This window comes from Muntiacus reevesi, chromosome 2, assembly GCF_963930625.1.
Source record: "Muntiacus reevesi chromosome 2, mMunRee1.1, whole genome shotgun sequence".
NCBI classification, from domain to species: domain Eukaryota; kingdom Metazoa; phylum Chordata; class Mammalia; order Artiodactyla; family Cervidae; genus Muntiacus; species Muntiacus reevesi.
In genome coordinates, this window is record NC_089250.1 from 205503605 (window position 1) to 205564648 (window position 61044).

At 50.3% G+C, this 61044-nt stretch overlaps 4 protein-coding genes across 10 annotated transcripts; 2 read left to right on the forward strand and 2 right to left on the reverse strand.

The window, feature by feature from the left end:
* The first annotated feature begins 6307 nt into the window (after positions 1-6307).
* On the forward strand, positions 6308-14170 carry BCKDK (branched chain keto acid dehydrogenase kinase). Of its 5 annotated transcripts, XM_065924710.1 has the most exons (13): positions 6308-6430; positions 8375-8482; positions 10613-10982; positions 11108-11176; positions 11272-11382; positions 11630-11713; positions 11794-11913; positions 11995-12093; positions 12287-12360; positions 12697-12825; positions 12916-13005; positions 13467-13625; positions 13718-14170. In XM_065924710.1, the coding sequence occupies exons 3-13, from the start codon at positions 10788-10790 to the stop codon at positions 13860-13862; spliced, it is 1275 nt and encodes a 424-aa protein (XP_065780782.1). In that variant the 5' UTR covers positions 6308-6430; positions 8375-8482; positions 10613-10787; the 3' UTR covers positions 13863-14170. The 5 variants fall into 5 exon arrangements, with proteins under 5 accessions (XP_065780782.1, XP_065780781.1, XP_065780786.1 ...); XM_065924709.1 differs by lacking the exons at positions 6308-6430; positions 8375-8482 and adding an exon at positions 9911-10025; XM_065924713.1 differs by lacking the exons at positions 6308-6430; positions 8375-8482 and adding an exon at positions 9912-10025 and having other exon boundaries at positions 11666-11713.
* A 148-nt stretch (positions 14171-14318) lies between these two features.
* On the forward strand, positions 14319-26326 carry KAT8 (lysine acetyltransferase 8). Of its 2 annotated transcripts, XM_065924708.1 has the most exons (12): positions 14319-15521; positions 16473-16901; positions 18118-18192; positions 18272-18447; positions 22214-22267; positions 22367-22531; positions 23255-23344; positions 24986-25126; positions 25225-25318; positions 25406-25556; positions 25684-25838; positions 26153-26326. In XM_065924708.1, exons 2-12 carry the CDS (start codon positions 16691-16693, stop codon positions 26215-26217), a joined length of 1377 nt encoding a protein of 458 aa, XP_065780780.1. In that variant the 5' UTR covers positions 14319-15521; positions 16473-16690; the 3' UTR covers positions 26218-26326. The 2 variants fall into 2 exon arrangements, with proteins under 2 accessions (XP_065780780.1, XP_065780779.1); XM_065924707.1 differs by having other exon boundaries at positions 14319-16901.
* A 79-nt stretch (positions 26327-26405) lies between these two features.
* Positions 26406-31005, reverse strand: PRSS8 (serine protease 8). Of its 2 annotated transcripts, none has more exons than XM_065924716.1 (6): positions 30691-31005; positions 30377-30394; positions 28470-28632; positions 27964-28235; positions 27710-27876; positions 26406-27576 (listed from the first exon to the last, which is right to left on the reverse strand). In XM_065924716.1, the coding sequence occupies exons 1-6, from the start codon at positions 30746-30748 to the stop codon at positions 27253-27255; spliced, it is 1002 nt and encodes a 333-aa protein (XP_065780788.1). In that variant the 5' UTR covers positions 30749-31005; the 3' UTR covers positions 26406-27252. The 2 variants fall into 2 exon arrangements, with proteins under 2 accessions (XP_065780788.1, XP_065780787.1); XM_065924715.1 differs by having other exon boundaries at positions 28470-28635.
* A 3213-nt stretch (positions 31006-34218) lies between these two features.
* On the reverse strand, positions 34219-42885 carry PRSS36 (serine protease 36). Its single transcript, XM_065919303.1, has 15 exons — positions 42849-42885; positions 42518-42553; positions 42294-42329; positions 41744-41906; positions 41056-41336; positions 40424-40590; positions 37699-37948; positions 37460-37589; positions 36859-37115; positions 36609-36772; positions 35960-36197; positions 35706-35847; positions 34960-35225; positions 34761-34882; positions 34219-34497 (listed from the first exon to the last, which is right to left on the reverse strand). The coding sequence occupies exons 1-15, from the start codon at positions 42883-42885 to the stop codon at positions 34219-34221; spliced, it is 2568 nt and encodes an 855-aa protein (XP_065775375.1).
* Positions 42886-61044: the final 18159 nt, after the last annotated feature.

Consider the following 61044-nt stretch of genomic DNA (forward strand, 5'->3'; position numbering starts at 1 on the left):
TTTTACACTCTTAGCCTTTACTTCCTTACATCTTCCTTACTGCCCAACACAACATAAACTAACTCCTGCCCCCAGTACTCCCCGGATAACTTGTATCACCAGGAAGCTAAATTCAACGAATATTTTTCAGTTCTTATCATGCTTGACTTCCCAACAATATTAATCCTTCCTGGGAACCCTGTCTTCCTCTGGCTTTTGTTATATTTCACTCTTCTAAACCTCCCTCCTCCCTCCCTGGCTGTTGCTTCTCAGGCCCACTTCTTTTCTTGCAGACAATGCGGTCAGTGGAATAATAATGGCTCTTAAAGATGTGTATGTGTGTGTGTGTGTGTGTGTGTGTGTATTAGTTACTCGATCATGTCTGACTCTATGTGATCCCATGGACTGTAGCTCTCCAGGCTCTTCTGTCCATGGAATTCTCCAGGCAAGAATACTGGAGAATACTGTTGAATACCAGGCAAGAATACTGTTGCTATTCCCTTCTCCAGGCTCCCAAAGATGTCAGTGCCCTAATTCCTGGGACTTGTGGACATGTTAGTTTACATGGCAAATGGGAATTAAGGTTGCAGATGAAATGAAGGCTACTAATCTGCTGATTTTAAAACAGATTATCCTATGGGTCCAATGTCATCACACGGGTCCTTAAAAGTGAGAGCAGCAGAAGAGTCAGAAGGAGGTGTGACTACTGAAGAAAAGCAAAAAGAGATGCGATGTTGCTGGCCTTGAAGATGGAGGAAAGGGGTAGTGAGCTAGGGAATGTGGGTGGTCTCTAGTAGCAGGAAAAATTTAGGAAATGGATTCTCCCCTAGAGCCTGCAGAGAGGAAGTTTTTTTTCTTTTTCTTTTTTTTTTTTTTTTTGGCTTCACAAATGGCTTGCAGGATCCTAGTTCCTTAACTAGAGACCAAACCCCTGCTCCCAAAGTGGAAGTGCAGAGTCCTAACCACTGGTCCTGCAGGGACTTCCCCAGAAAGGAACTATTGCCATCCTGATTTTCGCTCACTGAGACCCATGCCAGACTTCTGAACTCCAGGACTGTAAGATAATAAGTTCATGTAGTTTTAAGCTACTAAGTGTGTGGTAATTTGTTACAGCAGCAATAGGAATCTAGTACAGAACACTATGACTTAGGCCAGTTTCTCAGCTCTTTCCACATTTTTCTGGCGTGTTCCTATTATTCATGGCTGACTTCTTCCCAAATGAGTGATCTAAGAAGGAGTAAGGTAGAAACCACAGTATCTTTATGACTCAGCCTTGAAAGTCACATGTTGTCATTTATCTTATTGGGTCAGGTCAGCTCTGTTCAATGTGGGAAGAGACTCCAGAAGGATATAAATACAGGAAGTTAGGACTCATTGAGGGCTTACTGCTGTTCAACAAATTACCACAAAAATAATGACTGAAGAAAAAACAACCTTTTTATTTTCTATCAGTTTTTAAGGAAGGGTTAGGAATTTGATATGAGAATTTTGCCTTGGCAGTACTGGTTCACATAACTGCAGTCAGATGATGACTAATATTGGAGCAATGGGAGGCTGATAACTTGACTTCTCTCTCTCTCCTTTGTTTTTGGCTGTGCTGGGTCTTTGTTACTGCGTGTGGGCTTTCCTTCTAGTTGCGGCAAATGGAGGCTACCCTCTGAAGGAGTCTTTTGGGCCTAGAAAAAAGAACAACAGTCTCAAAGGCCCCTTGCTGAATCGTCTAACTTCGGAGAAAACAAAGCATAACTTTAGATCCATCCTGATGCTCCAGGCCGGTTGCATCTATCTGGGACTTATCAACCCCTGTCCAGAAACCTTCCACCGTCTACACCCGCCCAGAAGACTTATCACCCCCTGCCCAACTACAAATGTCATCTCAACAAAAGAATACTCAAAATATCCCACCTAATTGACATTTCCCTTATCGCTTCCACAAACCTCCCTATAAGTATGAAGCCTCCCTGATCCCTCTCGGAGCTCAGCCTGGTCGTTAGGCCGTCTGTCGCCCCTCCTTGCCTGAATAAAGGTAACCTACTTCTGTTGAGGTCATCTTTCCTTTTCTGCCTCGCCCGAACTATACCCTACACTCTCTAGTTGCAGCGTGAGGGGTTCTCATGGTGGCTTCTCTTGTTGCATGGGCTCTAGGCTCACAGGCTTCAGTAATTGTGATGTGAGGGGGGCTTAGTTGCTCTGCGGCACGTGGGATCCATCTTCCCAGCCCGTGTCCCCTGCATTGGCAGGGGGATTCTTTAGCACTGAGCCCCTGAAGAATTACGCCCCTTCCCCTTCCTGTAGTCTCAGGGACTCTCTGTGAATCCATGTAGCCACACCTCCACAGGGGCTAGTTTGGGCTTCCTCACAGCATGGCAGACTCCAGGCCACAGCAACCAGTTTCCAAAACTGTCTTCCAGGATTTCCACCTCCTGGTATACATAACGTTGTGTAATTTCTTCCCACCCTAAATAGGGCTGACCTGGCCCAATGGGATAATGCAGATATGATGGTTTATGACTCTGGAGGCTGTCATTAGCATATTGTGGCTTCCATTTTGCTCCCTCTTAGATCACTGACTCTGGGTGAAGTCAGCTGCCATGTTATGAAGACACCCAAGCAGCCCGAGGGAGGGGTCCTCTTCGTGAGAAACTGAGACTTCCTTTTAACACCCAGCACTAACTTGCCAGGCATGCAAGACAGCCACCCTGGAAGTGGAGTCTCCAGCATTAGTCAAGACTTCGTATGACTGTAGTTTCAGGCAGCATTTTTTTTTTTTTTTTATGTCCATACCATGCAGCTTTTGGGGTCTTAGTACCCTGACCAGGGATTGAAACTAAGTCCTTGCCAGTGAAAGCGCGGTGCCTGACCACTGGACCACTGGGCAATATCTTGACCACAACTACATAAGCAACCCTGAACCGGAACCAGCTAACTCAGCTTCTCCGAGATTCCTGACCCAAAGAAACCATGTGAGATAATAAATATTTATTGTTTTGAACTGCTATATTGTGAGGGTAATTTGTCACACAACAACAGATAATTAATACAAGGCAATCAGGGACTCCTGTGGTAGTCCAATGGTTAGGACTCTGTGCTTCCAATGCAGGGGGCATGGGTTCGATCTCTGGTTGGGGAACTAGGGTCCTACATGGCCAAAATAATAACTACAAAAAAATAAATAATTAAAAAATACAGGGCAATCAGATTGTTTATGTGACGACTCAGGTCCCCAGTAAAGGTTCTCCAGGGAACCAAGTAGAACCTGTATCATCTTTTATGATCTAGCTTAATACATCATCATTTAGTATCCCTTCCACTGTAATCACAAATCTGCTTAGAACCAATGGGAAGGAAACCAGAACTTCACCTCTTGATAGGAGAAGTGTCAAAATCATAAACTAAGAAGTTCAGAGACTTTCGTGGTGATGCAAGTAGATAGGAACCCACCTGCCAATGCCAGGGACACAGGTTTGATCCCTGGTCTGGGAAGAGTCCACGTACTGTGGGGCAACTAAGCGCAGGCTCCACAACTACTGAGCCTGAGCTCTGCAATCCACATGCTGCAACCACTGAAGCCCACACACCCTAGAGCCCGTACTCTGCAACAAGAGAAGCCACAGCAACGAGAAGCCAGAACACGGAAACAAAGAGTGGCCTCCGCTCACCTCACCTGGAGAAAGCCTGGGCGCAGTAGTGAAGACCCAGTGCAGCCATAAATATATAATTAATTAATTTTTTTAAAAAGAGGAGTTCATGTGGGCATGTGGGGTGCAGCATCTTTGGGAAATACAAACCGCCACATGAGGCAACTTTTTTTTTCCCATCCACATCTTCTCTTACTCCATACAGATTACAGCTTCTGAGCTCTGTCTGAGCCCAGATCTTGCTCCTGGGCTCCAAAGCCCATAGGCTTCTAGGACTTCTAGGACCTACCTCACCATCTGGATATTCTCACAGGTCAATCAGATGCAATGCAACACACTCAAAACTGAGCTCCTATGTTAGTCAGCTATAAAAAGAAATGATATTGGGTCATTTGTGGAGACATGGGTGGATCCAGAGACTGTCTTACAGAGTGAAGTAAGTCAGAAAGGGTAAAACATATCATTTATTAACGCATATGTGTGGAAACTAGAAAATGGTATAGATGATCTTATTTGCAAAGCAGATATAGTGGTTTAGAGTTTAAGAATCTGTCTTCCAAGGTAGGGGACCCAGGTTGATCCCTAGTCAGGGAACTAAGATTCCACATGCTGTGGGGTAACTAAGCCCTAATGCCTCAATTAGAGAGCCCGAACTCTGCAACAGGAGAAGTCAGTGTAACAAAAAGCCCATGTACCATCATGAAGACAGCACAACTCAAAAAACTCCAACAACCGCCCCACACACACAAAAAAACAAAAATAGTGACACAGATATAGAGAATAAACATATGAACACGAAGAGGGGAAAGGGGGTGTGGTGGGATGAATTGGGACTTGGGGATTGACTGTATACACTACTGATGAAAAAGTGAAAGTTAGTCGCACAGTCGTGTCCAACTCTTTGTGATCCCATGGGCTATAGCCTGCCCAGTTCCTCTGTCCATGGAATTCTCCAGGCAAGACTACTGGAGTGGGTTGCCATTTCCTTCTCCAGGGGATCTTCCAAATCCAGAGATCGAACCCAGGTCTCCTGCATTGCAGATAGATTCTTTACCAACTGAGCCACAAGGGAAGCCCCACACTACTGATACTGTGTATAAAATAGAGTCCCAGCTGGCTCAGTGGTAAAGAATCCACCTGCAATGCAGGAGACATGGGAGATCCGAGTTTGATCTCTGGGTTGGGAAGATCTGCTGGAGGAGGAAATGGCAACCCACTCCAGTATTCTTGCCTGGGAAATCCCACGGAGAGATGACTGATGGACTGCAGTCCATGGGGTCACAAAGAGCTGGACACGAGTGAGCACTCATGCACATAACATAGATAATTAATGAGAACCTACTGTTTAGCTCAGGGAATTCTATTCAGTATTCTATGGTGGCCTACATGGGAAGGAAATCCCCAAAAGAGGAGATGTATGTATACATATAGCTGATTTACTTTGCTGTATAGTAGAAACTAACAACATTGTAAAGCAATTATACTCCAACAAAAATTAGTTTAAAAAGATACATAAAATCTGAATGGTTTACAAAAAGCAAACTGAGCTCTTTACCTTCTCCAAATTTGGCTCTTCTCTGGGGTTTCCCATTTTAACCATGCCCCCCTGCCCAATCCACCCAAATCACTCCTCCTGGACGTCTCTCTCACTCCTGGGGATTTTTTTTTTTTTTTCAATTGGAACTAATTCCTTTATTAAATAAGCTTCATTTGGGAGCTGACTGCCACAGACCTCAGGAGAAAATGCATCTTGCTTTTGCAGAGATCAACATAGTTCAGCAATGCCCAAGCTCCTCTTTCAGAGAGGTGAACCTCAGCTTAGAGGAAAGGCTGAGGAGGCTTCCACACTGAAGGTGACACAGAGAAGTAATCACATGGGAGCCAGTCCAGGAGCAAACTGAGCGCATGTGCCCTGCCAGGAGAGCGCTGTGAAGCAGAGGCATCCTCACTCCCGGGAATTTATGCAGACCGCTACCTTGACCCAAACCATCATCAGCTCCTACCTAGATAAACGTAGTAGTCTCCTCTCTGGTCCCTCACCCCAACATACATTCTCCATGCAACAAAGTGATCCTCTAAAAATAAAAATAAAATAAAATAAAGATGTAGTGTTATAGCCAGGCTTTAACATGAGGTAGGGGTGATTAGTGTCTGTTTTCTCTTAGGATCTTCAAGACCCCTGCCCAGAGGGGGTCTTATCCTTCCATTGTCATTTGCACAGACACTAAGCACAGAGTTCAGAGTCCACTGGAGAGGCGGCCTAGCATGACCAGCACGGACAGGCCTGAGATGGAGTCCAGGCCCTATGAATTCCTTCTTCAGTAGCTTTGTCACTCTGCCTTTCATCAGCTCAGAGAAGCCCAATATTTCTTTCATTGATTTAACAAACGTTTATTGAGCACCTGTGTTACCGGAGACTGTTAGGAGCACAAGATAAATCAGTATAGCAGGCAAATATTCATACATTGGTCTTACATTTTAGGGAAAAAAATGAGTAATTAATATAAGAAATTCATATAATATGTTGTTGGTGATAAATGCTGTGGATGAAATAAAGCGTAGAGCAGAAGAAATTCCCAGGCAGTCCAGTGGTTAGAACTCAGCATTTTTCACTGAAAGGGGTCAGGGTTCAGTCCCTGGTCCCAGAACTAAGAGCCCCAAAACCCTGAAGTCCGGCCAAATAAATAAATAACTGAGTAAAGCAGTGTGAGGGGAATGGCTGCTATTCCTGTGAAGCTGCTCAGTCGTGTCCGACTCTGTGGGACTTTATAGACTGTAGTCCGCCAGGATCCTCTGTCCATGGGATTTTCCAGGTAAGAATACTGGTGTGGGTGGTCATTTCCTTCTCCAGGGGATCTTCCCAACCTAGGGATCAAACCCACATCTCTTAGGTCTCCTGCATTGGCAGGCAGGCTCTTTACCACTAGCCCCACCTAGGAAGCCATACTAACTAGAGGGGAATGGGGGCGATTGCAATTTTAAATCGGATTATCAAGTTGGGTTTTGTTCAACTGACATTTGGGCAAAAGCTTAGAGGAGGTGAGAGAGTAAGCTATGTGGAGGGGAAGGGTGTTCTAAACAGAGGGAACAGCTCATGAGAGGTGGAATGTGCCTAAGTATGTTTAGGGGAAAATGGGTGGGCCAGTGTAATGGGAGGTGAGGACAGAGAGGAAGAAGGGGGAAAGTTATTTAATCTCTTTTTAAAAAATTTACTTGGCTGCACCGGGTCTTAGTTGGGGCACTGCCGGGAGCCAGCACACGAGATCCCACCCATGACAAGGTCATGAGGGAGAAAACCTGATGGGCAAGGCGGATCAGGTTTTCAGGGGTTTCGAAAAGACCAGCTCACGAGATCCCACCCATAACAAGGTCACGAGGAGAAAGCCTGACAGGCAAGGCAGATCAGGTTTTCAGGAATTTCGAAAAACTGCCCCCGGCGCTCACCTTAAAGACGATATCTGTCTTTCTGATGCCTGCCTCAATAGACTACTCCCTAATTTCTGTGACACAGGCAGAAGGCCTTCCCTGATCTCTTCCCAAATAAGAATCAATTTAGAACTTTAATCAATAAGTTTCTCAGGTGGTGGTATTTTATGAGATTATCCGGGGTGAAAGGAGTGTTTTAATTTAAACTCCTTTGCTGGTATTTTAGTTTGTTTGGCAAATGCATTTATGCCCTTGGTACTAATATGCATGATTGCTTATAATACCCTAATCATAAAATAACATAAAGAACCTGATCATATAAAGGCCCTAACAGACATAGAGCCCTTCGGGGAGTGAGGAAGCCCTATTAGAAAACACAGGAAAAATTACTCTAAAAGTAGCTATTGGGTTAACATTTGCTTGCTGTGTTTTTGCTTTTAATGTGCTAAGGTTGTGTTATAGAAACCATTGTTAATATAGTTAAAGATCTAGAGAAATAAGAGCTTAGTCCTAGTGTGGTAACAATGAGATGGTTGTTAATTGTCAGCCAGGAGTGCTAGGCAGAGGCTGCCTCACCAAAGTCGCAGAGTCAGTCTGGGGTAAACTTCTTAGATAAATGCAACTGACAACTTCTGCAGAAGGATTAATTTTTGTGTTAACAAGGTTATACTTCTACTCTGTACTGTTGCCCTATGAGACTGCTACCTTTCAATTAAGGTCACCATAGAAACAGAAAATAGGTTTACATTCACCTGACTTGCATAAAATGTTAATAGGCCCCAAGGCCAGAAGATAATGTACAAGACCCTCATAAACAAAGAAGTATGCAGAAAACACCCTAGTTTCGTGAAGAACAAGCTGATGTAATGTTAAACTATCTTCCCCTTAGAAATGTACTAATTTAGGGTATAAAAGCCACGGTAAAAAATAAAGCATTGCCAGACTCTGCCAGACTCTGCACCTCCCCTCTGGTCTCTCTCTCTCTCTCCCCCTCGCAGACTTGGCCCTATCAAGGTTGGTCTCACGTGTCTTTTCTCTCGCCGACTCCGTTCATCCTGAGGGTATCCCCTGGATCCTGCCGAGGCTGGACCCCGGCAGGGTATGGCGGAATCTTCCTTGCTGGCATGTGGGATCGCTTTCCCTGACCAGGGATTAAACTTGGGCCCCATGCATCTGGAGCAAGTAGTCTTAACCACTGGCCATCAGGGAAATCTCCCGTTTAATCTTTCCGGGCCTCTATTCCGTCCTGTGAAAAATGAGGATATTAATAGTACCTACCTCAGAGGTACTGTTATGAAGAGGAAACGAACACGTGTCAATCTCTTAAACAGGGGCCTGACTGGCGGTGGCACTCGTGGAGGTGCATGTCCAACTTCCACCGCCGGGAGGCAGCAGCGAGTCCCGGCCGGGCTCTGGGCCAGCGTGCAGGGTCAGACGAGGTGAGGCCCTTCCCGGACGTCTGCAGACTCTGTGACAGCAGCCGTCTCCGGCATTCCCGGCCACGCCGCGGCCACGTGAGCGCAGAGTTCTGGCACACTGCACGCACTTCTCTGCCTCTATGGGCACGCCGGCCTCCCACCGGGAGCATCCTCCCCTCTCCATTCAGCCATTCAGGCAGGCTCAAGCCCGGCCTGCCTCCAACCTCCTCCGGCTTCACTCTAGGATAGCGCCAGAATACGGGAAAAGAGAATGGGAATGGTGTGGGGATGAGGGGTGAAGAGGAAATCCAGAGACTCAGGGAGCCCCTTCCTCATGATCTGTGCAGACTTTCCAGCCAATTTCTCAGGCAGGCCAGCTGGTGGTAAAGGGTCCAGCTTTCACTGCGGAGGGCCCAGGTTTAATCCCTAGTCACGGAACCAAGATTCCGCAAGCCATAGGTTGCAGCCGAAAAAGGAAAAAAAAAAAAAAAAAAGATAGCTTCAAAGACATCTCCCGCTTTACTTGCTTCTTTAGTTTAAATTTTTTAAATATTTAGAATCCAGGCAGTTTAAGTACACACAAACACACTGAAAAGTCTCTCTCCCATCATCTCCTGCTTGGAAAAAAAAGTCTTTTCACTAGTCTCTCTGCATTTGATCTCACTTATCCCAACCACTGTAGCCCGAGGGTTCTAAGGCACAGATCTATTCCGTTAAAATCCCGCAATGACTTCTTACTACTTCAGGACAAACACAGGTCTGGTCACCTCATTCAGCCCCTCTCCTCCCAGACTCCACTTGGCTCCAGGCTCTTCTCTGTTTTGATAATGCCCTTCCCATTCCAGCTCCCAGGCGTGGCTGAGTCCTACTCACACTGCAAATCTATCAATTGTCTATCTTTTGTCCATCAATTGTCTGTCTTCCTCTACAGGGCTCAGAAGGGTATATTAATTCAAGACCAAAATCTCTCCTAGCCCAGAAATGTCACCTAATCAGTGTTTGTTGCTGATATTAATTAGTAATAATATTAATAACTTTCTAGGCACTTTTCATGTATAAATTCATGTAACCACACAACCCCAAGGTTGATACAACCTCATTTTAGCAAGACAGGAATTGAAGTATTGAGAAGTTTAAGTAACTTGCCCCAGATAGTGAGTGACTGAGCTGGGTTTTGAACCAGGTACTCTGGTTTTCTACAAATGAGTCAAGACCTTGAGCAGAAGGACCGAACCTCAGAGGGGGAATCCAGATAGCGTTTGGTCTGTGCACGTTGCATCTCAGGGTACTCTCGCCCTGTCTCATTTCTTTCCCGAGGGCCCGCTTCCCAGAGAGACCAGGTAACTCGGGGGTTATTTGGGGGGTCTAGGAGCAGGGACATAACCGCTATGGGCTGGGCGCTGGGTGCGAGTCCTCTGCTCCAAACTACAACTCCCAGGAGGCACCAGGCGCCCATAGCCCACGCGACGTCACGGCGGCAGAGGGCGCAAGCGGCGAGGCTCGCCCGGCCCCGTCGACTGTTGGGCTGTTCCGCTCGGACCCCGGCCCTGGCTCTGGCCCAGCGGTAAGGGGAGCGACCCGCGAAGACCATGCCCGCTAAGGCATCGCATCACGCGACCGCAGCCTCCGCCTTTGCCCTGGATCGTTGGAGCGCGCGTGGAGGGCGGGGGTGGGGTTGGGGCCAGCATCTACCATATGGGGGAGATCCGGGCCGAACCAAGTGACCCTGCGGAGGGAGGGACCCGGACGGGGACTCCCGAGCCGCTGCTTCCGCGCAGCCGACCTCGGTGCACAATTCTTTGTGCCACACGTATGCAGGCCAGACCCCGGCCGGGGTCTGAAGGCGCCGGATTAGGGGTCAGCCCCGCCCCTGAACGAGGGTTGCAGCGGATCCGAGAGATCAGGGGCAAGGCTTTCGGGCTGGACTGGTCTAAGGATCCCCTCCCCTCCAAGCTACCAGATAGAGCCTTAGATTGGAGAATAGTAATTCCAGAAAGCAAGGTGATCCAGGCTCTCCCCGTGTGTGTGTTTGGGGAGGTGGTTGAATGGATTGGGCAGAGATGGTCAAATCTGATTGTACCTGTGCTCACGTATAGAGATGGCACCTCTGGATTCAGATCCGTACAACTCCCCCTTTCCCCACCTTGGTAGATGGGAGCTGCTCCCCGGAGGCTGAGCTGGTCAGCATCCTCAACCGGCGCTCACCCCTGAAGTCAGAGAAGAGCCCCTGCCCACCCACACCCTTCTTGCCCAGTTTTGGGGTCGCCTCCGTCTATCGGGTCCTCAGCCCTAGTGGCCACCCAGTTCAGTTCAAAGGAACAGAACGATGATACTGGCTTCGGTGCTGGGGAGCGGACCCCGGGGCGGGTCACCCCTCCGGCCTCTCTTGGGGCCCACACTCTCGCTCCGGGCCCGCTCCACATCAGCCACCGATACCCACCACGTGGAGATGGCACGGGAGCGCTCTAAGACCGTCACCTCCTTTTACAACCAGTCAGCCATCGACGTGGCAGCGGAGAAGGTGTGCAGCTAGGGCGGTGAGGCTTGGGTCTGGAGCTGTAGTGGGGGTCCAGGGAAGGGGTGAAGCTAATATGGCCGGGGCAGGGTGTTGGAGATGCTGTGCTCAAAGGCCCTCTGCCCCTCCAGCCCTCAGTCCGTCTCACTCCAACCATGATGCTCTATTCAGGCCGCTCTCAGGATGGCAGTCACCTTCTGGTAAGATTCCTGCCTCTTGTTTTCCTCTTGGGCCCTGGAGCTCTGATCCAGCCCCCCAGCCCCTGGCCTTAACTTCCCTCTTCTCTTTTTTCAAGAAAAGTGCCCGCTACTTGCAGCAGGAGTTGCCAGTGAGGATCGCTCACCGCATCAAGGGCTTCCGCAGCCTTCCTTTCATCATTGGCTGCAACCCCACCATACTGCACGTGGTAAGGTGGCCTCAAGGGGGCGTAGAGAGGACCTTAAATCAGTGTGCCCACCATCCATGGGGCAGATGGGGAGAGGGAACCAGAGTAGTAGAGACCTATCTGCTTCAAGTTTTCTGAGTCCTAGAGGACTTGGCCTCAAGCTTTCATGGAGACTTGAAAGACCGTGATGGGGTCGGAACCCAATGAACTGGGATGGATGGCAGTCCCCATAGGTGGTCACGGCTGACTGTTCTCTATCTGTGCCCAGAGCATCCTTGTGAATTCCCACACCTCTTCCTTGCAGCACGAGCTGTACATCCGTGCCTTCCAGAAGCTGACAGACTTCCCTCCGGTGAGGGCTGGGCCAGGGCAGGGTGAGGGGCTGAGAGAGCAGGGCTGGACCATCCACGCTCACAACTCTGTGGCTTGCAGATCAAGGACCAGGCGGATGAGGCCCGATACTGCCAACTGGTGCGACAGCTGTTGGATGACCACAAGGATGTGGTGACCCTCTTGGCGGAAGGCCTGCGTGAGAGCCGGAAGCACATAGAGGTCAGGGTAGCGCAATGGGGGCCCAGACCTGGTGGGAGGCCTGGGAAAGGCACAGGGTTTCTGAGGTCCTGCTCTTTATAGGATGAGAAGCTTGTCCGCTACTTCTTAGACAAGACGTTGACTTCAAGGCTTGGGATCCGTATGTTGGCCACCCACCATCTGGCACTACATGAAGACAAGGTGGGGCGCCGGGACCTAAGACTGTCAAGTGGACCAGAGGGAACTGAGCCAGGAGCCCCCTTGGACTGGGGACCTAGTCCGCGGGCCTGGGGAGAGCCCTGGGGCTGCTTCCGTAGTCTAGAGTTTACAAGCTTTTGTTGCCCAGGGTGTGGGTAGAGGTGATCTCTGGTCCTGACCTTCTTTCTCCTACCAGCCTGACTTTGTTGGCATCATCTGCACTCGCCTGTCACCGAAGAAGATTATTGAAAAGTGGGTGGACTTTGCCAGGTGAGGCTAGAATGGGTAAGGAAGTGGACATCATCGGGCAGGGAAGGTCTGGGTCTGAGCACTTGCCCAGGATGTGGTCCAGGGCAGGATTTTTCAACTGTGGTACTGTTCATGTTTTGGGCCAGATCATTCTTTTCTGTAAGGGGCTGGCCTGTGCTTATTAGGATGTTCAGAAGGATCCCTGGCTTCTACTCATTTGATGCCAGCAATACTCCCCAGTTGTAGCAAACAAAAATGTTGCTAGGGAGTGCAAAATGTCCTTGGGAGGGTGGGGACAGAATCAGCTCCAGTTGAGACCCACTGGTTGGAGTCTGAATCCCTTGCTCCTATCCACAGACGCCTGTGTGAACACAAGTATGGCAATGCACCCCGAGTCCGCATCAACGGACACGTGGCAGCCCGTTTCCCCTTCATTCCGATGCCACTGGACTACATCCTACCTGAGCTGCTCAAGAACGCCATGAGGTGGGCTGTTGGATGTATTGGAAGGGGGCAGATGGGAACTGAGGTGAGGTGGGGGCACCACCACCTACTGGTATTTGGCCCCTTGCACAGAGCCACAATGGAGAGTCACCTCGACACTCCCTACAATGTCCCAGACGTCGTCATCACCATCGCCAACAATGATATCGATCTCGTCATCAGGTTTGCCCTGGGTGCGGGTTGGGTGGTATGGATGCGGGTTTCTGGGCACGGTTCCTGATCTGCTGAATGACCTCAAGCTAAGTGAGACTTAGTGTTTCAGGACAATCTCCAGTCCTGAGATTGCCGTGAGCTGGACATGAGTGGATCTGGGGCCAGCTGCAGGCCCCAGGGGCTTGTCTTTGTCAGAAACTGAGGGGCCCAGAGCAGTGAAAGAGTCAGAAATATGGTGCTGGGCGGAGAATAAATGTCAAGTCCGGTGAGAAGGTTTAAGCAATCAGTGGCAGAAGTGAGGGTGGAGAAAAGTAGCTTACAGAAAGCAAGGCCCAAGAGTCCAGGTGACTACATTCCATGTTTGGGTGGGTGGAAGAGACAGGAAGGCCAACTTAGCACTCACTGTCTGCTCGGGAGGTAGTGAACCCCCACCAAAGCTGAGCCAAACCCCCATTGCCGTCATCTGCCAGGATTTCAGACCGGGGCGGGGGAATTGCTCATAAAGACCTGGATCGGGTGATGGACTACCACTTCACTACAGCTGAGGCCAGCACCCAGGACCCCCGGATCAGCCCCCTCTTCGGCCACCTGGACATGCACGGTAGTGGCCAGTCGGGACCCATGCACGGGTGAGGCCCCATTTGGCCAGAACGGAGGGGTGGGGGGACCCAGGAGACTCAAGCCTCTGAAGCCCGTGTCCTGTCCCCCTGCCCACCCCCAGCTTTGGCTTCGGGCTGCCCACATCGCGGGCCTACGCAGAGTACCTCGGTGGTTCCCTTCGGCTGCAGTCACTTCAGGGCATTGGCACAGATGTCTACCTGCGGCTCCGTCACATCGATGGCCGGGAAGAAAGCTTCCGCATCTGACCTCGCAGCCCTAGGCTGGCTGGCCTGCCCAGGCTGGGCCACACTCCCTGCCAGGACCTCCCGGGCTGGGCAGGGTACCACCCTGCTCCACACTGCTACATCTTGGGTCTTAGGGCCCCAAACAGGTGGACTTACATGGAGCCAGGCACCGGCCCTCTTCCATAGGGTCCACTGCTTCCCTGCCTCCAGGCCTTAGAGGGGAGGAAGTGGGGACCCTCGAGGTCTCCTGCACCAGCTCCGTCATTCTCGTTCCTGGGGAACCCCACTTTGACCTGCTGTTTGTTATTAAAGTTCACATTTTGAATGCCCTCTCAGGCCCCGTGTGTGAGGAGGGCAGGTGAGCCTTTGTTTCTGCCCTCTTTCAGGTCCCCTGGACCCTGGGTTTAACTAGGTCATGTCCTGGTCTCTTAACCATCCTCACTGCCTGGCAGACTGGGAACAGAATTGGCCCTGAGTCTCCTGCACAGTAAATTTAACAGGAGTGGGGATGAGTTGGGCAGTTTGTGCAAAGACCTCTCATTCATTTCATTTCCCAAATGATTCTGCCTCCCAGACAATATGGAAGGCCAAGGTTGGCCCAGCTTCAGGCCTCAGTTCCAATTCTTCCCAGCAAATCACAGGTTATAGAGGTGAAGGTGACCTGACTGGGCACTCTTCTGAGCCACCTGATACCTAAACCTGTGTAAGGAACGTTAAAAATACTGTCTGTGAGCTGTGCCTGCTATTGCCAAGTAAAAGAACACACCGGATTGTGCCCTGGCAGACCCCAGAGGACAGTGAAGCCCGGGTAGGGAGGGCAAAGGGCTCCAGGGAGCAGGTGGTGGTGACCCCCCTCCCACCCATCTTGTCAGGAAGGAAGAAGGCCTAAAGCCTGCTTGGTGGGACTGGTGATGGAAGTGGGGGACTGAGGGGAGACAGGAATTGTATCTGGTGGTGGGAAACCCTAGTGATTTGCCAGGCTGAAAATCTTGCTGCTGCAGTGCTGCAGGGAGGAGGGGGGGGAGGCTGGAGAGGCAGGTGGTAGTCAGGGTGAAAGACCTTGAAATTACAGCCCAAGAAGTGTGGGTTTTATCCTGGAGGTAGCAGGGATCCATGGAAGGGTTTGAAGCTAGGAAGGGAGGTTGGATTCCCTAGAGTGAGTTGTTCAGTCATGTCTGACTCTTTGCAACCTCATGGACTATACAGTCCATGGAATTCTCCAGGTCAGAATACTGGAGTGGGTAGCCTTTCCCTTCTCCAGGGGATCTTTCCAATCCAGGGGTCGAACCCATGTCTCCCGCATTGCAGATGGATTCTTTACCAGCTGAGCCACCAGGGAAGCCCTGGATTCCCTAGAAGCACATCTTACAAAGATTTGTATCCAAACGATTTGTTGAAAAACTGCTTCCAGAAGGGAGTAGGGGAGGCAGGAAAGGGAAGGGCAGGCGGCCAGGCAAGAGGGGCAGGCGGCCAGGCAAGAGAGGTAAGCGGCACAGTCATTGATGGACTCCTCTGCTGGATGATCATTTGTTTATTGTCCATATTTGATTGGGCAGGTACTTAAAACTCCCAGACTGAGAACTTCCATTTTCAGCTCTTTCAAAGCAAAACAGTTCCATTAACTTGAGAGACTTTTCACCAAACAAGCCTCTGGTGCTGGCTTCTGAAAGCACATCAAAGGTAACATGAGCACAAGGAAGCAACAAAAAATGATTCTGTGGGATCGGTGTGAATCATCAACATAGTTCTAGGGGTGGGTGGAGAGGGAACAAGTATTACAGTGTTAATTTTAAATTTTTTTCTTGCCTGACTTATTTCTTCTGTTTCATATGCTGCCAGATAGGGCATTTACTTCTCCTTCTAAACTCCTTTATTTCCCCAAAGCCAAGTTACCAGCTCTTCCCACTGCCATTTCTCACAGATACTTAGATGTTTCCTAATCTGTAACCTCATCCTTAGGCCTTGAGCGTTCCACTCCTCTTAGAATTGTTTCTAAGCCCAATAGCCAAATTACAAGTCAGGTATGACTCAACGTGGCCAAAGGGAATGTTTATTGAGCACCTACAATGTCTGGCATTGTGCAACACGCACTTGTTTTATATACGTAAGAGATAAATATATGGTTCAATCTTTATGGTTATATGGCTTATACAGTGTGACATTTAACGACATTCTGGGAATTGACACTCCCCGTTGAGGGTCAGAACCCAGGATTCCTCACTCATTAAGCCCAAGACGCTCTCCATTATGTCCAGGGCCTTTGGCTAGTTTCTGTTTAGGGAACTTGGTCATTTCTTTACAAAGGCTTGATTCTGTGCGAGTGATTTATTGGACCTGCTTCCCCAATCCGATCTCCTTTTCCCATCCTGAGCAAGGAACGCAGTTTCTTTAGTCTTTAAAGACGGGAGACCAGTATTTGGCTGGTGGAAGTGCATGGGATGGGTGTTAACCCCAGGATCATCGCCCTAAAGTCAGGCGTCCAGGGAGGCTGCTCTGGCTCCGCCCCGGTAAACTAGGGGCAGCGCCGCCCGATAACTGGCACATCTTGGCTTCCTCAGGCACCAGAAGTCTTAAAGAGATAGAGCTGAGACATCACATCAGGAAAGCCTTTCTCCTCTCTTTTAACTCTAGGGTGCAGCCATAATTCCAAACGGAAAACAACTCCAGGGTTTCCGGCACAGTCAACGTCAATCTGGCCCGGCGCCGCGGAGACAGTCACACTCGCCAACGAGTTCCTGCCACGTCACAGACCCCGCCCTCCAGCTTGCTGCGAACTCCGCCTTGCGTCGCTGACCCGGATCTAAAGGCGCTACGCGGCGCTATATTCTGACGTCACTTCCACTACAGCGATGGCGGCCCAGGGAGCAGCTGCGGCGGTTGCGGCGGCGACTTCAGGGGTCGCGGGGGAGGGCGAGCCCGGACCCGGGGAGAATTCGGCGGTCGAGGGAACCGCTCCGTCCCCAGGCCGCATCTCTCCGCCGACCCCGGCGCGCGGCGAGCCGGAAGTCACCGTGGAGATCGGAGAAACATACCTGTGCCGGCGGCCCGATAGCACCTGGCGTGAGGGCGGGGTCCCAAGGCCACGGGGCGGGGCCTAAGGGCGGGGCGGGGCCTGAGGGGGTGTAGAACTCGGTCTTTTGGACTTGCCCGGGCGCCGCCTACAATCCCCACCGGCTGGGCTTTAGCCAAATTCTTCATTCTGTGTTTTAGAGCTCGCGTTCCACTTCCTTGCCCAGTTTTAGGCTTTATTCCCATTTTTTGTTAACCTGCTTCCTCACTAGTCTCCCTTGTGTCTGTGACTTCCTCTTCTATTCTTCCCCTACAGCCGCCAGCGGAGAGGACCTCCCGGAACACAAAAACGAGCTTTCCCTCCCTTCTATTTTTTTTGGCGTCATTTCCAGAATAAGCCCCAAATACCTTAGAATGGCCTTCGTCTTTGTCACCTTTCTGTTTTTTAGCACCCCTAGCGAAGGCCATTGACGGACCAGACCACGCTAAGACCATATGCCTTTTACCGCTGGCTAGCCCCACTCATCCTTTACCATCATATCCCCTGTGATGCCATTCTTGACTCCCTTCAGGCAGAGTGAGTCGTTCCCTTCTGTATATTCCTGCAACATTTTCTTCATACCTGAGCTACAGTATATGTACCGTTGTGTTGTCATTGTCTTCTATCAAAGTGTGAACTTCTGGAGGGCAGGACCGCTAATGATTCATCAGTGTATCTTCTGTACCCAGCAGTAACCCAGCTCAGGGCCAGACTTGCAGTGGTTGCCTTACTCATTTGTTGAATGGTCTGCCATTTGGTGCTGTACTGAAAGCTTATCACCATTTGAGGGAGGTACTGTTATCCTTATTTACAGATGAAAGCGCTGAGGCTCAGAAAGCCAAAATAACTTGTTCAGTTAAATATAGCTGGGAAGTGAGGCTGTGAGTCCACAGCTAGCTCTCATGGCTTCTTAACGAATGAACGACTGAGTATAGTAATACAGACCTTGAATTTGGAGCCAGACTTGAATTAAATATTAATTGCTTAAATATTAGTGCTTATTACTTTTCAAATAGGTGAACATAGGTAAGCCTCAGTTTCCTTGTCTCTAGTATAAGAATAAGAACCCCAATCTGGCCCACCTCAAGACAGTGATTGAAGGGAGTGGCAGAGGTGAACAGATGAGGTTAGCTTCGGAATCTGGCCTCAGAATCTGGCAACCTTCTCAGTGTCACTCGTTCCAGCCCTGTTTTCTTTCTCGGTGATCCTAGCCTTTTCCTTTCACAGATTCTGCTGAAGTGATCCAGTCTCGAGTGAACGATCAAGAGGGCCGAGAGGAATTCTATGTACACTACGTGGGCTGTGAGTGACTTAGGGTATTTAGGTGCGGGGGTGGGGGAGAACGGTGAAGGGCCAGCACCCTCATGACCCATCCTCACAGTTAACCGGCGATTGGATGAATGGGTCGACAAGAACCGACTGGCGCTGACCAAAACAGTGAAAGATGCTGTGCAGAAGAACTCAGAGAAGTACCTGAGCGAGCTGGCCGAGCAGCCGGAGCGCAAGATCACTCGCAACCAAAAACGAAAGCATGATGAGATCAACCACGTGCAGAAGGTCCGGATCCCTTCCCTTCCCCAGTGCCCTCCCCTTCCCTGGGTCCCGCCCCTTCCCGGATCCCTCCCCTTTCCTTGAACCCTCCCCTTCTCCTGGGAGGCTCGGAGTCTTCTCTGGACTTCCTTGGGTCCTGGTGCCACACCCACAGCAGATCCCATTGCTTAAGCTCCTGCGGTATATGGGGGACTATCTACCTCCGCCCAGGTATTCTTCACAGATGAGAAAACTGAGGCTCAGAGAGGGTGAGAGCTTGGCCCTAGTCTTGTGGCAAAGAACTGACATAGCTGGGACCGGAACTCAGGCCTCTTGCCACTTTTATGCCCCTCTTGGCTGTGCCACATTGACAAACGGACCTGAAAGTTCCAAGGGAAGGAAGAGAATGAGTGATTTGGGGGTACTTGCAATCGCCAACCCTTGTGCTGAGTGCTGTGCCTAGATAAGCTCATCAGGTCCTCTGTAACAACTTAATGCCACAGAGCTAATTAATTCTTTTTGAGGAAAGCAGGAAGCAGACTCAGAGAGGTTAAGTAACTTGCCCAAGGTCACACAGCTAGTATATAAAAGGGTAGGCTGAAATTAGAGTAATAATGGCACATTTATTGGCTTGTGAGCCACAGTATTAGTCTAAGTATTCTAGAATATCATCTCATTGAAGTTTCACAGCAACTCTGTGAGGTAAGCTTTATATCCCCAGTTTATAAGGGAGGTGCAGGTAGTTTTAGGAACCCAGTCAGGAATCAGATTTGCCAATTAGATTGTTCTAGTTTGGGGCACAAGCCCTTAGCCTTGACTTGGAAATATCCTAGAAACTCCTGCCATTTATTTCCAAAGCTTGGATTTGGGGACTTCCCTAGTGGTCCAGTGGTTAAGACTCTGTCCTTCCAATGCAGGGCGTGTGAGTTCAATCTGTGGTTGGGGAACTGAGATTCCTCATGCCTCTGGGCTAAAAAAATAGAAACAAAATTTGGGTTCTGTTCTTGAAGCCAGCCTGCCCCTGGGGGGGGTTCTTTTCTCCCACCCTGAGCCTCAGTTTCTTGATTTGTGAAATGGAGTGTGCAGATGAGAAGAGGCTTTATGGAGCTCTTAAGGCACCCAGATTTTTGTTATTTTCACCCAGTGCAGTTGCATCCTGAGCACTCATTTTGGGTTTTGCAGCAGTGGTTTGCAGACTGTGGGGCACAGCTATTAGTAGATTGCCAGATGAGTTCAGTGGGTTGTGGTCATTTAAATTTCAAAAATGGAAGAACCAAGACAAGGTACAAACTATCAAAATGTATTGTCCTTTAATAAAGGTAAGTTGAGAAGCTCTTATTTCACTACGAATATATCATGTGTGTATACACAGACTGCCAACTGGTTAACTGTGCTGGTTAACTGGTTAACTGCCAACTGGTTAACTGGTGCTGTCATTTAAAAAAAAAATTATTTTTAAATGCTTTGAATTAGAAAGATCTCTCACCGGGGATTCCCGGTGGTCCAGTGGTTAGGACTCGGCGTCTTCACTGCCATGGCCCAGATTCAGTCCCTGGTCGGGGAACTAAGATTCCACAAGCCATGTGGCGAGAAGAAAACCCGAAAGATGTCTCTAAAGCGTCATCTAAGGCAGCACTGTCCTACTGAACATCCTGCGATGGAAATAGAAATGTGCTATGTCTGTGTTGTCTGATACAGTAACCACTACCCACGTGTGGCTATTGAGTACTTGAAATGTACTGAGAATTGAATTTTATTTTGAATGTAATGAACTTAAGTTTAAGTAGCTGCTTGTGGCTAGTGGCCACTTTATCCCACAGCACAGTCTAAGGTTTGCTCAGCTCCCCAGCCAGGTTGCCCTGGTAAATTAAGTGTCAAAGATGTCCCTCTAAGCTGGCAGTCAGCATGGTGGATGACCGTGGACCAGTGGTGGTCAAAGAATGAATAACCAGCGAGTTACTCAAAGAATGAATAATCAGCAAGTTAACCAAAGAATGAATAATCAGGAGTTAATGATCAGCAAGGTTCTCCAGGGCCTCATTAATGTTTAATTCTAAATAAATTTACAGCATTTATGAAAAGTAGTGTTTTTGTAGTTCTTTAACCCATTTGCAGAGGAGGACTGCTTTTGTGATTTGGGAGATGTGTTTTAAAGAGGCACATGAGGAGGAAAAGCTCCCTTCCCTCATCTGTGCAGGGGTTTGGCTTTGGTGTTGGGCGGACCGGAGGCCCATGCCCCACTCTGCTGGGTCCCGGTCTGGGAGCCCACTTCTCCGTGCCTCAGTTTCTGCTATGCGGTGTGGATAGTGAGCACTCCCATCTCAGGCTCAAGCTGAGTAACGCCTATGATGTGAGCACTTGGTACTTGGAATAAATGGCAGCTGGCTAGTCCCCAGGGGCGAATGACCTCACTTCGCCCTGTTTACTTCTCTGTAAAGTAGAAGTAAGAACATTGTGGCTCCACATTGCCAAAGGGTTAAATGAGGCCATCCGGGTGAAGTGCTTGGTGGAGAGGGTTCTGGGTAAGACACTGGCTCCTGTCTCCCTTCTGAACCACAGGGCAAGGCTGCCATCTTCTCTGGTGTAGGTCCCAGGCCTTCCTGGGTCACTTGTCAGGCTGGCCTTGGTTCCCCCTTCAGCCTCTGGCCTAGAAACTGGGCAGGCTGTGATTGCCACATGAGTTATATCCCTGCCTTCCAAAGACTTGGAAAATAGGGAAACCAAGGGGGGAGACAGTGGGTACTGTTGTTGAACGAGGCAGTCCTGACCTGGGAAGGAATGTATTCTGCCTCAGAAGAATCCAGTCAAACCTGGATGGGGTTGGGGAGTGTGCTGGGCCTTCAAAGACAGGAAGCACAGTAAAAGCAATGACACGTGCTCACTCGCCAAGCTCTGCCTCGTCAGGCACTCCCTGGCTCATGCTTGGTACCGGACTGAGTAAGCGTTTTCTGGCAGCTGTAGAAGAGGGAAGGACGTGGAGGCTGGGGAAACTGCATGCTCAAAGGCATGAAGACCAGAAGCAGGAGTGTAAACAGCAGAGCAGGGTTGAGCTGAGACGGAGGGCTGGGGATCCCCAGAGGCCTTGTCAGCAGCTGCCCAGACCTGACATGGCAGTGGCTCTTCGGGGTGGGGCCAAAGGAGCCAATTCCAGAGATGACAAGGAGGCAGTGCTGACAGGACGTGGCCATTATTCGAATGCCAGGCTGAGAGAGGAGGAGGAGCCTTGTGAGCAGGCTCATTATTGGTCTGGGGCGGTTGGCCCAAGGATGATGCTTCCCAGTGAGTTGAGGAACCCAGGAGGATGAACAGGTTTGCAGGAGGAAAGGCCGAATTCCTTTTGGGACACCTGGGGCCCGCTGTGCCTGTGGGAGGGGCCTCTGGGAGCAGTCCCATTTGCAGGAAAGAGGTCCAGGCACATTGGGGTGTCCCTACCGGCTCCTGATACGGGCGCAGACCAGACCTGTTATTTCCTCTCTCTCCCAACAACTATGGCAGAACTGAATTGATCCGATTGTAAACACCGAAGCTCTTCGCAGCCTAAGGAGTGGAGCCAGGCCTTCTGATCCTAGCCCTGTTCATCAGGCAAACGGTCCAGACTTGAGCAGCAGGGGGCTCTGGGTTGTGTGGGTGGGTGGGCAGATGGGAGAGGAACTTGGACCAGCCAGCTCCGAAATCAGGTAAAATAAGCTTGCTCGATTTCCAGTTATTGTAGTTCAAGGGATGAGGTCTGGGAAACGGGAGGGGTGGCCTGACCCCTTCTATTCACCTCTGTCCACTGCTCTTTCTCACTCAGACCTATGCAGAGATGGACCCCACAACAGCAGCCTTGGAGAAGGAACATGAGGCGGTAAGTAGGGGGAGGGGTCCTAAGCGGAGGTGCCCCTTCCCTGTTGCTTCTCTTGCCCCGACCAAGCCCTCCTTCCCTCCACTCCCACCTCACCCACAGATCACCAAGGTGAAGTACGTGGACAAGATCCACATTGGGAACTACGAAATCGATGCTTGGTACTTCTCCCCATTCCCCGAAGACTATGGGAAACAGCCCAAGCTCTGGCTCTGCGAGTACTGTCTCAAGTATATGAAATATGAGAAGAGCTACCGCTTCCACTTGGTGAGGCTGGGCTGGGTCTGGTGCGTGCAGTGGGTGGGCGTCAAGGCTGAGGGCCGCCTGAGACAGCGGCCAGGGGCAGGAGAGATAGGCCCAGAGCTGTAGGAAAAGCTGGTCGGGTGGAGAGACCTGGCTTCCAGGCCTGACTCTGCCTTGGTTGGAGCCTCCCCACTCAGGTTCCTTTTCTGTGGAGTGGGGACCTTCTGGTGTCCCTGGCCCTCACCACATATTTATCAAGGCCAGTCCAGTGCCAGGTTCCTCTGTGCAAAAGAGGAAGTCAGCACAGCCCCGAGCCATGGGATCATGACACCTGGACGGTTGGAATGCTTGGCCACACACAGGAGCCACCTGGCTGGCATGGTGGTGTGTTTCCCACAGGGTGAATTCTTAGACAAATGTGTGTGGTTTAGAAAACAACCGTGTCATGGGTGCTGGCCCTCCAGAGCCAGGCTGAGCTGGACTTGTAATTATCCTGCTGTGTGATGTTCCTGCCAGTTACCTGGCCTGTTACTGGGCCTCCGTCTCTCCATCTGTAAAACAGGATTGGTCTCCTCAGATGGTTGGTGGCTTACTTGATATAGGTAAAGGGTGGAGCCCCAGGGTCTCCAACTGGGGAAGTGGAGAGAAGCGGAGGCCTGCTGTAAGCCACACAGGGTGGGATGGGGTGCCCAGCGGGGAACTTCAGGACCCAACATCTGTGCTTCCCCCCTCTCACCCCCCACCCAGGGCCAGTGCCAGTGGCGGCAACCCCCGGGAAAGGAGATCTACCGCAAGAGCAACATCTCTGTGTATGAAGTGGATGGCAAAGACCACAAGGTGAGCCCTTGGGCAGAGTTACCATGGAGATGGGGGACAAGCCAGGCACTTCCTGAGGATCCTCACCGTCGATAAAGGGCAGAGGCCAGACTTAGTGTGAGAAGAGGCCTGTGGGCTTGTGTTCGGCATGGCACCCAGCCTGTGTTCGGTACAAAGCAAGCTCCCTATGGTGCCACCCTTGGATTCTGGGTTTTCCTTCTGTCCCTGAGGGACTTGGCTTCTGAGGGGGTAGCTGGGGGTGGCTTAGGCTCAGGTGCTTCTGGAACCCAGAGTGAAGATTGTCCGGCCTCAGGGTATTGTTCAAACCTACTTTCTCTTTCTGCCTGAAGAAATGGTGTTTGTTTTTCCTGGATGGGAACTGCTCTGTGTGAGGTTTCCTGCCCAAGAGCTCTGTGGCTCTGAAGCCAAGTTCCTTGTTCCTGAAGGACTTCAGTGGGGTGGTGTGTGGTCTCTGGGGCCTGCTTTGCTGTCCTGGACAACTTGGCCTTTGCCTGGTCAGTCTGGGAGGGTCTCCCCGAGGGTTCCTGATTCCCGTGCAAGGACAGCGGAGTGTAAGATGCAGGGGTCTGGCTTCTGAGTGGCTCCGGGCTTCAAGTCGCCTTGTCACTTCCTCGCTGACCTTGGACAAGTTACTTAAGGTCTTCTGTTCCTCTTTTCTCCTTTTTAAGACAGGAGTCATGCTAATATTTACCTACGAGACTTGTTAATGGAATAAATGAAGCAGCAAAGTCAAGTACTTAGCCCAGTTTTTGGCACTGAGCAGAGACTTAGTAAACACGGGCTTTTGCCAGCCTTGTGATGAATAGCTTGCTAAATAGCCTCACATGAGCCCCCTGCTCTGCCTTCCTGAACATCAGTGGGGTGGGAGGTGGGGTTGGAGGGGCAGAAAGAGACAGAGCAGAGACGTGGATGTTCTTTCCAGCTCCACCCTGTCCAGCTTTGAGGCCTCAGGCAGTCCCTCACCCTTACAGATCCTCAGTTTCCTCTTAAGCAAAATGGGTCAACAGTGCTGGGGCTCACACAACCACTGGGTCAAATGAGAGTCCCGCTGGCCCTCCTGACATTGGTCTCTGGCCTGGCATGGCCAAAGGGGTAGATAGCTTGGACTGTGGAGTCAGGCTCAAGGGTTGTTCGTCTGCAGACACTTACCAACCCCCCAGGTTCACCCTTTGCCATGTGCTAGGTCTGAGGGCACGGCTATGAGCAGACAGAACTCACACACCAGCTTGAGTCCTGCTTTGGTGCTCATCAGCTGAGGGACCTTGGGCGAGCCTCTGTCTCCCCTGAGCCTGTTTCTTGAGCTGAAATAGAAGAGTCTGTGTCTCTAAAGATCAAACTCCCCTTGAGCGTTCAGCAGCAGTAGCGGTGATTAGCCCGGCTCTGCTGTGACCTCCTTGAGTGCGCCTTCCTATCTAATTTTCCATTTCCTCGTCCATCAGAAAGTGACTCTAAGACTCCTTGCAATGCTAAACACAGCCATTCTGGTGAGGATCCCACTTTTCACCGAACTGGCACTGGCTAGTCTTGAGCCTGGCCCTTACACCAGGCAGGGTGGCAGCACCTGCCTAGACCTTGATGGAGCTAGGTGGAGGTGTTCTGCGTGCCCCCTGAGCCTGCTTCCACCCACCCCCAACCCCTCAGATTTACTGTCAGAACCTGTGTCTGCTGGCCAAGCTCTTCCTGGACCATAAGACGCTGTACTTTGATGTGGAGCCGTTCGTCTTTTACATCTTGACCGAGGTGGACAGGCAGGGGGCCCACATTGTCGGCTACTTCTCAAAGGTGCTGGGAAGCCCAGGTTGAGGGAGGCAGGGGGTGGGGGATGGATGAACCCGAGTGGGCTGAGTCTCCCCAGAGGCCCTGACCACCCACCCCGGCAGGAGAAGGAGTCCCCAGATGGGAACAACGTAGCCTGCATCCTGACGCTGCCCCCCTACCAGCGCCGTGGCTATGGGAAGTTCCTCATTGCTTTCAGTGAGTGATTCCTGCAGGAAGGGCGATGATGGTGAGGGGTGCCAGGGTGGGGTGGGTCCTCAGTTTCCTCATTTCCACCACCACCAGGCTATGAGCTCTCGAAGCTGGAGAGCACGGTCGGCTCCCCTGAGAAGCCATTGTCTGACCTGGGCAAGCTCAGCTACCGAAGCTACTGGTCCTGGGTCCTGCTGGAGATCCTGCGAGACTTCCGGGGCACCCTGTCCATCAAGGACCTTAGGTAAGTCCTTCCAAAGGGAAGGATTGGATTCTCCTCCGATTGCCCATGATCCCCTCTCCTTGGCCCCTTCCAGCCAAACCCCTCAAGTAGACCTCTCTCCAGCATCTGCTCTAATCTGTTTGTGTAGCCAGATGACGAGCATCACTCAGAATGACATCATCAGCACTCTCCAGTCCCTCAACATGGTCAAGTACTGGAAGGGCCAGCACGTGATCTGTGTCACACCCAAGCTGGTGGAGGAACACCTCAAAAGCGCCCAGTATAAGAAACCACCCATCACAGGTGGGTAAAGGGGCTGCCCTAGGGGTGTGTGAGTGGTGGGGGTTAGGTGTAAGGACCTCCAGGAGCCAAGGCCTCCTTTTTGCTGTCACCTGATCCCAAACCAGTCTGACCAGCTCCAGGACTAAGCCTGCGGCAGGCCACTCATTCCTGGGCTTCCCTCCCCACCCCCCACCCCCACCCCAGGAATCAGTCTGCCCTTGTTCCCATCTGCAGGTGAAACCTGGCCTGGGCCCAGGGCAGAGCAGCCAGGGTGACTGGCCCAGTCGGGGGAGGAGGGGGGCGTCCTGCTTCTCATCCGTCTTTTCTCCCCACAGTGGACTCTGTCTGCCTCAAGTGGGCACCCCCCAAGCACAAGCAAGTCAAACTCTCCAAGAAGTGAGTGACCTGTGCCTCTGCTCCTGGACCCATGCCTCCTTGCTCCCCAGCCTGTAAATATGTACAGACCTGTTTCATCACTTTTTTAAATAAAGTGCTGCCATTGTCCCAGAGCTGACGGACTTCATTCATTTCATGTCTCTCTCTCACACACACACACACACACACACACACACACACACAGCCAGTTGTGCTGAGAACATTTTACTCCTTCTAACCCCCGACTCCAGATGCATGTTGGAGCCCAGTTCCGGTGGGGGCTCAGTCCTCCGGAGTCCAGAAGTCAGGGCTCAAGGTGGGGCATGGCAGCCAATGAGGCAAGATTGGGGCCTTTTTTGTCCTTGAAAACCTGTTGCCCAGAGGCAGCCCCAGGCTTCCCTGGTAGCTCAGATGGTAAAGAATCCACCTGCAATGCAGGAGATAAGGGCTTGATTCCTGAGTCAGGAAGATCCCCTGGAGAAGGGAATGGCCATTCACTCCCGTGTTCTTGCCTGGAGAATCCCATGGACAGAGGAACCTGACGGGCTACAATCCATGGGGTCACAAAGAGTCGGGCACAGCTAAGCGACTGACACACTTCAGAGGCAGCCCTGGCCCAGAAGAGGGTGCAGTGATGGGGCTCATCAGAGCAGGTGAGGTGCTGAGCCAGTCCTTCTTCAGTAGCCGTCAAGTTGGCCAGTCTTCTAGAAATGGGTAGGGAGCCAGGGCCCATTTTCATAGCTGAGGGTCCTTGGGGGCTCCATAGGAGCCCAACAGATAGGCTTGTAGACAGCGGATGGAAGTGACCAGAGGTTCTAGCCAGTACCACAGGCAATCAACTCCTGCAGTGGAGGTTACCATCCCAAAGAACAATCCAGAAGAGTGGGCTCAGAGTTCAGGATGGTTCCTTGAACTCCCACAGGGTCCTGGGAGGAGGGAGTGACTCAAGTCAGGCCCCGGGCCCAGAGTGTCCCGGGTGGGGCCTAACACGGGAACAGTGTCTGTCCTTGGGTGTGATGTGGAGGTCTCGGAAGCAGAGCAGCTCCCAGGCGTGAGTAGATCAGTCCTCACGGAGTGGGCGGAGGAGGCCCAGGGTGAGGCCAAGTGGCAGCAGAAGGATGGGTCCCACCAAGCCCTGGGCTGGGGCAGAGCTGAAACCCGTGTAGTGGCTGCAGAGGTGGCCATCGGGCTGGGACTCCTTCATTTGGGGCACCACCTGAGGCTGGAGACTTGCCACTTTGTAGTGAATCCAGGAGGCATAAACGGAGGTCAGGGTATAAACACCGGGCCTGTTAGGGGCCCCACAGGCATCACCCCAGCTTACGATGCCTGCCAGGTACCAGCGGCCTGCAACTGGGCAGGAAAGTGGGCCTCCAGAGTCACCCTGAAAAGAAAATCCACACAACAGCTGTCAGGATGGGACCCCAGGCCTTCAACCATCCAGGCCAAGCCCCCTTAAGCCCTCATCTCCCAAGACACACCTGTCTCCTCCGTTCACCCGGACCCCCTGCATTTACCTGGCAGGCATCCTTGCTCCCGTTCACGTAGCCAGCACACAGCATATCCTGGTTGATTAGGTGGGGCTCCCCAGGCTTGGCATTGATATTGTACAGGCAGTTACAGGTCTCACGACTGATCAGCGGTACCTCAAGTTGCTGCAGTGGCCGGGGGTTCGGGAGGCTCACTGTGGGGGGCAAAAGATGCTTACCCAGGGTCTCCTGGCCTGAGTCAGCTCCCCTCTGTGTCTCTAGACGTCAGCCCCATCCCTTACCTGAGGGGGCCACATGGCCCCAGCCAGTGACAATGCACTGGAGGCCATTGGGGAAGGAGGTGTTGGCTGCGGGGAGGCAGATGGGCCGGATGTAGCGGGAGAAGGTAACGGAGCTGCTGAGCTGGAGGAGCGCAATGTCCCCCATGGAGCCCTCGTGGGAATAGGTCTCATGGGAAATGACCTGGGCCACCCCGCGGACCTGGGTGTCAGTACTGTAGTAGTCCAGTTGGTGGGCGCCCAGCTTGACCTCGTATTCTTCTATCTTGTTGTCCCTGCAGACAGAGGGGTGAAGGCAGAGCAGCTGACCTTTTGGGTCCCACTCTGCATCCAAGTTTTATCCTGTGATCTGTGACCCCTGGCCTTCACTCCTGACAGATCTTTAACAGGCTTTATTGATACCCCCTAGATCCAACCCAAGAACCCCCAGTCTCTGACCTACATTGATCCCCGAATCTTGACCCCCGCCCCACCCCATTTCCCCACCCTGCCCCCTACCCCATGGGTACCTTGGGAAGCAGTGAGCAGCCGACAGCACCCACTGCTCGGACACGAGAGAGCCGCCACACACGTGGGTGCCGTGGTGGTTGATGCTGACCTGCCAGGGCCACTGGCCGCGAGCTGCATCGGTACCACCTGTGATACGTGCTTGAGGGACCATACCACAAGAGGCTGCTGGGAGAGGAATGGGAGGGGGTCAGGACCTCTGGAGCCACCAGACCGCTTCCTAACCCGATACAGCCCAGGAAGTCTGGTTTGGAGCTTCAGAGGTGAGTTCACAGAAGCCAGTTAGGCTTTGTCCCCAGCCCCCAGCTCACCAGTCACCTGCTGTCCTTGGCCAAGTGGCTCATTAAAGGTCTCACTCAGCTTCTGTCCTCTCAGGCCTTCCTGCCTTCCATCTGATCTACTCCTTACATATCTGGCCAGTTCACACCACTGCTTAAATCCTTCCCTGGCTCCACTCTGCCCTTAAGAGAGATTTCAGACCTCTCATGGCACTGCCATCCACTCCAGCCATCCATCTGGACACTCACGTCGGGCCACACACTAGACCTCCAGACTTTTGCTTACTCAGATCACTCCACCTAGGGTAGCCTTCCTCATCCCCACTTCTATTTGAAATGTGAAATGGTGATACTTTGGCCCCCTGATGTGAAAAGCCGACTCATTGGAAAAGACCCTGACGCTGGGAAAGACTGAAGGCAAAAGGAGAAGGGGGCAGCGGAGGATGAGATGGTTAGACAGTATCACCGACTCAATGGACGTGAATTTGAGCAAATTCCAGGAGACAGTAGCTAGAGCAGCTGGGCGTGCTGCAGCCCATGGGGTTGCAAAGAGTTGGACAAAACTTAGCAACTGAATACAACAACAACTTCTATTTGCCTATGGAGGTGGTTCAAATACCAGTCCCTCTGAAGTCTGCCGTCGCCCTGCTGGCTGGGATAGGTGATGCCTCAGAGCTCCCAGGGTCTCTGCTTCCTGGACAGGGCTGTTTGCATTCTCACTGTCTACTTCAGCCAATCAACTTGGGCGTTCCCTAGGGGCAGAGACGAGGGCAGACTCACACGTCCCCAGTACTGGGCACAGGACTGGGCACACAAATGGAGTCGTGGATGTGTTGAACAAATGAATAGGACATCCTGGATCCCAGGGTGTGAGCATCTCATTTCATTTCCAGGGCAGCCCCACCCCTGTGAAGGCCACTGTTTGGAGCAGGACCCAAATGCCCTTCACAAAGTCACCTTCTCAGGTGCAGGGAAAACCACCCAGGTAGGCTCCTCCTCGTCTCCTCATAAAAAAGACAATAGCTACCATTTAGAGACCAACAGTCCAAGCAATGCCAGGCCCTGAAGGGGCTTTCACTTCCTTTATCTTCCTGACTCCTCAAGCAGCCCCAGGAGGTAGACAGAACTGACTTCATTTTATTTTGGCCTGCGCTGCATGGTCTGTGGGATCCTAGTTCCCCAACCAGGGATCAAACCGGGCCCTTGACGGTGAAACCACAGCGTGCTAACCACTGGACCACCAGGGAATTCCTTCAACTTCATTTAAGAGGTGAGGGGACTGACCGCGTGAGACATAGCCAGTACATGGTGAAGCTGGGACTGCCAACGAGACTGACCCTTGGTTTGTCCCCCTCAAAACAACCCACCTTTGGGCTCAGACCTGACTTTAAATCCCAGCGCTGACACACACTGGCTGTGTGCCGTTGGGCAAGTCACTTTTCTGCCCCTCACTGTCTTAAAGATTGAGGCTATCGTCCCCACCTCAAGTGCTACCAGGGACCTAAATAAGACCAGAGGAGTGGACGAAACAGCTTTGCATAGGGTCAGGTGCTCCAATGCGCCATAGAAATCTGAACCCTTGGCCCCACCCCTCACCTTCTCCTCCCCCATTCCTCCCGGGTGAGCCTCACCTTCAGCTCCAACGGCTCCTGGAGGGAGAGAGAAAGAGGGAGGGGTAAGCAGGGAAGCCTCTAGAGCTCAGACCCCAGGCCCCACCCCCCCAGTCTGCTGCTTCTTCTGGAGGCTTCCCCATCCTCTACCCCAGCCCCAGGAGACCAAAGCTGGGGAGACAGGCCAAGAGCCAGTGAGGCTGAAGACGGGGGTTCTTGAGCCCACAATAAGGGACATACCCCCGAAAAGGGTTATACCCTTGGCCCCAGTGGACCCCCCTCCTCTCCTTCCCACCCTCGCCTGCCCCCTGCTCCCCACCCGTGCCCACACTCACCTATCCCATTTTGGAATAATCCAAGCAAAAGCACAGTGATCACAACCCTCCGGGCCATGGCCCAGGACCAGGTGCCCTGAGCACCCAGGGGAAGGGACCTCACAGGCAAGAGGTGGGGGGTCAAAGGCGAGCTCCAGGTGTTAGGATCGCAGAAGACAGGAGAAACAGGTGTCCAAGGCTGGCTTCGAAGGCAGGAAGCGGGCGCAAGGGAAATGTTAGGGTCTCTGCAGCCGGGCGGTGAGGACCGGTCTCCAGATCGCCCTGGGTACGCACCGACCTTCCTTCCGGAGTGGCAGCTTCCAGGAAAGGGTGCCTACCTGTCTGCCCCGCCCCTGGTCCCGCCCCCCTGCTCAGCTCCGCCGGCCTCTCTCACCAAACTAGGCTCTGTGTGTGTGTGTGTGTGTGTGAGAGAGAGAGAGAGAGAGAGACAGAGACAGAGACCCCTAGGCTGTGTGTGTGGCGGGTGGGAAGGTGGGGTAGCTGTTGCTTAAGCAGCCTCAGGCAGGGCTGGAAACCTGGATGTCTGGATTCCTGACCCAACTGCTCTTGGGCCCGGGTCTTTCAAGTCTCCCATACCTGTTAAGCCCCCTCAGGGCCCGGTCTGGCCTCTGTTATTTTAGGCCATTTCTCCCTCCTTCCCTCCCCTCCTGAAGCCTCGTGTCTGAGCCCCAGGACACCCGGTTCTGCCCCGGGGCTAGGGCTCTTTCAGGCCCTACTGTGGAGCCTGCAACCTCATCTGCATGTGGTGAGGTGTGGTGACATGTCCGGGGATGCTCATCATTCCATACATATTTATTGAGAGCCTAATATGTTCCAGGTACAGGAGACAAAGTGGACATCGTCCTGCCTTCCCTGAGCTCATGGTGAAGTTGAGGTGACAGACCTGAATCACAGGATGACACAAGCAATTACAGAATAACTTCAGGCGATGCTTCAGATGGAGAAAGAAGCAGGGGGCGGGGGGGGGGGGGGGGGGGAGGGGTGCCCTGGAGGCCATTGACAGGAGCCCAACCTAGGCTGGCATCAAGAAGGGCTCCTCAAGAAGGTGCCTTTCGAACTGAGACCTCAAAGGGTTTTGAGAAGGTGTTAACAAGGCAAAGATAGGGAAGGGTGGTCCAGGTGAAGGGTCCTCAAGTGGAGGGTGCAGGGGCCCATGTGCCTGGTCTGGGGAATCAGGTGCATCCTCTGTGACTGTAGAAATTCAGGCAACTGGGAATGTACTGACTTCGAGTTTTAGAAAAAGAGAGCCCCACCTGCCCACCTTCCTTCGCTGAGAGGAGGCATCTGGCTCTCTGAGCCAGGACTTTAGGGCCCAGGCTGGAGGGCAGGGAATTCCTTGATTGGGAAAGGGGATGAGACTGACTTGGGAAGGAGTCTAAGCCGAGGTGGAGAAGGCAAGACGCTGGACATGGTGGGTGGGTTTGGGTAGAGAATGGGGCATATTAAATGTTTATGGAGGATGACATATGTATGACTGACTGGGCATGGGGGACAGATAGGGGTGTATGTCCCCATGTGGACAGATTCAAAGAGTATTCTCTTTGGGATCTGGCCTAAAGATAAGCCAGATAAGCTAAAGATAAGCCAGGTGCCAGAATTCCCTGATGGTCCAGTGGTCAGGACTCTGCACGTCTACTGCAGGAGGCGGTCAGGGTCAGGTGATCCCTGGTCAGGGAACTAAGATCCCTGAATGCTAGGTACATAGCCAAGAAAAAAAAAAAAAGCCATGTGCTTTAAGAACTTCTGTCCAGGGACTTTCCTAGTGGTCCAGTGGTTAAAAACCTACCTTCCAGTGAAGGGGTGCAAGTTTAATCCCTGGCCAGGGAATCGAGATACTACATGGTGTGGGAACAACTAAGCCCAGGGGTCCCATCTACTGGAGCTTAGACCTCTAGAGTCTGTGCGCCATAACTAGAGAGCAGTCCACGCACCACAGCGAAGAGTCTGTGTGCTGCAGCTAAGATCTGGCACAGCCAAACAGAAAACATCCTCTGTCCATCTCATCAGTCCCTCAATCTTTCAAGAACTTCCAGCTCTCCTGTAGGTCTCCCCCTACCCTCTGCCTAGCCAGCCCTCTGCTGAATATGAGTGACTCAGGCATCTGCAAACGGTGACTCCAGCCGCAGAGGTGCCCTCATTGGGGATAGCCCCCATTGCTACCCTTAGCGGCTGGTTTCCACCCCAAGTAACCCTCCTGCCCCATATGGGTCTTCCTTTGCTTTTATTCTGTGCTAGAACATCATCTCCTCTAGGGCTTTCTCCTGACCACCAGACCATGTGTTCCCCACCATGCTGGGAGCATTTCATGGGCTTGTCAAGGTCCCAGCCATGTTGCTCCAGTGGGTGTAGGGATCATAGTTCCCTGATCAGGGATGGAACCCACACCCCCTGCAGTGGAAGCACAGAGTCCTGAGTTAGCTGGAGTTAGCCAGGAGTCAGTAGTCAGCAGGAAACGTGGTTGAATTAATATAGGGAGCTACACTGGCTGTGGCTTCCCTGGTGGTTTAAGACGGTAAAGAATCTACCTGTAATTCGGAAGACTGGGGTTGGATTCCTGGGTTCGGAAGATTCCCCTGGAGGAGGAAATGGCAACCCACTCCAGTATTCTTGCCCAGAGACTCCCATGGACAGAGGAGTCTGGTGGGCTATAGTCCATGGGGTTGCAGAGTCAGACACGACTGAGAGACTAACACACACACACACACACACACACACACACACACACACACACACTGGTTAGTTATGGGAAGAGGCTGTGAGATGTACAGATGAGGGACTCATGATGGGGTCCAGACCCTAGGGGCTTTGGGCAGGACGTGGTGGTCCCTTGAAGGGTACAAGCGTGGTGTGTGCACGAGGACTCCAGAGGCATACACTCTGGGACACCATTCATCAGGGTGTGTATGTGGGGGAGGCTCCCTGTGGGTGCAGAATATGACAGACAGACCCTGGACTCCCAGACCCCCGGACTCTGCCGCTGACCCTCAGCCTCAGTCCTTCTTGCTCTCGAGGGGGAGGGGCAGCAAGGCCAAGGCTGAGGTGGCCAGCAGGTGTTGGGGACGCTGATTCCACTGGGGACGTGACACACACCCAGCTGGCCACGCAACCTCCCCCGCCCCGGGGCAGGAATGAGGGACAGCTGCCACCTTATCGGAGACACATTTCCTGGTTGCCCACAGCCTGACTCAGAGGCCCAGGAGGGAGAGGCCCAGCCCTGGGGCCCCCCCTTGGCCCCCTCAGCCTGCCTCCAGCCGTGCCACAAGGCCACGTGTCTGTGTTTACATGTTTATTGTCCACTGGCTCCCGCTGCCCTCAAGAATGCCAGAGCCCGAAATAGCTGGGCACTGAGGCCCAATTAACCGAAGCCGCTGCAGTCTAGGTGGGTGGAGCACTCCAGAGGTTCTGGGTAAGGGAACGGGAGCCAGTTGGGCTACATTCCAGCCTCACTGGGCGGGAAGTGGAGGGTGGAAGGGGGTGGGGAGGTGAAGGGGAGGTAGGCCAGGGCCCCGGGCCGGGAGGGGTCAGCCCTCAGCCCTGGATCAGGGGGGTCAGAAGCAGCAGGAAAAGAGCAGCCCGCGGGGAACCTGAGGCCCTGGCCATGTCAGGGGGACAGAGGTCGCTGCCTTCAGTGAGCCAGTGGGGGAAGCCGCTGGGGGGCAGGAAAGGTGCCTCCCCCACTGTCTGGGAGATCCAGGCCTCTTCAGGGCCAGTGGCCGCAAACAGCTCCCGGCTGCCTCGAACAGCCATGCCCACGAGGACCCAGGAGCCTCCCTCAGTCTGGCACAGGAGCGGAGGTGCTGAGGTCACCTGCAGCATCAGGGCCAAGACCAACAGGGGCCCTTACTCTTCCTTCCAGTTCCCTGCGCCTCCTAGGACCCAGTCACAAACCACTGTTCCTCTCCATCCTCAGGCATCTTGGCCCCTGGTCTCTCCCGAGGTCCAGTCAGAAAGCACTGCCTCTTCTGATCCAAAACCCAGTGCCTAAGAATCCCCACCCTGCTCTCCCCCTGGCATCCGGCTGCCCAGCACAGCCTCTGTCCTGACCAGGCCAGGATACCCAGGCCCCGTACCTCACACCTGTCCTCTTGCCCCTCTGCATACAGGACACATAGAGTCCCAGGAGGCAGAAGGCCTTGATAGAGGCAGTGACAGAGTCGTGGCGTCAAGATGGAGACAGCAGCAGCCACAGGGACTAGAGACAGGAAGGAAGGTTGTCCCAGGCATTGCGACATCCTGTCCCTTTTCGTCCCCAGGATCCAGGGCTCTCACCTCGGTCTTGGGGGTCCTTCCAGCCCAGTACCCAGCAACTGGCCCCCAGGGGGGTACCCCCTGGGTGAAGGCAGATGGGCAAGGCTGATGGGGAGGGCTCCACTCGGGAGCTCAGCTCCAGGAGGGCCAGGGGGGGCCGCAGCCCCAGGTGCCGGGGCAAGCGGATGCTGATGACCAACCGGGACACCTGGTGGCTCTGGGGGAGAGGGCTGGCCCCCCCCCGGCCCAGGTACACTTCAATATAAGGCACCGTTGTAGAGCCTGGCCTGCAGAAACAAGGTCCAGGGTCACTTCCTGATCCCCTCATTGCTGATAAATCCTTCCCAGCCCAGGGGAAAAAAGTGAAGTCGCTCAGTCTCTTTGTGATCCCGTGGATTGTAGCCCACCAGGCTCCTCCGTCCATGGGATTCTCCAGGCAAGAAGAATACTGGAGTGGGTTGCCATTTCCTTCTCCAGGAGGGATCTTCCCGACCTAGGGATCAAACCCAGGTTTCTTGCATTGCAGGCAGACGCTTTAACCTCTGAACCACCAGGGAAGCCCAGCCCAGGGGAAAGGGTGGAACAAATGTCCAGGGTCACTCCACTAATTCCTTCAATTAGTCCTCCTTTGATATCTCTCTTCTGTCTCAAAACACTTCGAACAATTTCCTGGTGCAATAAAAGATCTAAAGGGAGAACAGCCTGCTACTGTCCTTTGGCCCCTCTCCCAATGTCTCCCTCTTGCCAGGAAGATGGGTGAGACCCACCTGAGGACACAGTGAGTGGCTGCCAGAACCCAGCCTGGGGCCACGAGGATGCCAGCACAGACGCGCTCTCCAGCGACATGCACCTCTGCCAGCCAGGGCCACAGGACCCCCATCAGAGCTGGCTCTGGCCGCAGGCCACAGGCTAGGGAGAGGAGATGACCCCCTCAGTGGGGACCCCACAGCTGACCCTCAAAGTCCCTACCATGGATCTAAGCACTCCCAGGAGCCCCGAAGCCCCAAAAGCCCCTCCTCACCACCATTCTCTGTGTGAGGGGGACAAGTTTTTGCCTCAGTCTCTTCTCCCTCAGGGCCCCAGTCCCAGGCCAGCTGGTCCTCCAGGTAGGCCCCCCGAGTCACATGGCTGATCCATGGACCGTGGGTCTGCAGTGGGTAGAAAACTCTGGGACGCAGGCAGTCACTGGGGAAGTCTCTGATTCCAGCCAGGAACCAGGTCCCCTCTTCCCGGCACAGCAGGCTCCAATGAGAGTAGTTCTGCAGCAAGAAGGTGTGTGTGTTAACAGCCTTTATGCGCGTGTCAGTTGATGAGGGGCCATCAAAAGTCCTGGAGCTTCCCTGGACTCGAAACTGTACCGTATTCGGACATAAGAAATCCCACCTCCTCCAAGCCAGGCTCCAACACTAATCTGAGTAAGAAGGCTGCCCTCACTTTAGGATTCTCTTTAAACCCAAGAGGAGTTTAAAAGTCCCGCGGTCTTGGCGGGTCTTGGCCCGCTCCCCAGAAGGCTTCCAGGACCAGGCTCCGCCCCCAGCGCGTCCTAGTCCCGCCTTAACCCCGTCTCCACCCCCAGAACGCGGCTCCCGGTTCACCGCCCCTCCAAGGCCCCGCCCACGGCCCGCCCCTCCGTCTTACTCCAACTCTTAGACCCCGCCCCCGCCGCTCACCCAGCAGCTCCCCTCCTCCTCCTCCTCCTGGTAGGCGGGGCAGAGCGCCTGCGGCGGCTCTCCCGGCGGCGGCACTGACGCCCCCTGGCGGCCATACAGGCAGTGACACCACCAGGCACTCAAGAGCTCCGCCTCAAGCAGAGAGCTGGCTCCGGGCGCGGGTTCTGCGAGAGAAAGGGAGGGAGCCAGCGCTCCCGCCGCGTCCGGCCCCGGGTCCGCCCCGCCCGGCCCGTGCCGAACCCCAGCTCACCCCCGCGGCCCCAGCGAGCCAGGCGGCAGCGGCTCCCTGGCAGGAAATAGTGTTCCGGGTGGGGTAGACACACTGGCCGCGGGGCCGCGCTCAGGTTCACGGGCGCGCGCAGCTGCAGCAGCGCCAGGTTCGAGGCATCGTCCCACGAGGCGTTCTCGTGCGGCACGAGGCGCGCCACCTGCTCCGCGCGCGGGCGCGAGGGCAGTTGCACGCGCCAGTAGTCCAGGTCGCTGGGCTGGCGGTCTGAGCTGATGTGACTGCGGGATGGGGAGACTGGGGACATGGGCTGGATCCTGCAAGCTCAGCTCTAAACCTCCACCCTTGGCTTAGAGTCTGGGTCTCCAGGCAAGATTCTGCATCCCTGACCTGAGAACTGTACACTCAGGCTCCCTCCCCCACCCCTCCGCCCAATCCTGGGTCGAATTTTTATTACCCCTCTATTTGCCCCAAAGAGACTAGGACCCCGAATTTTGAGCTGGATCATACACCTCCAAAGGGACCCCACACCCCTACCCCTATCCTACCCAAGGGAATGGCTGGGGCCAGTTAGATAGTGTCTCAGACTGAGCAAGAATCTGCCCAAGACTGGGTTTTCACTCACCCTGGAAAGCAACTGGCAGGTGCCAAGACCCAGCTTTCAGACACCAGTGCCCCATAGCAGGGTCTGGATCCTGGGACCATCACCTGGGCTTCCCAGGGCCAGGCCCCTGGCCTCCGGGTTTTCCCACACTCTGGGGGGTGAGAGGCCTGAGTCAGAGGGCCTCCTGAACCCCAGGCAGTTTCCGCCTGAACTCAGATCTCCCAGATCCAGCTGACATCTAGGGGTCCTGCCTTCCTCACCTGGAAGGGCGATGGTGCAGTTCTCATTCATGGGCTCGGGGAGGCCTGACTGGGCCTCCGGGGGCTGGGTGGGGAAGGCAGGCCCAGGGTCTGAGCCTGACACCTGTTCCCTTATCCATGCCTCATAGGGAGCCACAGCAGTGAAGACTCCTGGACGGTTCCTCCGTCCACAGCCAAAGCCAAAGCTGGTGATTCCTGCCTGGAACCATCGGCCACCTTCCTCGCAGACCAGGGGTCCCCCAGAGTCTCCCTGATGACAGATGACTCAGTGTCACTGGATCAGCCCAGGGACCTACCAGCTTATCCTGGACCACCTCACAAAGGTTCTACACCTCTTCTTTTTGGTCCTACACACAGCCACCTTCTCCTGGAAACCTACATTGACTGGGCCTCATCCTCTGTGATCCCTACAGCTCTAAGCAGGGGAAAGCCTTGTAGAACAGAAAGGCTGAGAAGGAACCAAAGCCAAGAGCACCAAGCTAATGCAGTAAAGGCCATGCCTGACAGGCCTGCCGGTCTCATTCAGAGACAAATGATTCCTCAATAAATAGTTAAAGCCTGTCTTTGGTTTCTAAGCTGTTAGAATTCCTTGTTAAACTGTTAAAGTAAATCAGGCACTTCGCTGGTGGTCCAGTGACTAAGAGTCCTTGCTCCCAATGCAGGGAACCCAGGTTCAATCCCTGGACAGGGAACTAGATTGAAGATCCCAAGTGAAGTAAGAACGCGCGCAGCCAAAAAAAAAAAAAGTAAATCAGAGATGTCAGCATTCAGGAGGAAAAGGCTGTTAGAAAAGCACCAAGAAAGGATGGTTTGTAGGTAAGTAAGGAGGAAGAACTACAAGAAACATACATTAAAACAAGGGTTCTGGCACCATTTACTGCTGGGCCATTGTCCCTAAGATATGACTATAATCCAGGTCAGGCATCTCTGTGACCTGAGGAGGGATACAAAGAAAGCTCAGAATTATTCAGAACTGTGCTGTCCAATATGATACAAGTGTTAGCCCCTGTGGCTATTTGAATTAATTGACATTTAATAAAATTAAAAATTCAGTTCCTCAATCACACTAGCCACCTTTCAAATGTTCAATAATGTATGGGAGAAACCAAGACAATATTGTAAAGCAACTATCTTTCAATTAAAAATAAATAAATTTTTTAAAATGTTCAATAGCCAGTGTGGCTAGTGACTATAATGCTGGACAGTACAGACGGAAAAACATTTCTATCATCATAAGTTTTATTGAACAGCAGCACTGGTCTAGAGGAAGTTGAGTTGTTGGCAACCCTGTTCAAGAGGCAGGGATTATGTCCATAGGTCCTGAAACTTCATAATTGGCTTCTGTGCCATGCTTAGTAGTCCAGTCATGCTGACTCTTTGCAACCCCATGGACTGTAGCCTGCCAGACTCCTCTGTCCATGGAGTTCTCCAGGCAAGAATACTGGAGTGGATTGCCATGCCTTCCTCTAGGCAATCTTCCCAACCCAGGGATCCCACATTGCAGGCAGATTCTTTACCAACTGAGCCACTAGGGAAGCCCAAGAATATTGGAGTGGGTAACCTATCCCTTCTCCAGGGGAATTCCTGACTCAGGATTGAACCAGGTTCTCCTGCATTACAGGCGGATTCTTTACCAGCTGAGTTGCCAGGGAAGCCTGAACAGAAAGGTCCCACCAGGACATGAACTTGGATCACTGGATTCAGAGTCCAGAGTGCTCACCATTATACCACGAAACCCCTTTTTTCATAATTGGGAGAGGCCCTGAAAATCATCAAGCCTGAATTCCCATCACCACCATGCATGTTTGAGTGCCCTCAAAAATGTATGCCATTTGAGGGGCATTTCTGGGGAAAATGGTTAAAATATAGCATGTTTTGGCCTTCAGCCCCTTATCCAGAAAACTCCCTTCTGTGAAGGATTAATTCACTTTTAAAAAGAACTATTTGTTGAGTATCTACTAAGTAACAGGTGCTGTGCCCTAGGCTACGGTATGGGATAATTGCCTGGAGAACCCCTTGGACAGAGAAGCCTGGCTGGCTACAGTCCATAGGGGTGCAAAGAGTCAGACATGACTGAAGCGACTTAGCACGCATGCACAAGGACCAGACCTTGTTCTAAATCCTTTTCGGTGGTGGTTTAGTTGCTAAGTGGGGTCCAGCCCTAAAGATCCCATGGACTATAGTCCTCCAGACTCCTCTGTCCATGGGATTTCCCAGACAAGAATACTGGAGTGGCTTGCCATTTCCTTCTCCAAGGGATCTTTCTGACCCAGGGATCGAATCCGTGTCTCCTATTGCAGGCAGTCTCCTGCACTGCAAGTGAATTCTTTACCACTGAGCCACCAGGGATCCCCACAATACTTTTTACATGTACAAATTTATTTAATCATCACAACCTCCATCTCCATCTTTCTGATGAGAACGTCTGCACAGAGAGGTTAAATAACTTGTTCAAGGCCATACAGCTCATAAGCAATGATGCTAAGCTTCTAACTGGACATCCACTGCACTAGACTGCCCATCAATAAGAGTGCCCATTTGTTGAGCCCCAAGTTCCGTCCATTTGTATTCCTCACATCGATCCCACCCGCTGGCAAGCTTGCCCTCTTTTTGCGGATGAGGTTCAGAAATATGAGAGAGGGAGGAGTAGTCTATTCTTCATACTGCTTCCTACTGGTTAGGGCTCTGCCTGGTCCTGCAGGCAGGTGCAGGCACCTCCCCTCACCTGGCAGGTGTCCCTGCGGCCTTCCGGGTAGCCGGCACACAGCATCCCCGGCAATAGCTGGAAAGTGAGGTTGAAGGGGCCAGGCCGGCTGTAAAGACACTGACAGGCAGCCTCTCCCAGCAACCTGAGCTCCACTTCTTGTAGCACCCAGGGGAGAGGCAGGGGGTCTGTGGGCAGAGCCAGAGAAGAAAGCAGTGAGGCAGGGATGCAGCCCCCTCTTCCCCAGGGCTTAGCCTGGTTCCCTCTGGGGCCCTCTCGGACATTGTCTGTCCCCATGCGCCATGGCACGACTCAACGCACATGAGTCTGAGCAAACTCCGGGAGTTGGTGAAGGACAGGGAAGCCTGTCGTGCTGCAGTCCACGGGGTCCCAAAGAGTTGGACACGACTAAGCGACTGAGTAACAATAACGGCTAGGTCCCCTCCGACTGCCTCCAGGACATCGCTGTCTCCTTGCGCCATGGCATTTAAACCCACCATATCCAAAATCAATGTCCCCTCCAGCCCTTCTCTGCTCTTCTTCCGACATTGTCATCGCAGAAATGGCCCCATCAAGTACCCGGGGGAGGGACCCACCTGGTAGGCTCCACCCCCCAATCACCCACCTCCCGAGGCACCCCCTTTTCCACTCACCCTCCTCCTGGACGTCCCCCCAGCCGGTGGCCCAGCAGGCGGTGCCGTGAGCAAAGCGGTGCGAGGCGCGGGGCAGGCAGACGGGCCGCACGGAGGGACCCAGCCTGGCGGGCGAGGCCAGGCGCAGCAGGGCCACGTCGGCGCCCCGTTCCACGCTGCTGTAGTTGTCCGGCACCAGGATGGCGGCCACCGCGCGGACGTGCGCGCCGTCCAGGGGCCCGTCCTGCGAGTGCACGCCCAGCACCGCCGACCACTCGGCCGCGGGCTCCAAGGTCCCGTTCCTGCGCCGTGGCGGGAAGGGGGTCAGGTGGACCCGAGGGAGCGGGCAGACCCTCGTGGGGATGGGGGCTCGGAGTCAAGGAAGAGGTGGAGTCAGCCACCCCGGGAGGGGCGATCGGGGTTGAGCTAACTTCCTAAAAGGGGGAGGAGCGAATGCGATTTGGAGGTGTTGGGGCGGGGAACTGGAAAGATGGAATTCAGACTCGGATAGTTGGTGGGGATAGTTGGCGAGTCCGCTGGCTGCCTCCCCAGATACTCAGAACCCGGATACCCCTCAGAGCACTTAACTTCAGGAGGGTGGGGAGGCAGGGGCGGCCGAACTTCAAGTTAACCTTGAGTCCGCGGGGTCCAGCTGCTGGTCAGGCTCGGCTTTTTGAAGGAGAGGGATTGGACGTGCGCGAATACTCACGTCACGAAACAGTGAGCAGCCGAGAGAACCCAGGAAGGGGCGATGAGGGAGCCCCCGCAGATGTGGCCCCCGCCATGATGCAGGCTCACCTGCCACGGCCAGGTGCCCGGCTGAGAGTCTGAGCCCCCCACGATTCGGGCAGAGGGCTCGGGGCGACCGCAGTCTGCAAGGGGGTAGGGTGGAGGTCATCGCCCGTCCCTGTCCCCAACGCCGGAGGCCCAGGTAACTCAGGACAAAGCCCCATCGCCCACTCCCCTTAGTTTGTCCCCTGTCCCCCGCGGAAAAAAAAACAACCCAGAAGTTCTGCACTTCTAAGTTTCTGATCACTTCCACCTCTCTATCACCTTTCGTTGTTGTTCAGTCTCTTAAGTCCTGTCAGATTCTTTGCGACCCTATGGATTGCAGCACTCCAGGCTCCCCTGTCCTCCATTATCTCCCAGAGTTTGCTCAGATTCATGTCCATTGAGTTGGTAATGCTCTCTAACCTCATTGCCTAGCCAACCTTAACTTCCTTTAAGATCTGAGGTTCCTCCCCACCCCCATTCCTTACCCAGATCTTCAGGTTCTTCTTGAGTAGGACTGAGAGCTGGGAGTCAGAGGGGCAAAGAGAGGAAAATACTGGTGACCTCCAGCTCTTGACAATGCCCAGCTCCCACCTTCCTGCTTTCTTCTTCCCCAATTCCTTGCTCTGTCAGCCGCCCTGCCAGCACCCAGGCTACCCGTCCCATCTTTTCTGCCTCTGCCGGTGATGTTCCCCTAGTCGTACTGCCTTACCTGAGTCCTGGAAGGCTCCCGGGATGGGGCTGATGGCTGGAGAGATGGAGGCAGGAAGAGGCTGGAGACCTACAGTTATGATGGTGTGCCCTCCCTGGCTCCCTCCCCACAAACTTTGCAAGTACTCCATCCCCCCACAGCACCCAGACCTCCATTCCCCCTCTTCTCATAGGCTATTCCTCCTGCCCCTCCCGGCACCTCACTTCCATCTTCTTCTGGTGTCCTCCTCTGACAACCTACTCCCCAGGTGGACCCCTGGAGCCCTGCTTTCCAGCCCCCCAGAGGCTTTGACCCAGGCCCTTTGCAGCCATGCCCGGTCCCCTGAGCTTACCAAGGATCACAAGTAGGAGAAGCAGGTGCTGGGACATGGTCCGTTTGAGTCAGCTGGAGGCACGGCGATGGGTGAAGATCCACTCCCTGCCACACAGCTCCGTCTCTGCCTCGGCACCCCGTGACTCCTGAGGGTCCAGAAAGAGCCCCGCCCTCCCTGGCTGGAGCCCATCTCTGGGAATCTGAGTGGATCTGGGGCTGGAAGGAGGAAGTAGGGAGCCTGAAGGCCCCACCCAGAGTCCCGTGCGCATCTCACATCTCTAGAGGCCCGGGGTGGGGGTGGCAGGCAGAGGTCCTAGCTCTGGACACCTACTGGGTGGGGGAGGGAGGAGCAGAGAACCCCCCAGGGGGGAAGGGGAGGACGGCCAGAGGCGGGGAGGCCAAAGTTCTGGGTCCCTGGTGAGGTAGGACTGCAGGTCAGCAGTGGCCCTTGGGACCGGGAAGGTGGCCCCTCAGAGGCGTGACTCACTTGAGACTTCATCTCTCTTTGGGGTGCGGCTACCCCAATGGCTTGGCCTTTTCTTCTCACACAGCTCTGGTTACTGGAGTTGCTGGCCAGGTCTGGGACGGGAGCCCTAGGGAATTCAATCCCATCCCAACAAAAGGATCACAGATTCCGGCAGCTTGGGGCAGGGCAGAGGATTCTGGGAGGGGGCTGGGCAGGTTGGTAGGGCCCGAAAAAGACTCTAACTTTCTTTGTGTTAGCGTAAGTACTCTCGGGTGTTGTGCCACTTACTTCGTATGACCTTAGGAAAGTCACTCAACCCAGGTACAGTAGGAGTCGACTTAAGAAATACGATGCTTCAAAGAGGAATCAAGGACAGTTTAAGGAAGGAACTATTTATAGATGTGTAGGCAGGGAACTGGGCAACCATCAGGGATGGTGAAGCACCTGGGGGCCAGTAATATTGGAGAGCCCCTCCTGAAGAGGCAGAGAGAGGGAGCAGATATTAGAGCTGGGAAAGAGAGCTGGGCTGTAGGAGAGGACCAGCCAATAGGAGTGCCTCAGGGGAGGAACAAAAACCTTTATCAACCAGTGGCTCAGCAGGGAGGGAGTTGAGGAAGGAAAGTCCCCATCTCACTCTTCTCCTACCCTCTGGTCACCTGCCGGCTCCTCCCATTACCCGAAACCTACCGGAAGTCAGAGTGCAAGACAGCCCATGATGTGGCCCAGAAAGGTCATCCTCTTGGGGGGACAGATCAGGATGGGGAAGTATGGGGAGTGGAAATGGAGGGTCACACAAACCATACCCACACACATACATCTATTTTCTTATCAATAATATAAACTAATAATACAACTAACAATACTTTCTTTGTCCAGGGACTTCCCTGGTGGTTCAGGGGCTAAGACTCTGAACTCCCAAAGTTCAACCAGGTTTGAAGCCTGTTCCGGGAACTAGATCCCACATAACCCCAACTCTGGGTGTGGATTCTGCAAAGAGTTCTCATGATGCGGCTAAAAGATGCTATGTGCCGCAACTAAGACCCAGTGCAGTCAAATAAATAGATATTAAAAAAGATAGTCAATTTGTCCAATTTTCCTAGAAAACAGAGCTCTTCGGTTCAGTCCAGTTCAGTCGCTCAGTTGTGTCTGACTCTTTGCGACCCCATGAACCGCAGCACGCCAGGCCTCCCTGTCCATCACCAACTCCTGGAGTCTACCCAAACTCATGTCCATCGAGTCGGTGATGCTATCCAACCATTTCATCCTCTGTTGTCCACTTCTCCTCCTGCCCTCAATCTTTCCCAGCATCAGGGTCTTTTCAAATGAGTCAGCTCTTCGCATTAGGTGGCCAAAGTATTGAAGTTTCAGCTTCAACATCAGTCCTTCCGATAAACACTCAGGACTGATCTCCTTTAGGATGGACTGGTTGGATCTCCTTGCAGTCCAAGGGACACTCAAGAGTCTTCTCCAACACCACAGTTCAAAAGCATCAATTCTTAAAAAGAAAAAAAAAAGCATCAATTCTTTGGCGCTCAGCTTTCTTTATAGGCCAACTCTCACATCCATACATGACTACTGGAAAAACCATAGCCTTGACTAGACAGACCTTGTTGACAAAGTAATGTCTCAGCTTTTTAATATGCCGTGTAGGTTGGTCATAACTTTCTTTCCAAGGAGTGTCTTTTAATTTCATGGCTGCAATCACCATCTGCAGTGATTCTGGAGCCCAAAACAATAAAGTCAGCTACTGTTTCGACTGTTTCCCCATCTATTTCCCTTGAAGTGATGGGACCAGATGCCATGATCTTACTTTTCTGAGTGTTGAGCTTTAAGCCAACTTTTTCACTCTCCTCCTTCACTTTCTTCAAGAGGCTCTTTAGTTCTTCACTTTCTGCCATAAGGATGGTGTCATCTGCATATCTGAGATTATTAATATTTATGCCAGCAATCTTGATTCCAGCTTGTGCTTCATCCAGTCCAGCGTTTCTCATACAAAGTATGATGTACTTTGCATATAAGTTAAATAAGCTGGGTGACAATATACAGCCTTGACATACTCCTTTTCCTATTTGGAACCAGTCTGTGGTTCCATGTCCAGTTCTAACTGTTGCTTCCTGACCTGTATACAGGTTTCTCAAGAGGCAGGTCAGGTGGTCTGATATTCCCATCTCTTTCAGAATTTTCCACAGTTTGCTGTGATTCATATAGTTGAAGCCTTTGGCATAATCAATAAAGCAGAAATAGATGGTTTTTTTTGGAACTCTCTTGCTTTTTCAATGATCCAGAGGATGTTGGCAATTTGATCTCTGGTTCCTCTGTCTTTTCTAAAACCAGTTTGAGCATCGGGAAGTTCATGGTTCACATATTGCTGAAGCCTGGCTTGGAGAATTTTAAGCATTACTTTACTGGCGTGTGAGATGAGTGCAATTGTGCGGTGGTTTGAGCATTCTTTGGCATTGACTTTCTTTGGGAGGTCTAGGCAAAGCCTAAGTACTTTTGATTTTTTGGGAGGTACAATCCCAGGGTGGCAAGAGTTAGGGAAAATGAGACGTGATCAGGGAGAGGAAATGCAAATACAGAGACCTAACAATTGACTGGATTCAACTGATAATTTGCTAAATTTAGCTAATCCATGGTTGGCAATGAAGGTAAATGAGGTGGTGTGAAAATTAATAAAGGGAAACCTCACTGAAATGGAGTTGGGAGGCCAAAAGGGGGAGCTCTCACGCATATACTTTGTTACTGTTTTCCAATCACTCAATCATGTCCGACTCTTTGGCACCCCTCAAGGACTGTAGCCCACCAGGCTCCTCTGTCCATGGGATTTCCCAGGCAAGAATACTGGAGTGACTTGCCATTTCCTTCTCCAGGTGATCTTCCTGACTCAAGGATCGAACTCGGGTCTCCTGCATTGCAGGCAGATTCTTTATGATCTGAGCCACCGGGGAAGCCCCATGCAAACACTCCTTGATGTCTATACAGGTCCCAACCAGAAGAGATACTAGAGTACTTTGCATCTCCAGCAGAAGGGGACACTACTTTCCTACTCCCCAGCAAGAGGAAGAAAGATTTTCGTCCTGCCTGGCAACAGCTCAACCAGTGAGAGTTGATTTTAATAAGAGTGTCACGCTGGGCAGTTTGTGAGATTTTAGTTGGCTGACCAGGGACGGAACCCGGCTCTCAACGGTGAGAGTGCAGACTCCTAACCACTGGACTGTGTGGAATTCTCCTTAGTGTCTCCATTAATAGGATACAGCTGGATTCCCATATCTGCTTCTGCATTCAGTCTATTGGTTTATCATTGTCAACAATCCTTTGGAAACCTACACTGTATACTTGATGTCATGAAAATAGTTCTGCTCTTGGGCATCCCTCGAAAGGGTCTTGGGGTCTCTCCAGGGGTTACCAAGAATACTTGAGAAATGTTGCTTAAAGACAATAATTCTTAAAAAAAAAAAAAAAAAAAGACTAATTCTTGGACTTCCCTGGCAGTCCAATGTTTAAGACTCCACGCTTCCAATGCAGGGGGTGTGGGTTCAATCCCTGGGCGCAGAACTAAAATTCTCTGACACAGGATGTACCCCCTCCAAAAGACAATAATTCTTACCCTTTCCCCAACCCAAAAGGCCTGAGGAATAGAACTTACCTCTCTAAATAGGACAGGAACTCACCAAAGCAATGTATATCATGGGAAGTAGAGGGAACATTTTTCTCTAGGGAGACAGATTAGAATTTCAGGGAGTGCAAGTGCAGTTTGCAAAAGCTACCCTGATGATTCTGATAGTTCCTCCACCCCAATATGCCCTAGCTTGAGAATCACTGCTCTAAGTTTCCTAAAAGCCAATACAAAGAGGGAAAACCAAGCGACTAGGACAGAATAGAAATTTCTCCTGTAGGTCCTCATGGAGAGGACACTTTGGTGTAAGGAAATCTCCCCCAACAGTATCATTCTGGCAAAAACAGCAAGGAGTTTCATAAGGTTGACTTTTATAGTACTGCAGAATGTCAATTAATAGCACCGTGATCAAATAGCATCAATAAAATAATTATACGGGGATGCCTCTGGTAAGAGAGGCAGTGGATGGACACATGGTTCACCGCTGATGTGTTTGGTGGACGGGGAAAGTATAGGTCACCTAGTGTGTTAGTTTTCTACTACTGTACTATACATTTAGTTGCTTAAAACAACACAAATTTGCTATGTTACAGTTTTGAGGGTTAGAAGTCTGACAGGGGTCTCTCTGGGCTAAAATCACCAGGTCATCAGGACTGAGTTCCTTCCCGGAGGCTCTAAGGAAAAACCCATTTCCTTGCATTTTCCAGCTTCCAGAGGCTGTATTCACAGCTCATGGCTCCCCTCTTCCATCTTCAGAATTAGCATTGTAGCATCTCTCTGACCCTTTTTCTGTCTTCACATCTTTCTCTCTGACCAAAACCAGGAAAGGTTCTCGGAGTTTAAGGATTTATGTGATTTGGGAGGATGTAAAGAAAGGGGAACTCAAACCCTTGTGCCCTGTTGGTGGGAATTAAAATTGTTGCACCATTATAGAAAACAGTATGGAGGTTCCTCAAAGAATTAAAAATAGAACAACTGAGCTACTGGGGCAGCCCAGAACTACCATATGATCTGTCAATTCTCCTGGTATTCATCCAAAGAAAGTGAAAACACTAATTGGAAAAGGTATATGCAGACTTCCCTGGTGGTCCAGTGGACAGACATGGGTTCAACCTCGGGTCTGGAAAGATTCCACATGTCTCGGGGCAACAAAGCCCCTGCGCTGCAACTACTGAGTCCGTGCTCTGGAGCCTGTGCTCTGCAACAAGAGAAGCCACCATAATGAGAATCCCAAACACCGCAACTGGAGAAAGCCTGAATGCAGCAACAAAGACCCAGGGCAGTCAAAAGAAATAAAGAAATAAGTAAAGAAGAAAAGATATATGCACTTCTATGTTCACTGCAGCATTATTTACAATAGCCAAGATATTCGAGCAACCCAAGTGCCCATCAGTAGATGAACAGATAAAGAAAATGTATATATATATAATTTAATTATACACAGTGGAATATTACTCTGCTATAAAAATGAATGAAAACTTGCCATTTACAACATGGATGGACCAAGAAGACATTATGCTTAGTAAAATAAGCCAGACGGAGAAAGACAAGTACCTTATGACGTCATGTAGGCTGCCTCTGAAATGTGTTAGTCACTTAAGTCATCTGACTCTTTGTGACCCCATGAACTGTAGCCTGCCAGGCTCCTCTGTCCATGCAATTCTCCAGGTGAGACTACTGGCGTGGGTAGTCATTCTCGTCTCCAGGGGCTCTTCCTGACCCAGGGATCGAGCCCAGGTCTCCTGCATCTCAGGCAGATTCTTTATCTGAGCCACCAGGGAAGTACAGCTATACTATGTACTAGGAACTAAAACAGTGTTGTAGGTAAATTATACTTCAAAAACAAAACGTCTCATAGAAGAAGAGATCAGGTTTGTGGTGACCAGAGATTGGGTAGAGGTGGGGAGAGTTGGATGAAGGTAGTCAAAATAAACTTCCACTTATAAGATAAATAAGTACAAGGGATGTAATGTGCAACATGATAAATATAATTAATAGTGCCCTGTGTTACATATGAAATTTAGGAGAGCAAATCCTGAGTTCCTATCCCAAGGAAAAGTATTTTTTTCTATTTCTTTAATTTTGTGTCTATATGAGATGATGGATATGTTCACTAAGTTTATTGTGATAACTGTTTCATGTGTACATTATGCTGTACACCTTTAATTTATACAGTGCTATATGTCAGTTATATCTCAATAAAACTGGAAGAAAAAAAGATTCATGTGATTACACTGGCCCCACCTGCACTATACAAGACCATTTCCCTGTCTCAAAGGCCTAACTCTCTCTTTTTTTTGGCTGCACTATATTGCATGTGGAATTTCCCCGACCAGGAATCGAAACTGTGCCCCCTGCAGTGGAAGTACAGAGTCTTAACCACGGAACCGCAAGGGAAGTCCTCAAAGTCTCACTCTTAATCATATCTATAAAGCCTCTCTTGCCATGTAATGTACAATATTTAGCTTCTGGGGTATTAGAGTGTGAACCTCTTTGGGGTCCATCATCCTGACTATCACAGCCAGAGAAGTGGTGACCACTATGTCACTTATTTTTCCATTGTATTCCAAGATCAATATTAGGAAGTCCCAGATATTCAATGGGGAAATTGAGACTCACATGGCACTCATATTAGGCTAATGTTGGCCTAATTTTGTACTTCTTGACCATGCAGGCTATGAAAACATACTGACTCACTCCAGGCATTTCGGAGGTTGGGAGGATGGCTTATGAAACAGCTAATACACACATGTGGGAAACTGTATTTATCTTTTTATTTTTTTACTGCACTGGGGCTTTAGTTGTAGCACGCGAACTCTTAGTTGTAACATGTGGGATCTAGTTCCCTGATGAGAGATTGAACCTGGGCCCCTTGTCTTAGCCATTGGACCACCAGGGAGGTCCCAAGGGTGTTGATTTTTATGATATGACTGTGTGTCTTATTTGCAGTGGAAAAACTCTTGTTTTAAAGAATTGGAAATAGATGGGAAAATAGATGGGAAAGAGGAGAGTGAAAAAGTTGGCTTAAAGCTTAACATTCAGAAAACTAAGATCATGGCACGTGGTCCCATCACCTCATGGGAAAAAATGGGGAGACAGTGGAAACAGTGTCAGACTTTATATTTGGGGGCTCCAAAATCACTGCAGATGGTGTCTGCAGCCATGAAATTAAAAGACGCTTACTCCTTGGAAGGAAAGTTATGACCAACCTAGATAGCATATTAAAAAGCAGAGACATTACTTTGCCAACAAATGTATGTCTGGTCAAGGCTATGGTTTTTCCAGTGGTCATGTATGGATGTGAGAGTTGGACTGTGAAGAAAGCTGAGCGCCGAAAAATTGATGCTTTTGAACTGTGGTGTTGGAGAAGACTCTTGAGAGTCCCTTGAACTGCAAGGAGATCCAACCAGTCCATCCTAAAGGAGATCAGTCCTGGGTGTTCATTGGAAAGACTGATGCTGAAGCTGAAACTCCAATACTTTGGCCACCTCATGCGAAGAGTTGACTCATTGGAAAAGACCCTGATGCTGGGAGGGATTGGGGGCAGGAGGAGAAGGAGACAACAGAGGATGAGATGGCTGGATGGCATCACCAACTCCATGGGCTTGAGTTTGAGTAAACTCCGGGAGTTTGTGATGGATATGGAGGCCTGGCGTGCTGCGATTCATGGGGTCGCAAAGAGTCGGATACAACTAAATGACTGAACTGATATTATATTATATATTGTTATAATTATAATTATATTGTTTATATAGTAATATTATTATATTATATATTATATTATGATATAATATAATTATATAATATATTATTTACACTATTTATATTGTATATAATATATAACACATACATTAATATATTATATAACATATATTAATATATAATATATGTTATATATATTTTATCATATATATAACTGAATCACTTTGCTGTACACCTGAAACTAACACAACACTGTAAATCAAATATGTGCTCTCATGTTCTTGTGCTCAGTTGTGTCTGACTCTTTGGGATCCCATGGACTGTAGCCCGCCAGCTTCCTCTGTCCATGGAATTTTCCAGGCAAGAATACTGGAGTGGGTTGCCATTTCCAACTCCAGGGGATCTTGTCCACTCAGGGATTGAACCCTGAAACAATCTTGCATCTCCTGCATTGGCAGGAAATTCTTTACCGCTGTGCCACCTGGGAGGCAAAATACTTCAATTAAATAAATAGGGACTTCCCTGGTGTCCAGTGGCTAAGACTCCCAATGCAGGGGGCCCTGGTTCAATCCCTGGTCAGGTAACTAGATCCCACATTCCGCAACTAAGAGTTAGCATGCCATAACTAAAGATCCACATGCCCCAAGTTAGACTGAAGATCCTATGTGCCACAACTAAGATCAGTGCAGCCAAATAAATTGGAAAAAAAAAAAAAGATGCAGACCGAGTATAATTCTCATACATTGCTGTGGGGTGGGGAGGGTGGGTAGAAAATTGTTTGGTAGTATTCAGTAAAGCTGAATGTATACCTCTATCACGACCCAATAAGAATACTCTTATAATTAGATAATTAGATGTAAGAGATGAGTACACCAAGAGATGTGAGCATAGTAGAGTGTCTGTAGAAGCTGTATTCATAACAGCAAAACCTGAGAACCAAAATATATGCCCAGTGACAGGAAAACTGGTAAATCAACTGTGATAGTGTCATACAAAGGAATACTATGCAGCAATAAAAAGGATGAATTAGTGATATGTGCGCCCACATGAATGGATCTCACAGAAACTATATTCAGTGACTATCAGTATCATACTGTATGAATCCAGTGATATTCAGTTTCAGAAGAAACACAACTTATCAATGATTATAGAAGTCAGAAGAGTGGTGACCTCTGGTGGACGTATTGACCAGGAAGAGTACAAAAGTACTTGCTGGAGTGCAGGAAAGTTCTATGTCGTGATCTAGGTGGTGGTGACTCAGATGTATACAAACGTAGAGTTTCATCGAGATTTAAACTTAGCACACTTTGTGCACTTTTACTCTATGGTCATTTAGCCTGAATAAACAATGACAAAACACATTTTACAATTAAGTGGGTTCCAGGGTCAGTTAAGGAAAAACAACCGAGTCAGCTCCAAAAATTCTTGCCTAGACCATGGAATTTGGTAAAAGGTGGCGCATTCCATCAGATACACCAGAGCTGGCACACTATATAGTTTCTGAAAGTTTAACCAAAAGAATGAAGCCCTGTAGTGACTGGAGAAAGAATAAAAGCACAGTAAAACAAAGTTGTTGATATTCCATTCCTGATAAAGAAGATAGCTTCTTTTTTAAAAATGTGGTAAAAAGTTACTGTTTTTCTGATTCAGTGTTCTCACTAAAAAACTTGATAACCACTGACCTAGGGAAAAAAAAGACATTCTTGAGATAATCTTTAAAAAAATATTGTTTCTCTCAGCCAAGCTTTTGAAAGGTGCTGAAAAGAAAGCTGAGCCCCAAAGAACTGATGTTTTGAACTGTGGTGTTGGAGAAGACTGCAAGGAGATCAAACCAGTCAATTCTAAAGGAAATCAGTCCTGAATATTCATTGGAAGGACTGATGCTGAAGCTGAAACTCCAGTACTCTGGCCATCGGATGCGAAGAACTAGAAAAAACACTGATGCTGGGAAAGATTGAAGGCAGGAAGAGAAAGGGATGACAGAGGATGAGACGGTTGGATGGCATCACCCACTCGATGGACCTGAGTTTGAGTAAGCTCTGGAAGTTGGTGATGGACAGGGAGGCCTGGCGTGCTGCAGTTCATGGGCTTGCAAAGAGTTGGACCCTACTGAGTGTCTGAACTGAACTGAGCAGAAGGAGCAGGAGATTGTTTCAACAGGTTAAGAATAGAGCCATGTACACTATGTGACTAAGCCATCTTGTGAAAAGATGATGTGCAAAAATTGGAAAAGAATCTGGTGTGTCTGCTCTAATGCACACCAGAAGGGTGCCATCACAGAGCAAGGCTGCAAACATTTTGTAGTTTGGAAAACTGTTAAAAGTAGATGTAACCCCTGGTGAGACTGTTAGATTAAATAGAGGATGTTCAGTTAAATGTGAATTTCAGATAACCAATGAGTAATTTCTTGTATAATTATGTCCCATACAATATTGGGAAATTCTTATTTGTGTTTATCTGAAATTCAGGTTTAATTAGGCATCCTGCAATTTTATTTGCTAAATTTGGCAACCCTGTTCCCTTGGCTATAACATTGTCTGGCTAAGTTACTGTGTTATTGCCTCTCTACTCGGAAGAATGAGACTTTCTGGAGTGTGCTCCAAAATAACTTGAGGTGGGTTCTAAAATGCATATGCCATATTACTGGAGGGAGTGTTCCCCTGAGTGGGAATATTTGAAAGATCATTAATCAAGTCTGATCGGTTGACTTCAATCTGCAGCAGAAGCCAAGTTGACAGTGTGGTCAAGAAGTCTCCTGAAGCTCCCCCTTGTGGCAGGAAAGCATAACCCCTCTGCTTTCCATTTCACTCTGCCAGACACCCTCCCTCCCACCTCTGCCTCTATCACCTGGTAGCCAGGGACCACCACGCTGACACAAAGTCACCACCACAGTCTCCCATCCTTGCCTCCAATATAGCCCCCAAGCAGCCGAGGAGTACTGGAGACAGAAATTGTCCCAGGACTCAGTACTTTGGTCTCAAACAAGCAGTCCTAATTCAAGAGTACTCATTTCAGTGAGATGCACTATATGCCACATGTAGGGTGGTTTTTGAGAGAGAGGAAAGGATCTGGGTTAGGGTCTGGGAGAGAGATCCTCCGCCTCTGAGGAGAGCAGCTGTGAGGCTCTCCAAACTGGATGGGTGTGGCTGACCAGGGTTTAGCCCTTGAGGATAGAGGAGGCCAGGAGATGATGGGGGAGGCGCCAGGGCAAGGTTTTTGAGAAGCAACCATGGCAACAAGGCCTTGACTTGGAGGTCTGAGTTTGAAAGCTCACTGGACCCTTCTGTAAAGATGAGGGATGAAGCAAGGTGGGACCTTGGGTAATCATACCAGAGCAGATGTTTCTCCTGTGTATTCTTTGGGTTTTCTGAATTCTAAACATACAAAATGAGAGTGTGTATGAGGGGAGACACTGTAGGGAACAGAAACCCATTCAGACTATATTAATAAAGAACAAGCACATTATTTCAGGTTTTAAAAAAATAAACAGAAACCTCAATTAAATAGAGTTGGGAGACCAGAAGAGTCTGCAACAGGAAAGAGAGCCCATCAGAAAGAAGAAAGACCCCTCTTCTTTTCTGGCAAAGACTTAGTCAATGAAAAGTCATGGATTCTTTGATTACTACAGCCCTCCCAACTTCCTTTTCCCCTCTAGAAAAAGAGGTCTCCTTCTGCTGCTGTACCGGGACTTGTAGGTGGCTCCCAGTGGTTGCTGACCCTCAACTGCAATTTGCCATTGATCCTAAATAAACCCATCTTTGCTGGAAAAATATCTGGCAGTGGGTTTATTTTAGGTCAACGTTTTGGTGGCCCATACAGAGACCAGGGAAGACCCCTGAAGGCTCTACGGGTCTTTGTTGCAGAGGGTTTTCTTAGTTATGGTGAGTGGGGGCTGCTCTGTAGTTGCAATGCACAGGCTTCTCATTGCAGTGGCTTCTCTTGTCATGGGGCATGGGAGGGCTTCAGCAGCTGTGGGTCATGGGCTCAGCTGCTCCGAGGCATGACATGTGGACTTTAGATTAAAAGTGTCTGGGCGTTCTCCCTCCTTCCTCTTCTTGTCACCCAAATGTGACCTCAACAGGTTTCCAATCTGTGTACCCTCTGACAAGAGACACTATACCCAGGAAAGGTCCTTCCTGGTGTTTTACAACAAAAACTGCTGAAACTAGAAAATCTGACTCTTGACCGGCAATGCATTCAGAGAAACAACTTGGTCAAAAGGAGAAACTGTTAAAAAAAAAAAAAGTAACAGAAGCCTCAATTAAATACAGTTGGGTGACCATGCTTGTTATCTCCAATTTTACATACCATGGTGGTTAGGTTTCTGGGTGATGGAATGATGTGTTTCTTCCACTGCAGAGAAGAAATACAGCTCCACTGAAAAACTGCTAAAGCCAAATTTACGCACAGAGGGACTTCCCTGGTGGTCTAGTGGTTAAGAATTCACCTTGCAATGCAGGGGGTGCAGGTTCCATCTCGTCAGGGAACTAAGATCCCACATACCACGGGGCAACTAAGCTGGACAACTAGAGAGCCCATGCACCACAATGAAGACCCAGTGTAGCCAAAAAAACAAAATGTAATGTACAAAAATTAAAAAAAAATTTACCCATAGAAATGTCTTCTTATTTCAGTAGGGAGCAGCAGGTAAGAATACCCTTGAGGGACTTCCCTGTGGTCCAGTGGTTAAGAACCTGCTTCCCAATGCAAAGGATGTCAGCTCGATCCCTGGTTGAGGAACTAAGATCCCACGTGTTGGGGTGGGGGATGGAGGTGGGGACTGAGCCTGCACACCACTACTGAGCCCAAGCGCCCCAACAAAGAACTTGGCTACTTACCGCACCTAAGACCCGATGCAGCCAAGAAATAAACAGATAATGTTAAAAATGGAAACCCCCTGAAATGAGAAGCAAATCTAATTCTATTATGCCATGGTTTTTTTTTTTTTTTTTCACACTTTAAAAATAGATATGTATTTATTTGGCTAGGCTGTGTCTTAGTTGCAGCATGTAGGGTCTAGTTCCCTGACCAGTGATTGAACCTGGGCCTCCTGCACAGGAACAAAGAGTCTTAGCCACTGGACTACCAGGATGTCCCCACGTTTTTTTTTTTTTAAGTAAGACTTTCCTAAGTTATTTCATATGAAGCTTTCACTAAAGAAAGGAGATGCTAAGTTCTCTGGTTTCTAGACAGCTAAGAGGAGAGAGCCTTAGAGCAAAATTCTTAAAAAGAATTTTAAAGAAAAGCTGTTTAGTAGGAAATAGAATTCCTTGTGGAAATTATAACAGAGGCCCTTCTAGGTGTGTGTGTGTGTCTGACGGTTTGTACATTCTTGGTAAGTGCAGATTGCCTAGGTTCTAGTGGCAACCTACTAGGTCTGAAGACAGGATGAAAAAATAATAGTGCAGCATATCTCACTGATTCGCTTTACTTCTTAAAATATGGCCTAGAAAATTTTAAAGTACAGAAGCGGATCTTAAGGCTGTAGATAGTTCCTTTGCACATTCATTAGAGATATATTTTTATATGTGTAGTTTTCATTTTAGTTGCCCTACAAAGAAAGTAAGGAGAACTTTTACTTGTATTTACTTCCTGTCAAAACATGCAAATGAATCGGAAAAAAAAATATATTTGGCATGTCAGGGTTCAGGTCTTTGCGCAAACAAGTCAAGCAAAAACATGTTTCTTTAGAGTTTCTGCTTGTTTCTCCGGAAGCCCCTGTACTGCTGCCTTTTCTTGGCCCTTCTCTTCCTTGGCTTCAGAGCGAGAGACCCTCCTGACAGGCAATGATGCGGAAATGCCACCAGAGCCTTTCATGTTTCACTTTCATGAACCGGGGAGCAGTATTTGGGTTTGGCCGGTTTGTTCCCTAGGGGCCGCTAACCCATCTGGAAGTGGATGTACTGCTCCAGTGGGACAGCTGTGCCCTTTCATGCCACCAGAACCACCAAACTTCTCACCCCGTGTCCTTTCTGTCTCCTGGCTCTGCCTCCTCGGAGGCCTTCTGCCATTCTTGCTCAGAGCCAGTGAGCCAGGTGGCCCTTTTCTAGCTGGTTGCAAAGAGTCAGACATGACTTAGCCACTGAACAACAACAACTGTTTACCATGACAACTTCCTATGGAGATACAAAACCAGAGTAGCCAACAGAGACACTCCCTGTCCTGGGCATTGCCCAAGGAAATAATAAAGCAGTTATTTCTTATTTCTTAGTTGTGGCATGTGGGATCTTCCATCTTCATGGCAGCATGTGGGATCTAGGTCCCTGACCAGGGATGGAACTCAGGTCCCCTGCATTGGAAGCCTGGAGTCTTAGCCACGGGACCACCAGGAAAGCCTTGAAGCTAGGCATCTTGAAGGACATATGAGAGAGAAAAAGAATATTTATTTATGCAATTATGTTCTAGGCCGGGGTACAGGTGATTTGCAGGTGGAAATATCATTTGATATTGACATTAGACCTACCTTGTTGTTTTCTTTCATTCTTATCTTGGGTTATAGGAAGTAGTGGGGTCTTCTCACACCTCAGGGTTTCTGCTTAGGCTGGTGAGGGTTTTGTCCCACCCTGAATGAAGTTCAGCTCCTACTTCACTCCCTAAGCCTTGGACCCGGAATGGCCTGTACTGGCCTGGAGGAAGGAATGCCTTCTCAACTCACACAAAGATGCACTGCAGGTAAGAAGTGCCGAGGTTTGGCCCACAGCCCCACTCCATGCCTGTCAAAGTCCTTAAGAAGACAGATGTTGCCTGCTCTTCTGCTGGGGCCCAATGGACAAGGACCCCGTCACAGTGCCCAGAAGACAGGCTCTCAGTCAAGTTGGCTCCTCCCCCTTCCTCTGTTCCTGTCATTCTTGGGCTGATAAAATGCCTTGTTCATCTGGTAAACTCCCAGTTGAAAAGTCATCACAGAAGGCCTATCCATTCCACACCACTGCCAAACGAATCCTCCTATAATACCCTTTTACTACCCACCACTGGTCTCAGCCTACAATATCCTCTTACCACCTACTGCTATGTCACTTTGTAAGAGTCAATCTCTTTTTTGGTCAATATACATTTCCCTGATGGTCTAGCGGCTGAGACTCTGCACTCCCAAGGCAGGAGGCCTGGGTTCCATCCCTGGTCAGGGAACTAGATCTCACATGCCCTAACTAAGACTTGGTGCAGCCAAATAAATACATTAAAAAAATTTTTTTAATTAAAAGGTAAAGGAAGATCCAGGGAAAAGTGAGTTTTCTTCATACGTTCAATCCCAAGTTTCACATATTCTTTTCCCAGAAATAACCACTGTTACTAGTTTGTTTTTCTTCTTCCAGAGATATTTTATGCATAAACAAACATGTACACAAGTAACACTTACTTTAAAACCTAAATAATATATTACACATATATTGTTTAGTACTTGCTCCTCCCTTCCCATTAATAATAGAGATTAAATAGTCTTTATATCTGTGGGTTTAGATCCACCTCATTTAAAAAAATAGTCTCAAGGTGTGGTGCCTGGTACACGTAGATCCATCTTTCTTTCTGTTTTTTAATTTTTGGCCATACCACGACGCGAGGTATGTGGGACCTCAGTTAGTCCCCTGACTAGTGATTGAACCTGCGCCCCCTGCAATGGAAGCATGGAATCCTAACCACTGGACCAGCAGAGAAGTCCCTCACCTCATTCTCTTAATCTCATGGTATAGCTATATCACAGTGGTTCCCAATGTAGGGTGACTTTGTATCCCACCCTCTCCCGTCAACAGAAGATTTTGGTTATTAGGACTGGGGTTTTTACAAACATCCAAAGTGGGTAAAGGCCAGGAATGCTGCTAAATATCATACCAAACACAGGACTTCCCTGGCAGTTCAGATGGTAAAGAGTCTGCCTGCAATGCAGGAGACCCCGGTTCGATCCCTGGGTTGGGAAGATCCTTTGGAGAAGGAAATGGCAACTCGCTTCAGTATTCCTGCCTGGGAAATCCTATGGACAGAGGAGCCTGGTAGGCTAGAGTTGGACATGACTTAGGATTTAAACAACAATAAACAATACACAGCAAACAACAACAAACAATATTAAAAATCAGAGACATTACTTTGCCAACAAAGGTTCATTTAGTCAAAGCTATGGTTTTTCCAGTAGTCATGGATGTGAGAGTTGGACTATAAAGCAAGCTAAGTGCTGAAAAATTGATGCTTTTGAACTGTGGTGTTAGAGAAGACTCTTGAGAGTCCCTTGGACAGCAAGGAGATCCAACCAGTCCATCCTAAAGGAAATCAGTCCTGAATATTCATTGGAAGGACTGATGCTGAAGCTGAAACTCCAATACTTTGGCCACCTGATGCAAAGAACTGACTCGTTGGAAAAAACACTGATGCTGGGAAAGATTGAAGGCAGGAGAAGAGGACAACAGAGGATAAGATGGTTGGATGGCATCACCAACTCGATGGATATGAGTTTGAGCAAGCTCTGGGAGTTGATGATGGACAGAGAAGCCTGGTGTGCTGCAGTCCATGGGGTCGCAAGGAGTTGGACATGACTGAGTGACTGAACTGAATTGAACTGAAACAATATCAGGACAGTTCCCACAACAAAGAATTTCTGGCCTCAACTGCCAATAGTGCTGAGACTGAGAAATTTTGCTGCATAATAACTCAGTTAACCAGATTCTCTGTTGATAAACATTTAGGTGGTTTCTAATATTTTAATATATAAACCCTGCTGCAGTGACTATGGTATAAATTGGAGTTCTTAGTTGCAGATGATATGATTTATTTTAGTTTAAGCAGAAAGGATTATCATAGGGGGTGACCACATTTTTGAAAAAGTTAACAGTTCAAGCTTGAGGGACTTCCCTGGTGGTCCAGTGGCTAAGACTCCTCACTCCCAATGCAGAAGGTCACTGGTCAGGGAACTAGATCCCACCTGCCATAACTAAGATCGAAGATCCCGAGTGCTGCAACTAAGACCCTGTGCAGCCAAATAAGTAAATATTTAAAAAATTAAAAACAACATGTAGGCTACAGAGAACCGGTCTGAGGGCTCCTGCATTTCACACCACCAGACTGCATTTGGGGCTTTTAGGGAGAAGCAAAAAAAGACAGAACTCTGAAGTACTGGGGTTCACTGCTATCTGCAGGACAAGCAGAGGAGGAGAAGGCAGGGAAGAAGCTAAATGGCCAAAGGGAAAGGTTGGAGCGGGAGCAGGGATGGCCAGTAAGGAGGCTTTTAAGGAGAAGTGAGAGGCCCCTTTGTTTCAGAAGAGGTTCACAGAGAGAGATAAGCCTGGAGAAAGAGTCACACGAGGGAGCGTTTCAGAAGTCACAGTTTGAGCCTGCTACTCCCTAGCGTGCTGCTCTGAGGGCTGTTCCCTACCATCCCTTCTGCCTGTTCCAGCACTTCCTTGGCTGATTCGTGAACTCCCCCTTACCCTGGCTCCAGTGTTTCCACCTTTCTTTCCTCTTCTGTGGTTGTCTACTTGATGGATAACTCACTCTTCGGGAAGTTTCCACGGTCCTTGATTTCACGTCACATCACTTACCACATTTGGTCCAAGTACACTTTGGATTCGGTGGGTCTCACCCGCATCTCACCCACAGGCTATAAGGTCCTTTTTTATCCTTCCCACTCTAGGTCTGCTCCAGGCTTGGTACATAGTATGCAGTGCTCAGGCGATGTTTGCTGAAGCACAGGAGTTAAGGGCAGAAATTCTGAGCCAGGTTGCTTGGGCTAGGAACCTAGCTTTTCCACTTTCTGTGTAGCCCTGGGCACAGTTTTTAACCTTTCCATTCCTATTTGTTCATCTGTAAAATGTAATCCTCAGGTCAACATTTTATTGTGAAGAAGAAAAATTAAACAAGCTATACTCGGCACTCAGAACAGTGCTTAATACTCAAAAAGTCTTATCAAAGTGCTATGTTATTATAAATATGTTCTACATATAACTATTATTAGTATTTATTTATTTTTGGCTGTGCCCAGGCTTTTCTCTAGTTGTGGCGAGTGGAGGCTGCTCTCTAGTTATGGTGCATGGGCTTCTCACAACCGTGGCTTCTCTTGCTGTGGAGCATGGGCTCTAGGGAGCACAGCTTCAGTAGTTATGACTCCTAGCTCTAGAGCACAGGCTCAATAGTTGCGGCGCACAGGGTTGGCTGCTCCGATGCACGTGGAATCTTCCCAGATCAGGGATCAAATCTGTATCTTCTCCTTGGCAGGTGGATTTGGAAACCCTATAAATATTATTATTATTAGATGTTATCTTTGTTAAATTGCTACATCTATTTTGTACCCTAAAGCATCCTTGTTACTCATAACAGTCCCTGGAACTCTGTAGATACTTTTTAAGTATTTGCAGAATGAATGAGTGAATGAATGATGGAATTCCCTCTGTTTGTCCTCATTCTAGTGTTACAGTGCCTTCCAGTAAGGGTGGGGTGGGTGACAAGGTG

Bases quoted from the DNA above. Each gene is read 5' to 3' on its own strand.
- BCKDK (XM_065924710.1), top strand. From the start codon at position 10,788: ATGATACTGGCTTCGGTGCTGGGGAGCGGACCCCGGGGCGGGTCACCC. The intron at 10,983-11,107 runs GTGTGCAGCTAG...CTGCCCCTCCAG, and splicing joins TCGACGTGGCAGCGGAGAAG to CCCTCAGTCCGTCTCACTCC. The intron at 12,361-12,696 runs GTGAGGCTAGAA...TCCTATCCACAG, and splicing joins AAGTGGGTGGACTTTGCCAG to ACGCCTGTGTGAACACAAGT.
- KAT8 (XM_065924707.1), top strand. From the start codon at position 16,691: ATGGCGGCCCAGGGAGCAGCTGCGGCGGTTGCGGCGGCGACTTCAGGG. The intron at 18,193-18,271 runs GTGAGTGACTTA...CCATCCTCACAG, and splicing joins CTATGTACACTACGTGGGCT to TTAACCGGCGATTGGATGAA. The intron at 25,839-26,152 runs GTGGGTAAAGGG...TTCTCCCCACAG, and splicing joins TAAGAAACCACCCATCACAG to TGGACTCTGTCTGCCTCAAG.
- PRSS8 (XM_065924715.1), bottom strand. From the start codon at position 30,748: ATGGCCCGGAGGGTTGTGATCACTGTGCTTTTGCTTGGATTATTCCAA. The intron at 28,236-28,469 runs GTACCCATGGGG...CTCTGTCTGCAG, and splicing joins GCTGCTCACTGCTTCCCAAG to GGACAACAAGATAGAAGAAT. The intron at 27,877-27,963 runs GTAAGGGATGGG...TGCCCCCCACAG, and splicing joins GGGCCATGTGGCCCCCTCAG to TGAGCCTCCCGAACCCCCGG.
- PRSS36 (XM_065919303.1), bottom strand. From the start codon at position 42,885: ATGTCCCAGCACCTGCTTCTCCTACTTGTGATCCTTG. The intron at 36,773-36,858 runs GTGAGCTGGGGT...TTTCTCTCGCAG, and splicing joins GGCTCGCTGGGGCCGCGGGG to AACCCGCGCCCGGAGCCAGC. The intron at 35,226-35,705 runs GTGGGTCTCACC...TTGTTTCTGCAG, and splicing joins GCCACTCACTGTGTCCTCAG to GCCAGGCTCTACAACGGTGC.